Source organism: Amphibalanus amphitrite, unplaced genomic scaffold (assembly GCF_019059575.1).
Source record: "Amphibalanus amphitrite isolate SeventyFive unplaced genomic scaffold, NRLGWU_Aamphi_draft 000413F_arrow, whole genome shotgun sequence".
NCBI lineage: Eukaryota > Metazoa > Arthropoda > Thecostraca > Balanomorpha > Balanidae > Amphibalanus > Amphibalanus amphitrite.
In genome coordinates this window covers 13,947-74,894 of record NW_024881907.1, presented here as the reverse complement: position 1 = coordinate 74,894, position 60,948 = coordinate 13,947, and the positions used below count along the sequence as shown (strand labels likewise).

Genomic DNA, 60,948 nt, shown 5'->3' with positions numbered 1-60,948 from the left:
ATGGACTCCGGCGGCCTGCTCAGAGTCGGTGGCCGTCGCTGGAAGCGGAAGAACACGCAGCCGCATGATCGCTCCTGGCGACGCCGGCGGCGAGAGTGTCTCCCCGCGCACGCTGACCGCACACTGCATGTCGATCATGGACACGACCGAGGTCAGGGTCGACGAACCAGTGCGGCTGACCGACGGAGACGTACCGCGTGGACACCGGCCGATGGGACGAGCGGGGTGTATGACCCCGGTGTAGGCGGTCGTATCCGCGCCGTGGATGCGACGACTGCCACCGGCCAATACAGGCGGCCTGTCAACCGCCTCTGCCGCCTCGAGTGCGACGGTGACGGACAGTATTGATGGGATAATATGCGCGCGCGTGGGACGACTGAAGTGAGTCGTTTACGACCCTGCCGTGCCGCCGGCGAGCAGTGTCGAGATCTGGACATCTATTAGTGTTTCCTGCGCCCACCATTCGCGGTGCTAACGCGTGTGTGTGCGTGAGAGAGTGAGCCGCTCATTCTGTCCGCTGCGAATGGTCATTTGTGTTGAGTTCAGCCATTAGCTATCAGCTGTGAGCCGTGTGACAGTTCTTGGACGCGCTAGTAGTTAACGACCTTAGAGTGTAAGGTAGCAGTGTTAGATTAGTTTATGATACGCACCGTGTTAGCGCTATTGTACGTCCGCGTTTGTTCGCTTCGCCGCTTCGGTAACGTAATGTGTGTCGTGTTGTACATTGTGTGATGGGTGTTTGTTGTGTGTCGGCCATATGACGGCAATGTCACTGCCGCCAATGCCTCTCGGCCCAGCGTGTGTAGTTTACGACATGCGTCAGTGTGTGACGGCACCCGGCTGCCGAGACCGCGCCGTCACCAGTTTTATGACTGGGTGATTGTTGGCGGGGATAATGCCTGCCTCAGTCAGACATTGTGTAGTGCGTAATGTGCATTGTATGTGAGTGTATGTATATCGCGCATGTTGAACGGATCGTTACGAGTGTGTGCGTGCGTACGGGACGCTTGAACGATTGCTCGCTAGTTGTTAGATTTTCCGCGGATGATCGCGAAAAACCGGGCCGGCTATGTTAGCGAGCAAATAGGTATTTTGGATATCCTCGCGAAGACGGCCGGCGCTCGGAGCGCGGCGGTCGGCCCGCCGCGCCGCGCCGCGCGCACATGTGTAAATCGTGTCATCTGGCCCCTGTCCTGGTTCTCATGCCCACGTGTTGTGCTACCACGAGGGCTGAGACGGGACGGGGGCCCGACAGTCTTCGACGGGACTCCACCGGTGCGCGACGGCCCGGTGCACGACGTGGCCGACGTGGCCTTACGTACGACGCGGCCGACGTGGCCCTACGAGAACGATTCAGTGAACCGCATTTGTGACCGCCGTATTTTGTGCATTTTAATCGTTTCCGTTTCATTCAAGAATAGACCTTTACTTATATGAACAATAACTTTATGGTCCTCCGGGTAACGAGTACGAGAACGAGTGAACGATCACGAGCACGCACGAACATTTCCGCATCGAACGGGTGAACTGAACGATTCTCATGAACAAGATAGATAGATAATTTTTTCTGACCACCCTGCTGTCGCTGCATGGCGAATCAGTGCCCACTGACTTTTAAAACAAGAAAACTTTGTTTTCATTTTTTGATTTCATGTTAATTTTAAATGTTTTTGAGCCTATCAAATGATAAAAGTATTTAGAATTTAGTTCAGTCGTCCCGGTTCCTAAATGCCGCAACTGCGCCATGACTGTACGCTAATCCTATTCCGTTTGTGATACGAATTACCGGCCGTCGAGGAGTCAGCCCGGGTGAGCCAAACAAGATCCGTTTGACGTAGATAAAACGAATTAGTCTCATGTAACCGGTGCCGTAGATACGTTTGTGGGGAGCTGATGCGCATTAGCGTAGTGCGTATTTGGAACGGATCGCTCATGTAACCCCGGTATATGAAGCTATTCGTGGGCCTATCTAACAGGGCCCATGGACTGCTTACCCCCTCAGTTCTAATATTTTTTGTTAATAAATATTTTTCTATTTATTTGGGCCCCTCCAAAAAATATTGGATCCAACCAGATGGCTTTTTGGATTTTTAGGGGGTTATTTTGGGCTCCTGTGCGTTTGCCCCCTCCTTGAGGAAATTCTGACTACGCCCCTGAATATCGGGCAACCAGAAAACCTTTTTTTGACCTTCGAACAGCATCCAGTTTGCTTAAGACCAGAAAGGTAGTACCGGACATCCGGCCGGGCCAGAATTTTTGCATTTGCTTCTGGGTGGGCAAATCGACGCCACTGGGTGGGCAATTGTGGTGACTGGGTGGGCATTTGCCCACCCAGTGGGTATGTTAGAGGAGGCCCTACGTCGTTACGAGCTGCAGCGATTGCTACCCGATTTTTAAGTCTTACATACATAGGCGGCGGAACGGGGAGGGCACCGGGGCACCGTGCTCCCCCTTTGATTTTGACATTTTAACATTAGCCCTATGGGCGTTGCATGGAAAGAATGGGACCAAAAGTCGGCAGTGCCCCCCCCCCCCTAATTGAAGGTGTTCCACCGCTACTGCTTACATAGGTCAACCGGTGATCTCTGAGGTCATGTCAAGTACCTACGTCCTACATACGGTACGGCTTTTAGTTTTTGGTGGAGGTGTAAAGGTGTAAAAAAAAAAACTGCCAGCCGTGAGTTGCCAGACGGGTACAAATGTATTCAGTGCGGCGTTCCCATGGCGCGGTGACGTCACGGCCCCGCCGCTGGGCTGGCTTAGGCGGACGCGCGACGTGCCGCGGGAGCCAGCTGGACGAGCGGCGTCGGGGCGGCTGGACAGACCGGACGCCGGTCAGCAGCGCAGAGTCCTCTCAGCAGTCCGCACCGACCAGCAGCTCACCAGCGGGTGAGAGAACGGGCCGCACAGCGGATCTCGGCCGGGCAGCCCGCTCTGGGCTCTCAGGGACCTATGGTGTCTCTGCGTAACGGTTCATGGGCAGACCGGCCGGGGCAGCATACATAGTGAGGCGCTGCAACGGCCGGCCGGGACGGCAGCGGGCGCACTTTCCTTAAGCAAGCTAAAAAGTATACCATTCGACGCGCCTTGACGTGCTGAGTTCACTGGTGCTTTTCTTTTTGCTTTATCTTAATTAGATCAAAAGTTATAAACGAAAAACTTTTGACCTTTTTTAAGCGAAATTTTTACATTTATATCCCCTAAACCCCCCTAAATATTGACCTAGAGCAACCAAATTTGCACAGGGGCGAGAACACCAGGGGGCCCACCTACCTAGCAAATTTGGTGTTTCTAGGTGCCATAGGAGCCAATCGCGAGGGGGGACCCCCCTGCCAGGCCGTGTTATGAAAAATGCCCTGCCAGAGCGAGGGTTAAAGCGGATTCCTACCAGTTACTCTGCCTTGTAATGGCGCATACAACCACTTTACCGCTAAATTCTAGTTGAATTAGCGGCGCATTAGCAAGGTGGGTTTAATCAACTCCCTCGGCCGGGGCAAATGTAGAAAGACGATGGCCCGGCGAGTGATAAACACAAAGTTGTATCTAAGGAATTCTGAAGATTTGATCGTGTTCCCCACTCAATTCCATGTAAGATGCCGGGTTCCGTGTCTACGTAGCTTGAACGTAACGGATGCGGCGGCCGCAAACGTAAATCGAGGCCGGAGGCCCCGAATTCCCCATTGCCAACCCCCGCCGTCCAGTATCGTCGTGCCCGGTGCACCTTGTGCAATGTGCATCCGGTGGCTTCTGGTGTCGTCCGGTGCCTTCTGCAGGTCCGCCCAGGGCCGTCCATGCCGCATTGCTGCCTCAGCTGGATCAGCTGGTCAAAAAGGGTCGTATCGCGGCTGCAGCCGGCTGTTGCGCGCTGGGCGTGCAGCTCAGATAATGGATGGTTACCGGTCCTGACAATGTCCCACCGTGACTGTAGGTACAGCGTCCCAGCGTGACTGTACATTAGGGGTACCCATTTTTGGGTCAATTTTCCCAATTTTAGGTGGGGTGGATTTTCCCATTATTTGGTCTTTTCTGATTCCAGCTGTGCCAAAAATAGCGTAATCAAACGATTTCTAGGGGTCGCGAATTCAAAATGAAAATGTCAATTTTAGCAAAAAATCGGTAAAAATAATGTTATTTTATTTTTTTAACAAGGCTACCATGCCAACAGGTTGGAGTTCATTTTCCCATTATTTGTTCTATTCTGATTCCATCTGTGCCAAACAATAACGAAACCAAACGATTTCTAGGGGTCACGAATTCAAAATGAAAATGTCAATTTTAGCGGAAAATCGACCAAATTTTGATGAGAGAATAGTCGTACCAAATTTCGTAGCGCCGCGGTTTTCCCGCTATTTACGAAAAACCTCAGGCGGGGGGGCAGATATCCCCCCCGTCGGTGCGCGGGTTAGAGGAAATGCATCACTTGCCATGCCACAGGACATGACTACCTAAATAGGCTAACTCGGAATGCACACAACTTGTCGATGCCCAAGCGTACAAAAACTTCTGGTAATGCATGGCATCGAGATGAATCGTTCGACAGATAAAAAAAAATAATTATTGCCCTCAAACATAAATAACATTACTGCAGGAAATGGCAGATAGCCAATGCACATTGCATGACCATCTCCGACCTCCGTTAATTATCAAAAACTGGACGCGACATGGAGAAAGAGTGGCCCTAAATTGTCATAAATCATTACCAATGCATAAACTACTTGATGTTGAAATTAGGAAAGGGGAGTGGTTATGGCCGAAAATTAAAATAACAACGTCCTAACACTATCATTACAGGCTGCCCGCTGCATCATGCCTCCCACCCTGCACTTGACATCGGGCCGACAACAAACTCTCGTGAAACCGCGACTTTGATAGGGCACATACACTTAACTCATCACGGACGCACGTGATGTGACTGACATCCACGGTATCTGGTGACAATACACCAAAGTTCATGCATCGTTACGCTGGCTGGTGTCATGAAGGCGAAAAGAGACATTGGAATAACAATGGTTGGTGACATGACGGCGAATAGAGAAATTAGTATAACAATACTTTGGTGACATAGATACTGGACCATCGGAAATGTGCGGACCTGTCAGTTGGCGACATGCTAACTAGCTCTCGAATATGAAGAGGGTGGTTGGATCATGGATGAACCTTTCGGTCACGCCGTGCGCTCCACTACAAAAAGCACGCGACCCGTTGGTGGGGGGGGGGGGACAAAGGGTTCCATATGGTTTTTCGCAGATAACTAAGAAACGTCTGCGAACTTCGACTTGAAACTTTCAGTACCTCTCCGGACATCAAATTTACACATCTCCTAAAAAATAGATTCCAGGTCATCTCAAGTTACGAGTTAAAGAGATCAGACTGAGGTCATGTTTGGCCATTTTTCGTCGAAAAAGTTGTTCACGTAGAAAAATCGCAAAAAAAATCAGCCTTTCAAGCTATAGAGTCAAAAATTGCACCATAGGTTCAAAGAAGCATAGCAAACAAAATGGCTATCTGGAAATTTTCAAAATATCAAAATCTCAAGATCTAGAGATTTTCAAACTGAAAATTTAGATTGCTTGATATATTTTTTTTAAATTTGCGAGGAAAAAAAAACGAAATATATGTCAGAGAACCACTTACTGGCCTCACATATGTCAAAGATCAACAAAATATCTCTAAACCTGCCAGAGATATACCCTCTTAAATGACTAAAAAATTCGCGACTTAATTATTATGACGTCACAGTATTTCGGTATTTGTACTTAAAATCAGCCTAGGGTAATATGTATGATACATATTTTCATTGTAAACTGATACAATTTGAACTTTTTGACCTTCTTGTGACATCATAGGTCTGAGAAAAGTGGTCAAGGAGGTATAAGTGGCTTTTATGACATATGTACCTTCATAAAACTGGTTTATTCAAATTTCAGCATGCCCTTCTCTACGATTCACGAAAGTGTTTTCTGATTGGTCGAGGCTGACCTCTCTTGTGACGTTACAGGTCACCATCCATTTGGGAGGAGCGCTCTGTGCCGCCGCTGCAGTCCGGAGGTGCGCCCAGTGCCGCCGCTGCAGTTCAGAGGTGCGCCTGCAGCGCTGTCGCCGCGCGACGCCCACCATGGCGCCGTCGCCGCTGCTGCTGCCGCTGCTGCTCCTACTGCTGTCCTCCGGCTGCCAAGGCCGCAGCAACGGAGCACCCAATGACGCGTGTGAGGACATGACGCCGCGTCACCAGGGCATCCGGCCGCAGGCGCCAGAGAGCTTCCCCTACCAGCTGCAAGTCACGCCGAGGACCGTCCAGCCGGGAGGCAGGTCAGTGAGAGGGTCCGGGGGAGGGAAAAGGTCAACAGGTCAGTGGGCGGAGCCGAGGACCGTACAGCCGGGAGGCAGGTCAGTGAGAGGGTCCGGGGGAGGGAAAAGGTCAACAGATCAGTGCCAGGTGTCGGGAAAAGGGGCAGGGTTGCCAGGTCAGTGGGTGGAACCGAAGGAAGGAAAATGTTTAGCAGATTAGCGCCGTCCGCAGGTTGAACTGCCTGTGACCTCAGCTTGGCCTCAGTGCCGCCCACAGGACGACCTCTATGTAACCTCGGTGTGACCTTCATATGACCCCTCTGTCGGCAGGGTGACCCTAACCATCAGGCCGAGCGACTCTTCCACGGCCGACATCGAGGGCTTCTTCGTGCAGGCGCGGAACGCGAACACGGTCAGCGCCGCGCCACTGGGCCAGTTCGTCGAGATCGACGATCAGCAGCGCGCCGTCGACTGCGGCGGCACCGCGGTGAGCACCGCCGTGTGCGGCTCGGGGACTCCGGGAAGGGGGCCCGTGGACCTCCAACTTCCGTTTTCCACATTACTTACTTCGAGTGTGACAGAAGACAAAAAGATCAGCTAGATATGTGGACTGGTAGAGTTCTGCACGAGCATAAACTTTTCCTGTCCCACAGTTTGACCTCCCCTATGCCTCTGACTCGTCGTCCTACCAAGTGTCACCATCCGTGTGATTCCCAGTGTCTGAATGATTGCCTTTCTCGACCGTCTGAACAGTCCCAATATGTATCCGCAGACGGCCGTCACCCATAGCAACAGCGGCCCCAAGCAGCGCGTCGCCGTCACCTGGCAGGCGCCGGCCGGCCTGGACAGCGACGTCGTCTTCCTAGTGACGGTCGTGCAGGAGCTGGATACGTTCTGGGCCAAGATGCGCTCAGACGTAGTCACCCTGAGCGAGGGGGGCGAGCCGCAGCCGGAGCCCACCTCGGAGCCGGAGCCGGAGCCCACCTCGGAGCCGGAGCCGGAGCCGACCGCGGAGCCAGAGCCGGAGCCGGAGTCGGAGCCGGAGCCGGAGCCCGGCGATGCGCATGACGATCACGATCACCACGATCACGATCATGACGATCACGGTGATGATGACGACAGCTCGGCGGCGTCCGTGCGCGCCGGCCTGGCCGTGGCGCTGGCCCCGCTGCTGGTTGCTGCGATCCACCGCCTTCACTAGACCGCCGGGGGGACGCGTGCGCGTCCGCGGGGCGTCCGTCCACCGGCGGAGGTGGATACGAGATGGGTCCAACGGCTCCGCGGACCGGTCATCGCCTGATTGCACTTTCTTCCGTCCAGTCTTTACCGCGATATGGATGAGTACCTAACTGTAGGGCGGTTCGCTCGCCATGGGTGTACCGTCTCGTTTGTTTGTTTTGTTGGGTTAGGCCCTTTCGGTCGACAAGACCATTGCAGAGCCGGAAGGATGATAGGAATTAGGGGGAGACATTGGTCTGGGCAGGCACCCTAGTGAGTCGCCGGGGCTGAGCCCGTCCAGAGGACAGGCCACCCAGCCCCAAGGCACTCACTGCACCCGGCTACGGGGTGCGCTCCCTCGGGAGCAGCGGTGCCGCTCCAAGGGAGCAGCCCGCATGCATGCGGGCTGAGATAAAGTTGCTTGCCCAGCCCGGAAGGGGGTTGTGGCGTGGAGGAAAAGGATTTCAGTATCCTGAGGATAGAAGCACGGACAGGTGTACCGTCTCGTGCTTGCAGTGGCTATCACTAGGTATATGGCATGCTGTTCGCTGCTCGTTTCAGAGCCGATTGTGGACGGTGTACCAGCGCCCTTCAAGAACTGAACCAGCTTAGCACAGTGTATCTGGGGACTATAACCTGGCGACTGGATAATTGCACACAGTGAGAGAATATGTTTTAAAATGAAGTGATTTAGTGTGTCGGTTCAGTGTTTCCTATATAACAATTTCCGACTTGTTAGACACCTTTTTTATTGTAGATAATACGTCAGCGCACTGCAGGCATCGGTGTGCCAGTTGTCGTGAAATGTGCTTGTATGACATGATCATTTCATTGCATGCCAAGGAGTAAGGATGTCATCCTTTACATATGGTGTTTGATACGATGCTGCATATTTAACGTCTGTGTATATAAACTACAGAAACCTTGCACCTCGTCTTTTATTCGGCATCTGATTTGGAAAGAAATGTCGTTGAAGGACTTGATGTTGAATCTGCATCATTGGCAATAAGATCGATATTTTTACCACAGAAACATATTCAATCTCTTTAATCTAATCACATCTCTGTGTCTGATGGTCCCAGACGCCGTCAAAATTTGTAGGAAAATTCACAGCACAGCCGATGCAGACCTCTTGCAGGCGGATCTGGAAAAGCTGTGCAAATGGTCCCATGGAAACTGAAAGTTAACCCAAGCAAATGCAAGTCTTTTCGGATGACACTCAAAAGCCATCAATAGCAAGAAACTATCTCGTCGGAAACACTGCCCTCAAGCATGTGGACACCATCAGAGTTTCATATTATGACCCCCGGTGACCTGACCTCGCTGTGACCTGACCTGGTATCAGTGACCTCAGATAGCAAAGTAGGTATGTGTTTGATGATCAATGTATCATCGATGGTTTTCAATAAATTACCAATTAACTCGATTTCACAACACATTTCTTGAAATGCCTGTGAACGGTGAAAATCCGACCTTTGACCCGACCTGTGACGTCATCGGTTTGACCTAGGTCAATGAACTTTTGGTCACAAGGTAGTTCCCCGGTGGGGCTATCGAACGCCGTTTGAATTTTGAAAATCGGCTGGTAAATTTCCGAGATCTTAGGGGGGGGGCCGAAACGACCCCCCCTTCGGGTGGTAGGGTCCGCCGATAGCCCTGCGGGGCGCGGGTTAAATGTTCAAATGGTTGCTAAATTCGAATTGAGCTCCAAAAACTAGCCTAGAAACATGTAAACCTAAAAAAGTGGACCGAGGTCGTCAAAGGTCAATGACCTGACCTGAAATCCAGGTAACCTTGACATCCGTCCTGATTCGTGGGAGCAGCATCATATCACATGTTTGGAAGCTTGAAACCACGAAAAGACTGCAAACGCGCGGCTAATGCGAGCCGACATATATCGAGAAGAGAGAGAGAGAGAGAGAGAGAGAGAGAGAGAGAGAGAGAGAGAGAGAGAGAGAGAGAGAGAGAGAGAGAGAAAGAGAGAGGGAGAGAGAGGGAGAGATAGAGAGGAGAGAGATATAAAAAGAGAGAGGAGAGAGAGAGATAGATAGAAAAAGATAGAGAGAGAAAGAGAGAGAGGAGAGAGAGAGAGAAAGAGAGAGGAGAGAGAGAGGGAGAGGGAGAGGGAGAGAGAGAGGGAGAGGGAGAGAGAGAGAGAGAGAGAGAGAGAGAGAGAGAGAGAGAGAGAGAGAGAGAGAGAGAGAGAGAGAAAGAGAGAGAGAGAGAGAGAGAGAGAGAGAGAGAGAGAGAGAGAGAGAGAGAGAGAGAGAGAGAGAGAGAGAGAGAGAGAGAGAGAGAGAGAGAACGAGGTACCTAACGGCCCGACTCGGTGCCTGTTCACTCGGTGCCTGTTCACCGACTCGGTGCCTGTTCACTCGGTGTCTGTTCACCGACTCGGTGCCTGTTCACCGACTCGGTGCCTGTTCACTCGGTGTCTGTTCACCGACTCGGTGCCTGTTCACCGACTCGGTGCCTGGCAGCCTGTTCACCGACTCGGTGCCTGTTCACTCGGTGCCTGTTCACTCGGTGTCTGTTCACCGACTCGGTGCCTGCTCACGCGCAGTCCAGCTCGCCATCCTGTGTGTATGTGAGTCAGCCGCCGCCGCACCGATAGCCTATCGGCAGACCGTCTCCTGATAACAAACACACCAGTGTGCAGGGGCAGTTGGTGCGATTTGAACGTGGCTTCGAGTGGTCTTTCCCCAGTGCATTGGTTCATTGAATTAGTTGGTGTGGAAAAGGTTTTTCTGTTTAAATAGAAGAAGAAGAATTAATAAGTATACATGGGTGTACATCAGTAATCGATAACTGTGTGTTTGAAGCGACAGCGACCAGCGGGCGCTTCAGGAGCATCTCTGTGTGATACTGTGATACGTGGTAACGGTTTTCGAACGACGGATATAGACACAGGGCCCGAACCGAGAGGTGAAGAGTGACAGTGACGAGAGACAAGCCCACTGCACCAGCACGACATTCCTGTGGCCATCCAGAGTACCGATGGCCAAGGTGCGCGTTGACTTATTGACTGAGCTGTTCTAGCTGTGAACCGATAAATAAATTCACAGCACAGCGTCCAGAAAAAAGTGACATTTATGAATGCAGCTAGATATTTGAAACAAGACTGTCAATGAGTGTAAAAGTGATACTCAGCATGTCATTTCAAAGGTGTTTTACAGTGTCCCTTCTTGCCGTGCTGCTTGCATTGACTGCAATATCAGGTAAGTCTTTTAACACTAGGGGTCAAAATGCCCCCCCCCCCCCTCTCCTTCTCTACCGATATCTTTCAAAGTATTGCAGATATCGTTACCAAACTTTTAGGACCCCTCCGGGCATTCTTTTTAAGCGTGGTGGCCAAGTTTTCCTAAAAGCTATGATAGGTAGACCGTAAATGACGTCAGAGTGACGTCATGTTCCACAATTTTCGACTCTCAAAGAAGGCTTTGCGGGAAGAGGTGTCACGCTTACATTTTTAAAGATAATCACAGCAGAGACGTAGAATTAACAGGCTTAAAAAATTTTATCTCTGATTTTTGAAAATGTTGGATTTTGATCAACTAAAATAAAAAAATGGCTATATGATACCCTCAAAATCTGTGACATTATGCATATTTCGAAAACCGTGAATATCTGATAGGTACATCTCCTTCAGTCTTCCATCGGCATACCAAATTTGAGATCGATACCTTCTTTTTTTTCTTTTCTAAAGTTAGTCCGAATTTTTTTAATTGAAGGATACTCAAGGACACAACCCCTACTTACCCCCTAAACAGAGCTTGTTGCGTTGGCCCTACCCGCTACCCTCCGATCGCGCAGTTCCTGACCTATGGTAGAATTTGAGTCCGAAGTTGAACGTATCATAGCCGCGCAAGGCCGGTTTCCTCAATGACTTCATCTGGATATGGCCTGCCACCAACCACAACCATACCGGTCAGTATGGTCATAAACACCGAGCGCCCGTTGCGCTTCGAGCCCGGACTTTCACAACCGGGACGCGTGCTCTCACCACGCGGAGTCCAAAGCCCTACTGACTAAGCTGCGAAGTTTTGGCTATGTTTTGGCTAAGTATGGCGAAAAACTACTCAAAATTGATGACGTACTAATTACTATTTTAAGCTCAATTTTAGCCGTTATAGATTACGTAGCGCAAAACGAAAAGGACCATTAGCTTTCCCGTGACGAGCTGCATCGAATCAATACCTTTCTTTGCAAAATAGCAAATTCTAAATTTAACCTAAATTGACCTAGGGGCTAGGATAAGGAGAGGTAACTTCGTGAAATCATTAACTTCGTGATTCGCAATTTCTCAGAAATCTGAAAAGTTGCAGCGCTGTCAATCATCTCATCCTGTGGGGATCGGGCAGCAGGTAAAGTGACTTTCATGACCATATAAAGAACTTTGAAATTGGTTGGTAACTGTAGCTTTTGTGAGCGTTTCAAGATTTCATGTTTTTTGCTCATTTTTGCTCGAACATGACCTCAGTTTGACCTCAATAACTCCTGACCTAAGGTGACCTGAGATTTGAAATATTGTGTGAAGGTGTCAAATTGATGCCCGGGAAGGCACTGAAAATTTGGTGGCGCTGCGCGTCGCCGTTTTCTTGCTATTCACGAAAAACCACAGAAGGGCAAAGTTGCCCCCCCCAGCGGGGCGAGGGTTCCTCGCCGGGCCAGGGCGTTGATGCGACCCCTCCCCAAGGTTTTTCGCGAATAACGTAAAAACATCGGCGCGTAGCGCCGACAAATTTGGCACGCCCTCTAAGGCAACCGTTTGGCACCTTCCCTGAAAATTTCAGGTCTCTGTCGTTACAGGTCAGGTCACTAGGTCACCAAAACCGGTACAATGTCAGGGTAAAATTGGGCTTTATTAGCGGCAACGGAATCGCTGAGTTTATCGTTAACCCGGCCGGGCCCGGGGGGTAATCCCAACCACCGCAGCCCGGGGAGGGGCGTTTTTCGCCCCCCCTGTCTAACTCCGTAAATAAGGGAGCTAGGCAAACAAAAGCGATACCAAACGAAAGGTGCTTACGAGGCGATTCTGAAGCACCCAAAATTTTTGACCTAAGGTCAATTTTCAAGGTCAGAGGTCAAGGTCAAAGGCAAAAACCGGCACATGTGTAGTAATCTCAAAGTAAGCGTTCTAGAAGACGGCAGGATACATAAAACCTGCAAAATTGGGTGTCAAACGAAAGAAGAGAATCTCAGGATTTCGAGAATGTGCTCAACATCAAAGGTCAAGGTCAAGGTCATGCTCAAAATTGACCTCAAACTTTGCACTTTTTCGTACATCTTGCGTGCTAACTTCCAAGATGTTTTCAAATGTTTTGAGGCTTATCAGGTCCTTATTTGTGGTTCATCTTACGATACAAGGCTGCTCAAAGGTCAAGGTCACAGAAGAGAGTCCTTGCTAGAGGCTATTTCACTGATTCACGTTAGTAATGATAAATAAGACAATTTTGCCATCCGGAGGCTCTAAATGAAGGCTTAGAGGAAAATAGATGCCAGATTCGTGATCAGCGGGTACGAATCCATCATAAACGACCTTTGATGTGTCAAGGTCAACCAAAGGTCATTCGAGGTCACATGAGGTCAACATAAAGCTTGACCTTTTCCAAACAAAATATATATTATTCGATGCGGCTTGACAAGGCAAATGCGATGGTACCACTGCCGTAGCTCTAGGACCATTTTTGTCGAAGTTATAAAGTAAAACCACAGCTCGGGGTCGTTGACCTGACCTCTGACCTCAGGTCACCAAAACTATTTTTGTATTTTTCTCTAGGTCAAACGCTACACAACCGTGCTTGTAATTTGTCTTTATCTCTAAAACTCTATTTTTAGCAGCTATTTGAAGTTCGCATCTGTGACACCGAAGTTTGCCGTGCAGGGGTCTAGAAAAATCGAACCTGTGACGTCATCAATGGGGTTAGGTCCAAGTTTTTTACTTTAGAAAATGTCAAATTGATGGGAGAAAAGGTACTGAAAGTTTCGTGTTCCTATCCCTAAGCGTTCGGGAGCTATCGCAAATATTCGCCAGGGGGGGGGGCGAAAAACGCCCCCCCCCGGGCCCGCGAGGGCTAATACCTAGCGTAAGCACAGTAAGACTTAGGGCCACCAAATTCCAGACACAACCACCCTTCCACCTAAAAAAGTTAGTGAATTGGAATAAATATGATATCCTGCCGTGGTTCCGAAAAAGACAAAATGAATTTCTACCAATTTTCAATAATACCAATAAATATGATATCCTGCCGTGGTTCCGAAAAAGACAAAATGAATTTCTACCAATTTTCACTGAAAATATTCACCGGTTTTTAGAAATTATACTTTCATTTTTGTCCATTTTGGGGGGCCTCCGCTATTCCTATGACGTCATTTGGAAGCAATAATTTGGTATCTTAATTGTGACAAATGTTGCGCGCAAGGCAGCACATACCTACGTCCTACAACCACAGCAACAATATCTTGTCCCGATCGTGACCCGACCGGTCAGTACGGGCCGGCTCATCTCAGCAGATACCTGCGGCGATTTGCGCCAAAGCAAAATGGCAATACCGGCAGAGTACAGTGCATCCTTTCGCATTCTGTCTGAATGGTTCATGGAAAAACAGCCCAAAGAGGGTCTGCCAGCAGCTGAACATCGGCCGCTCCCAGCTGTTCGTCTGGCTGAAGCGGGAGAAGCTGAGACAAGGACTCAGCAGCAAGCCAGGCCGGTGCCTCAAATCCGCCGTCCACCCGGTAGCCATGAGAGCTGATTGCCATGGTGATAGGAATTACGGCACCAGTTAACCCGCAAGTTGTCTCAGCGTCTTACCCAACATGGCTACAACATCTCCCGTTTGATAAGGCGGCCACATTTGGAAAAAAACGCTGTTGGCTTTATATACGGCATACAAATGTAGAGTCCGGTTAATTATGAGACACCCTGTATATACAGGGTGAGCCATAAAGATTTACCCATCGATGAATTCACTTTATTTCCAAACGGGTTGGCGTAGGTATGCCATCTTTTGCATATATGTCGCAAATTTGTCTCCAATCCTGACAGTGAAGCTCATTTTGTATATGTTCGTCCACTGTCTCTGCTACGCTCCTGAAATGCGAGGTCGTCTTAACGCACATCCGCCGCTCCTGAAATTCAGGAATCACCACTGGGTGTTGGCTGCTGAACACTCCTTGGTCTAAAGAATGCTGGGCACAATTTATCCCCGACTTCAGCCCCACGGGCTTCGCAAACTGAAATATCCTGAAACCCGACTCTACCGAGTCCCTGAAACACCGCAAATGACATACGGCGCAGCATTGTTATAGCATGGGTGATCGAGGAAAATAAGTGAAAAGACGGTGCGGCGGCCGCGTGCCATAGTGCTCTTGCGTCTCGGGCGCGTAACATAAGAAGAATGCAAGCATACAGAAAACAGACTACATTTATTAATTAGGAGATGACGTTGTTAGATGTATGCAAAAGATGACATAGCTATGTCAGCGCGCCTTGAAACAAAAATAAATTTTCGATGGGTAAATCTTTATGACTCACCCTGTAGGAAATTGCCAGCCAGGGACCTCAATTTGGCTATCTCAACTCGAAACTTATGGAAACATTTGAGAGCTTACTACTTTCTGAAGTTGTCATTTGTCTGCGGAAGATTGCCCGCCATTAAAATCATTTTAAATCGCGATCTTTTTGGACCGAGCGGAGGTTCACGAATGAGCACTAGCTGTACGCTCACACAAGACTATATGTATTATGTACCTATGCTCATTTTTTATAAGCTGAATAGTAGCCTAGAAAAACGCACGTAAAAACCGATTTAGACGTGTCATGGAAACGTAGCTTACATGACGGCGTAATGTGTAAAGTCTATTTTTCTACCAAATATGTATGGGAAGGATTTAAACTTATAATTAGCCCATTCATCTTGCTAGCTGGCGTTTCTATTTGCCTTAGAAAGGTATTGCCAAGTGGTAATATCAACCCACCTTTCCCGTCCAGTTATGAAAAGGGCCTGGGGGGCATATGTTATATAAAAAGATGTTTTACAGTTCTTCCGTCGGTCAAGCAAAATGAATAGTCATCAAAAAATGTGATTAAACTCTTACTTTTCAGATGCAGGCGCACATAGAAAAAGAAGACAGAGCATAGTTCCAACCCAATACGTTTTGAATAACGTCACAGCTGGCACAAAAATAAATACACGGCTGTTAACAGTAAGTCACATTTCAACTACCAAGCTACACACAGCCGATATACTTGTCAGGTAGAAATGTAATTGGCCTAGACATGATAATATAAACCGAAAACACTGCTAAATATCGTGGCGTTCAACGAAAATACTAATTATTATAAAGTTACTTTAATCACGACTTAAAAAAAAAGATCACGACTAGCACACAGTGACATGCCTTTTGCAAACCCCAGTTACCACCATCCGCTGCCATTAGTGGTCGTCGTGTTGATGATTTCCGCGGTCTCCCGCTCTCACCGGTTCGCCTGTGTTCGCCAGTTGCCCAGCCGGCCCGGTGCCAAAGTCCAATACACGATCAGTGACCCGACCCGGTTCAGGGTGGACGATGATGGCGGCGTCTACACCAGGGTCGCTGGCAGCGAGCTCGTCAGGGCGGCCGGCGCCTTCAACTTCACCGTGCGCGCCGAGGATACAGGTAGGTCGGCATTGATCAACAGGGTGAAGACGGAACGAAGCCCTACTCTCTGTCTCATCTCGGATTCATGTAAGCATAATGCTTCGTGAATTGCAGCCCATTTTACCGATTCCTGGATTATAAAGAAATGGCCGCCAGCTGAGATGACCGCGCTCGGAGTGGATCGGAGCTGACCCGGAGTGTTGACCCCTGTTGCAGCCTCGGGCTCGGCGCAGCTGGCGACCGTGCTTCTGTCTGCCGGTAACCAGCCGCCGCAGTTCTCTGACGACCTGTACCGAGCCAGCGTGCTGGAGAACGCCGCCGGAGGTAGGCGCCTCCAGTGGCCACTGGCCACGCCGGAGGTCAACCTCGAGTGACGAATGCCATGCGACTCAAGTGACGCTGACCCACGAGGTCCCACGGTCCACGGTCTTTCCAGGATCACAGTGACTGGGTGACCCTGTATTGGGGGCCCTGTACTAGGAGACCCACAGGGTCCTCCGGGACCACAGTGACGCTGCCCCCCCCCCCCCTCGGGATCGCTGGTGGTGGTGCTATCCCTCCACAGAGTCACCGTGACGCTATCTCCCCTCCCCCTCCCCCAGGGTCGCTGGTGGTGGCCGTGGTGGCCCAGGATCCGAACACGGACGCCATCCGGTACTCCATCAGGACCTCCGGTCTGGTCGATACCACACTCCAATACGAAATGGTCAGTTAGCATACATACTCCGGACTCGGAAATACCGCACTGCAATACGAAATGGTCAATTTCATAGTCAGAAAGGTCAGAATGGTCAGAATAATCGACGTGAACTGGAACTGTCAGTTCACCATTTCGCAACGGTGCGCGTTGCCTCTAGCGCACCAGCAGTACGAAATGCCACCTTTGTAAAAGCAAATCATACGAAACGCTTTGAAAGAGCAAGTGAGCCTAAGCGCCTCATTCCGTTTGTACATACCTTGGTCTGGACGAAGAGGTCCATAGATATATTGCTGGGGATACTCGACGGTAACGTTAGCCTAACCACTCAATGCATTGGCAGTTCACGATAAACGAGCTGACGGGCGTGATTCGGCTGCGCTCGGGGGAGATCCGATTCGACAAGGAGGAGTACCGGTTCACGGTGGTGGCGAGAGACCCCTCCGACCTGGAGGATACGGCGTCCGTCACCGTCCGAATCATAGGTCAGTCGGCGCGCCGGCAGGCCGGGTCGGCCGTGCTCGGTTATATGTAGGTAGGTACTCAGTGGAGGAGTTGGAAATGGGAGGTATATTGGCACATCGGCGTCAGAGGTGGCCGAGTGCTCACTGAGTTCTGAACACCCACAGATGTGAACGACAACAGACCCGTGTTCAACGACTGTGACCAGTACCAGCCCGAGGTGGCCGAGAGCCAGCCCGCTGGAACGTTCGTACTGAAGGTAATAGCGACCATAGGCGGCGGAACAGGGGGGGGGGGGGCACCGGGGCACCGTGCCCCCCTTTGATTTTGGCATTTTAACATTAACCCTATGGGCGTTGCATGGAAAGAATGGGGTCAAAAGTCGGCGGTGCCCCCCCCCCCCTTAATCGGAAGGTGTTCTGCCGCCACTGATAGCGACAAGTTAGTCCTGTAGGTATGTACAGGGTGGAAAGTAATTACGCGAACATGTATTTTCTTACAATTTCGCCCGTCAGTGGAGATTTTGTATGAGCGCGGGCTGTCATGGAACATGATTGGTCGTGTTTGCTGTCGCCTCATCTACCAAAAGTGACCTTACTTTGAAAAATGACTTGGAAGGTCTACAACACGTCTCGACTTCGAATGGTGCAGACGCCATACGCTGCACAAGACCACAATGTGCAAAGATCGCAATTTGGTGTTGCCAGGGAAAGCGTTTGTGATTAATTTGGCTGGATTGGTGCGGAAGGGACTCGGAACGGACTCGGCACCAGCATTACTCAATTACACGTTTGGTTGAAGCATAATAAGTTCGCGGTTTGGCATAATAAGTTCGCGTTTGGTTGAAGCATAATAAGTTCAATAATAAAGTTCGCGGACTTAAACAGCAAAGCCGTTGGCGGCAGTAAAACCTCGGCGAATTCAGGCGCCGAATGGGTGGTCACCATTTCCGCGACCAAACGACAACAGTCGACCCGAAAACTGGCGAAATGGTTTACTATGGCCGGGTACCCGATCTAAGATATCACGATTCATACATAAATCCGTGAAAATTCGAAAATCAAGCCGTACAAACAATCGAGATGGCCAAAACTCATGAATTAACAGCAGGATTGTCAATTTAAGTTTTCTAAAGACCGGCAAACCTGAACAGAGGAGGACAGGCAGCTGGCTTTGTGTTTGGGTGAGACATCTTCGAAGCTATTTCATCCGTCAAACCTGCAGAACAACGCGTTGGGGGCTGCTGATGCGTCCGACGTCCCGCCCGTCCCAACCTTCAAACATCCGGCAAAGGAACACACATCAGCGTGTTATGAGCGCCCGGATGGTATCAGAATTGCATGTAGTGACCAAATAGGCAACCAAAAATAAAGTATATAACTAGTGGAACATCTTTCCAGACGAGTCTCTTTATCTAATCCACCAACGCACCAAAAGGGGCAAAATGATTGAGCGCACTTTTGTGCCCGACGCAAAGAAACTCTTCTTCGTGATTGATAAAGTCCTTCCTCTCACGGCCAAAAAGACGCAAGACTGGTGCTTTGAGAACCTGTTTTTCTTCTGGGCATATAATGGTCAATCTGGGAATAGCCCAGACCTCAATTTGATCAAAAATATCCAGGCGACTCTTCAGGAGAGCGTCTAAGAGCTGCTAGTAGCCACCAACATCGATTGCCTCACCAGACAGCTCCAGGAGGCGTGGACTAAGCTTTGGCCAACAGTGCTTGACATGCTCATGTCAATTATGCCTGAACGCCTTTGTCAGTGTATCGCACATAAATAGGAATATATGAAAGGATGAAATTTTCACGTCACCGCCGCTTTTTCCATTGCTATAAGACGAAAAAGTATGTTCGCGTAATTACTTTCCACCCTGTATATGTAATTTCAATGCTTCGTGCTGAAGATATATGTCGCTTTGCAGCCCTATTTTTACCCCTTATGAATTGATTTGTCTATCACACTGGTTCTACTGTTCATCATTGGATACAAATTCGTCCAGGATAAGTCTTGGTGGCAAAATTGACGTCTGGTTGTTTCCAGGTTGTCGCTGAAGACGCCGACAAAGGCCTCAACGCTGAACTGGTTTACGCCCTGGTTACCAGTCCCAACGCCCCCGAATCGCTGTTTGAGATCGATTCAGCAAACGGAAGGCTGACAACAAGCAAGGTACCTACGCCATAGGTTGTGCAGGGTGGGATTGCATTTTCTGAGAGCGGTGAGGTTCCTTTCATCGCGTGCAAAATCAGAGGACACTTCTTCACGTGGCCGTCACTAATTACACACATCTTGATGACGAAAATAATGGTTGCCTGAATATGTGGTACGAAAAGTCACCCAGCAGGCCTGAAATGTAGGGGAGAACGGGGCGATTTGGCCGCTCTTTTGTAAAAACGATATTTTGAGAAAACCAGTGCGCGTTTGGCCGATTTCTCCATGGAGGGGTGTGAGGCGTTCAATTGTTGTTCCGGCCTATTACTTGCATCATGCCGGGACATCTCGTTTCGGTAGTAATTAAACGTTTTTTTCAAAGACTGCACGGCGGCCAAATGACCCCGGTACCGAGGTCATTTGGCCGGGGGAGTGGGGTCATTTGGCCGGGCATGTGATTCAGAGATATACCCATTACAGAGCTGAGACAACCTGAAATATTGTCGCCCAAGATTGTGCTTAACTCATGAATTCTGGATTGACTCGACGCATGACTGATGTGACGATCCAGATGCCCCAATGCTGATACAAATGATGAGCATCGTGTCTCATCTTTGATTTGCCTAAAATCCTTAATTTTTCAAAGGACTAGGACTCGATTCATTTGAATCAGTGCAAGTGAGGAGCCACATTTGATTTACGGGCTTACGACTCATGAGTTGAGCAGTAAGTGCCCAGTGATAACAACAGCCAACCGTAATGGCTGCCAAATCGTAGATTGCTTTAGACGACAATCGCCCTGCAAAAAAAGTCCTTTGTGCACGAGTTGTTTGTTTATTTCAAATTCTGTCGTAAACATAAAATCAAAACGATTCCAGCAGGACCCCGCTTTTTGCTCCTCGCCATGTGCCTGTTGCTCGTCCTCCAAAGCCGTCCGCTCCGGGCTGCTAGTCAAGATTTTAGAACGCCCTTTCTTCCGACCGGCTTTTCGAACGTTGATGAGCAGCTGCGGTCCGGAAGTGGTCGGATGGACTCTGGGCTTCCGACAAGCGGCAGGCAGCTGGAGCACGGCCGCGGCAGGCAGCTGGAGCACGGCCCCGGCAGGCAGCTGGAGCACGGCCCCGGCAGGCGGCTGGAGCACGGCCGAGGCTGGCGGCTGGAGCACGGCCAAGGCCGCGGCGTGCTGATCTGCCGTCTCTGGGGGCGACGACCGATACGAAGACCGCCGTCGGCGCAAAGTCTTCGTCGTCGAAGGTATCCCGGTTGAGCGGCGATATCCCGGCCGCTTCGAATCCTTAAAATTAAGGATGTTCTTCCACGTGAAGCTGTGGCGTCTTAGGCACGACGAAAAATCGTCGCCACCTGTGACCTGGTGGAGGTCGATGTGACGTCCCGGGTTCACCATCTGCCGCCGGGTGCCGAAAGCCAATCAGCGGACACCTTGGTTAGGTCGTCCCTTGCATTTAGACTGCGCCGCATTACCATCCTCAGCGGCAAAACTTAGCCAGCGCAGCGCGTCGCTCGCAGACTAGGCAAAAAATCAACGGAGTCGCTAGGCGGCCAATTCGCCCCGTATGGGGCGGCCAATTTACCCCAATATGACATTTTTAGGAAAAAGGGTCCGCAGACGAGCAAAAATTGTTACTTAAACTTGCAAAAGGGTCAGACAGCTCCCCGAATTACCAGATTGTTCTACCAATACAGTTAAAATTTTGATGTCACCCAAATAAGGGACACCATGCAATTTTTCGTAAGGAAGAAAAAGTTACGTTTTTTAGCCAAAATTCAAATATCGTCGGCTTTACAAAAAACTGGGCGTGGGCGAGTTTCCTAAGTTTCTTTCCAAAGTAGTTCTTATGACGGCGGATGGTGCCATATTCAAAAATAATCGCTCGGGACCGTCAAAACGCGTAGGCATGGGGCGGCCAAAGTGACCCGGGCGGCCAAATGACCCCGCTCTCCCCTACTATTGAGCGCAGAATCCGCGCTCATACCGGGACCGAAGCGGGACAGGTCTGGTGTATCAGAGAGTGTACCGATAGTGTGCTGCGGAACAGTATCCCATCCAGGCGGCTGCTGTCTGGTGAACTTGGGTCAGCCGCCGCACGGAAGGCAGCCGCCCCGGCCTCCCTCCCCCCGAGTGGGGGAGGGAGGCCGGGGAAGGGGAGCGATACATGCAGTCGCAGCCCGCGCGGAGTTTATAGGGCGGCAGTGTGTACCGTGTATATTGGGATTATTTCTCCAGCAAAGTTTTGGGTTTGCTTGAAGTCCACTCACCACTGATCACGGTGGCTGTTTGCAGGGAGCGGGCCCGGGCGGTGTCAGCAGATAGCTGTTCTCCTACACAGGCAGGCCACAGACATGGTGAAACGGTGTATTACTGTAATATGGCTGACCAGCCGGGGAAAGACCCCTTTCTGTAGGAATGCGATTAAAGAGGCTTCTGTGTTTTAAGGTGTGCCGTTACGTAGTTTCGGATCGTCCTTAAATTCTTCGCCCTCTTTGCTCTCACCGCAACGTTGTATAGAAAAACTCCTGATGTTTTTGGCCTTGCTCCTTGCTCTTAACCTTGCTCTTCCAGACCATGAGCACACTTTTTATTAACTATAAATGGAAAATTGCCATGTTTCTCAAAAATGCTCATCTCACCTTAATAAAAAAATCCGTTCCTATCAAATAAGTACCGGAGGCACAAATCTCACCAGAAGTTTGAGCCGAACTATAAGCAAAAATGCCACAACTTCCCTATGGCCACCGCCATTCTGTCTGAACTAGACTTTTTGGTTCTCCAAACTATATGGTAACATAACGTCAATGTGACATAACAATTCACATTTATTGGGCATGCGTCACGAATGCATGCCCCTCGGTATTACCGTTATGAAAGTTGCCCGAATCGGCGCTTAAGAACTTTGCAATTTAAAAATTTAACCCTCGCCCGTGGACGGCATTTCGCCATCCTTTCCAGTGGAGGGGGAGGGGGGTACCACCCCTTCTGCCGTTTCGAAACGCGTTGTCGTAGAGCTTAGCGGAAAAACAGCGTATTGCTCTCGACGAGAGCTCGCGATTGCGCATATTACTTTTGGCCATAGGTCAATATTTGACCTAGGTTTGGCAGATTAAAGATCAAAGCTCGGGAAAATCGGCATTTTTTAACTTTGCGCGCCTGTAGCGTCGCCGCTATGGCAGATATCGTCATGGAATTTTCACCATCGTATTTCTGGATGAATTTGGTGCATTTTGGTGTATAGTTTGTCACATTTTACGCGATAACTTCCGGGGCAGAGCGCCCGGAAGCCGGCGGGGTCGCGTTCGCGCCCCGGGTGGTCGAAAATGCCGTCTGACAGTTGGGGTCGGAAATGTGATCTAACCTGTCGGCGACTTCTCCTTGACCCTGAGACGCTCAATAAACCAAGTGCCCGAGATTTATTTGGCCGTCAGATTGAGATTGAATGAATGAAATGAATTCAGGGCCAAAAATTACCGCCGGAAAGTCAAACTTCAAGAGGTCACCAGAGGTCACTGACCTGAACTAGACCTGACCTGAGCTTGACCCTACATAGGTCAATGGAGGGTGTGTCAGTGCCATGTCAGTCACTTTTGACCCAAACAATGCCAAAGTGTAACCGATATCATCGTTAAAAGCACGAAAACTACGATTTCGTGCAAAATCGGCCTGACCTTGTCACCTTTGTGACGTCATAGCTCTGTTACCTGACCTGACCCGGTCATTTTTTCTCCAAAAGTTTCGCAAAGGATGGTCCATAAGGTAGCCGGAAAGCTGGCGGCACTACGTGCCGCCTTTTTTCGCTATTCATGAAAAACCTCAGAAGAGTGCGGCCCTTTCCACGGGCGACAATTAAAATAAATATCACATAGTGCACCAATCTTCCTTTTCATCTTTTGCACAACCGTTTTATGAATCCTCAATGCAAAAGATGTCAAAGCCGGAACCGTAGTCGGTCGGAGTGAACAGTTTTATTAGTAGTCGGAGTCATTCAAAATTTGTCGAAGCCCTGGGTGCTGATAGAACTCTCGCTGTCAATGAATTAGAGTTGACTAATTCATTGGTAGAGGAAATGACTGCAATAGAGGAATGACTGCATGCTAGTAGCAACTACGTCTAAAAACGAAGCTTAACAGTTTTTCAAATAATAAAACAAGACATGCCAGGAGTGTCAGCTATATATTTCTTCAAGTGAAGTCCTGGGGTTTGTCGGATAAAAGGTTGAGTAATCAAGTCTATTCTCACTGCACATAATCCAGCGATGCTAGGTATATACAAGTGCTGCTGATCATAGCACTCCTAGCTCGCACTAATAGTTGAGACGTTTCAAGCCCCCTGAACATCACATCACGAAAAAAATCAGGCATCAGCCTCTTGTCACTGTGTTACATTTGCACTAATATACATCTTGCACACTAATCACATGTAGGTAACATAAGTAAAATTTATAAACAAAACACTGTTCTTTAACATAAGATGACAAACAAACAGAACGGTTTAGTAGGAGGTGTGGCCGCCCGCTGCCTCGGAGCACTGCTCCTGGCTCCAGCCGCTGCCTCATCGAGGCCACCAGGCTCCGGAAGTAGCCGGGGCGGCGGCGGAGCTCCTCCCATTTTGCCAAGACGGCGGCCCAGAGCTCGTCCTGGTTGAGCTGCCGGGCCGGCTGGCGCAGCTCCTCCTCCAGCTCATGAACCATTAGAGACCACACATTTTCGATGGGGTTCAGGTCTGGGCTCATTGAGGGCCAGGGGATGGCACGAACCTGCGAACAAAACCATGTTTGTTACTCACTCTAACGTGATATAGGTTGACACATCGGTCATGACTATGAAGCTGTATGGTGCAACGAATGACACCTGTTGGAGAGTGTTTGATCATTACTGAGCAATTTTGTAAGGCATCTTAAGAACTTTTTAAATAATTGTTTAAGTTATCTCAATAAGTTTACGAGTATAACAGGCGGGGACGAGGCGCTGGCGACCAGTGGCAAAGCGGCCTCCCGCACATAGCCGTAGGCCTCGCCGCCTCTAATTGGGATGCATTGCTGTTGGGGTGAAAATGAATAAACAGATAAATAAATAAACAGCATCTCAAGATTTTTTTTTTAATAATTCCATCAGGTCACCGGTAACCTAGCTAAACCATACCACAACTTAAGGCCGCCCCACACTGGACCTCGCATGCGGGTTGCGAGTTTGCGGGTTTTGAGTTTGCGGGCATAATACCAACTCATAGAGTAATTAGACCGTACCCTCATGGTCACTTCATGAATGCTGTGAAGCCGGTACACCTTCAGAAAACTACATATAGTCGCAATACCAGCATGAACGGACCAAAATTCGACTCCAACGAAAAACCCGCAAACCTCGTAGAGCTTGCAGACCTCGCAGCGAGAAAAATCGAAAGTTGACTCAAAATCAACTTTTGGAATGCGATGCAAGGTAGCTCGGAAGCTAAAAACATGCAGACTCGCTTGTTAGATAGTAGTGTGGGTCGCTCAGCTAGATTGTATTATTTGATTTTGAAGAAACCCGAAAACCCAAAAACTCGCAACCCGCATGCGAGGTCCAGTGTGGGGCAGCCTTGAGAGTTAGCAGCCATGATAGTTTTATGATGCCACTTACTGAGTCTGCGTGGTCTTCGAACCACTGCTTGACTGCCCTCGCTGTGTGGATAGGGGCGTTGTCTTGCATTAGAGTCCAGGGTCGCTCCTCGTCAGGGCGCATTTCCTCCACGGAGGGCAAAAACACCTGCCGGAGTAGTGAAGACATATTTAACAACAATGAAAAAATGCACATGTTCACAAGGGTATACAGTCAACTCAACCAGTGACAACTTAACCAACGTGGTTTGTGACGATAGAGCCAATGCATTTAGCACACTGGTTGAGTTGTCACTGGTTGTCACTGGTTGTCACTGGTTGAAATGTCGCTGGTTGAGTTGTCACTGGTTGAGTTGTTACTGGTTGAGTTGTCAATGGTTGAGTTGTCACTGGTTCAGTTGTCACTGGTTGAGTTGTCACTGATTGAAATGTCACTGGTTGAGTAGTTGTCACTGGTTTGACCTGCTTGAAATGTCACTGGTGGAATTGACATGGAACCGTTTGCAAGAGTGCGGGGAAGACGGCGTGCTGGGCAAAAACGATATCTACCTGGACTGGATATGACTTGTGCAATCGAACGTTTACTGGCATTTGACCTGTTACACAAAGACCATAAAACGTTTATCTTAGGTTTTGTCTCTTAGACACCCAGAGGGCAGGAAACCGCCAACCATTGTTCAGTTGGTTCGATTTTTTATGTGCTCTGATTTTGTCTCACAAACTTTACAAGCATTCAGCATGAACATAAAATGTTTGAGCTGTGGCTCTGGCGACATTAAGCGAAATCCGAAAAAAAATTACTCGCTATTATTATCAATCCTATCTTGAAGTAAATAGTTTGACACTTTTCTAATTTGAAAATGTTTGAAAAAGACCTGTGGTCGAAATAAATATTACATTCTGTCAAGTAAAGTATATATTTGTACAGCATTAGTTTTGGTAATTATCGAGGAAAAAAGGTCATGTTTTTACATTTTCTACTATTTATAAACATGTTCCTCGTACAAGCACTATACATTAATAAATAGTTTGACACGTTTAATCAATTAGACATGCTGTTTAATCGACATATTATCATTATATGCTGGCCCGATTAGTCATTATGGCCCGATATTATCATTATGCTGGGCCGATTAGTCATCTGATACTACACGCTCGTCTTGACCTAGAAATGCAGAGACAACAGCACCAAATAAAAAAAGAAAAGTACGAACCTCCACCATGTGCCTGACTTCCTCCTCCGTCGTCTTCCGTTTTCTTCCACACTTATCATAGCGCGCTTTCAAACCCCTTTCCCCTTCCTGCTCATAACTGTGTTTCCACCGTCTGGCAGTTATAGTTAGAGCTACACCGAGAATCTCTGCCGCCTGCTTGACAGAGTGACCTTGATCGAAAAGCAAGATGAGCCTGCCCTTGTCAAGATCACTGAGGTGTGCCATCACGCTCACGTTGACGTCTAGCCGCACACACTCCACGCGGGCTGCGGCCGCATACTGAATGGCTCTCCTTCCCCGGCTTTCCGCCCCACTCGGAACAGAAACAGCCAGGTCATGTCATTCCGTGACCCTCAAAGGATACTGTGCCGCATCACACTAATCGGTACACTCTCTGACACACCAGGCCTGCCCCGCCGTGGCCCAGCCTCGGTCCCGGTATGAGCGCGGATTCTGCGCTCAATAGTACCTACCTACCTACCTACCTACACAAACAAATAAAGCCATACATGCAGCTTACATGCGAAACAAAACATTGTTTCTGCCGCAGAAATTCAACCGCGACGCCCCAGACCACGAGAAGTCTCTGCGCGTGATCGTAAAGGCCAGCGACAAGGGCACGCCGTCGCTGGAGGGCACGTGCGCGTTCATGGTCACCGTCCTCGATATCAACGACAATCCGCCAATGTTTGACAAACAGGTAAGCCAAATCGCTCGTCTTAGTAACTAGATCAACGGTTGAATGACAATTAAATAAATAAGAGGGCCATGTATGATTGTGTAAAGCTGAGATATCAATGGCTCATAGTCAATTTTTTTTCACATGTCGCACAGGCGTAAAAATCTCAGGGAGGAGCATGGTGCACTGACTAGCCGAGATTTCCCAGTGAGTCACAATACCGCGGTGTCGTTATCAGCCCAGCGTCATCCCGCAGTGTGTGTAACACTTCCGACGGCGGCCCGTTTCAGGCGTACGAGAACAGCGTGGCCAAGGACGTGAAGGTGGACACTCAGGTGGAGCGCGTGTCAGCCACCGACGACGACATCGGACCGAACGCGGCCATCACCTACTCGCTGGAGGCCAAATATCCGCCCAACGCGCTCGACTTTTTCCAGATCGACCCGCACACGGGCATCATATCGTCCAAGATGTCTCTGGCGGCTGTGAGTAGCCACGGTTGTGAAATACCGGTTTGCACGAAACACCACCGTGCGAAGGTAATCGGGGTGTTACAAATAGGCTGAAACATAGGATAAGATGGCCACGACTTCAGGCTTCTAAGAACCCAGGTCTAGGGGTCCAACGTCAGGCATGGCTCTACTGAGAGGGAAAATGCTCGATTAATAATCAGCGTTTGCCGTTCCGATCACGCTGATTTGTTTTGCGTCACTCACCTTCAGGAAACCTGTGATAGACGCTGTATGACTCACTAGTTTTTGAGACACAGAGACACTGCGTGACGCCCCCGCCTCCGTGCCGCTCCACCAGCTCGGCACCAACACGGAGGTGCTGCTGACAGCCGTGGCCACGGACCAGGGCAAGCCGGCGCTCAGCGCGCGGGCGCAGGTCACCATAGCGGTGAAGGACTCCAGCCTGCAGCCGCCCACGTTCACCGAGCCGCCGCAGCCCCGATACATGCTGAAGGAGAACTACCGTGACACGGAGACGCCGATCGCCACCCTGCGGGCCGTGTGAGTGGCTTAGAGGGGACGGGGACAGTCAGGCCCGGGAGACTCACCCCTGTCGGCCTGTCAGTCGTGGCCCCAGTGGTATGGGTGGCTCAGAGGGACGGGGACAGTCAGGGACGGGAGACTCACCCCTGTCGGCCTGTCAGTCGTGGCCCCAGTGGTATGGGTGGCTCAGAGGGACGGGGACAGTCAGGGACGGGAGACTCACCCCTGTCGGCCTGTGAGCCGCTAATCCCGGCTATGTGGGTGGCTCAGCGAGGGAGGGGGACACAGAGGGTACACACTGATGACTCACCCCTATCGGCATGTGAGTCGCCACTGACCATATCGGTTATCGGATGTCCGGTATTCGATAACGACGACACGGTCACGCGGTGTCGGAGCGACTGGCGCAATGTTTGGAATGAGCCTAGCTCAATGGAAGTGGACGATAAGATACCTCCACCGTTCGCAATGGCCACCTACATGCATTTATGAAATATTGCGGAGATGTTGAACAACTTCAAATAAAACTCTCACCTCACTTATGCAGATTGTGTCAATCGCAACACCGTCATCATCGCCAGCGCCACGTGTTCGCAGTTCAAACCTGGAGGGCAGTCCAAAGGTGTACTACGAACTACTCCACGGAGCCCAGGAGCAGACCAACAAGTTCCGAACGTTTGTTGTGGATGAGAACGAGGACGGCGAGGCCATTGTGCGCTACGGCGGCACGAGGCAGCTCGACTACGAACAGACACCGGCGTACAACATCACTGTGGTGGCAACGGTACGTGATCGCGGTGCGCAGCTAACAATATCCACGGGCTTATCCGGGTTGTATTATCCATTTCGAATGTACAAAATGCACATTGTCACTCGTATTGCTCGAGTGTGTTTACCGAATATTCTAAATTCTCGACGCAAATGAGCTCGAGTTGAATACAACCAAATCCAAGCAAGTCCTTGGCTTCCACATGCACAGGCAGGCAGACCATCCGATGTGTCTCTGACCTGCGTTGGACGCTTTCTGACAGACGGACCAGCAGACGTCAGCGCAGGTGACGTTCCAGATCGTCCTGGAGGATCGGAACGACAACGTGCCGACGTTCTATGACGCCGACCAGGCCGTGGTGCCGGAGAACTCGGTCCCGGGCACGTTCGTGGCCGTGGTGTCGGCCGTCGACGGAGACGCCACGCGCCCAAACAACCAGGTGCGAGAGCGGAACGGCATGCACATGCAGTTAGCCGATATGAGACAGTGGTCAATCAGTAGAGCACGGTGTTCTAAATATGTATTAGTATATATTGTTATTTTGTTCGGCCAGCAGTACACAAATGTTGCAAATAAACACAAATATAAATAAAAAATTAACTTAAGTTAAATGACTTAAGTCTTGACTTACAAAGGGCTGTCTACACTGATGAATGACCACTACATATGGAATGGCATTTAGATGAACTACTTAAAAATTCCACCAACCATAACTATATATTTAGATGCACTCATAACCCGTTGACTAACTTGTTGGGTATGACCATGTTTGATCCAGGTGACGTACAGCCTGGACCGCGAGTCGGCCGAGTACCAGCTGTTCAGCATAGAGTCCGGCACGGGCCGCATCTCCACGCGAGTGTCGCTGGACCGCGAGGACGCCTCCCGTCCGAGCCCGTTCTACACGGTCACCGTGTACGCTGAGGACGGAGCGCCGTCCGACATCTCCCCCGACGGGCAGCCAAACAAAGGTAGGTATACACACCTCCCCAGCCCAACAAAGGTAGGTATTATACATCTCCCCACAGGCAGTCCAGCAGAGGTCCACATATACATCAGTCCACATATACATCTCCCCAGACAAACAGCACAACAAAGGTACAGACATTATCTCCCCCGAGTCCAACAAAGAGTCAAATGAAGCAAGAAATCGACGCTACAGTGTAGCACAGACACCTGCATTTCAAAGCTTTGTTACATGCATGAGGTCGTTGTTTTCCCACGATTGAAAGGTGTTACCTAAACGACATCACGAATTACAATGAGTTCGCCGTTGCGTTTCAGACAAGCAGCGCATCACAGTTGAGATCGGAGACGTGAATGACAACCCGCCGAAATTCGAGACGGCCATCGACACGGCACACGTCAAGGAGAATGTCGACATCGGCTCCAAGGTGTTCGACATCAAAGCCACCGACATTGACAGCGGTGAGACACGGCAGACCGGCGGAGATGCGGCGCTCGCCGCCCAGTCGAGCTGCCGATCAGAGATTACTGCGGCCAGAACAGGTGGCTGCGTGGATCTCGTCAAAATCGGATCATAATGTCAAACAAATGTCACGGACGTGTGTGCTTCGATCTTAATCAGCCTTTGTTTGTGAATTCTACTTACTTCCTGATAATGACGCTCATCTGTTTGAAATGAAAGGGTCTGAAACCTTTTCGTTTTGCGGCGTATACCTATGTATTGTCACTGCTACATACATAGGTACCTATTTGTCTGCAGATTCCAAAATAAACTACCAGATCACTGGTGGAAACCTGGGAGCGGCGTTTGACATCGACCAGGTCACCGGCACTGTGACAGTCAAAAATAACCTCGACTATGAAACAACAAAAAAGGTGAGACATGTAGACTGCAGTGGATGAAACAGCGACTCTCGGATCGTGGTGTCTCCATCGAAGCTGTTTCGCGGTGCAGTGTGTTTTCGGGAAAAGTTTGAGACAAGCTACAATAAAAACAAGATATTTTCTATTTCATTTAATAAAGCCTATTTTTTTTTTGCGTTCAGGTTGAGTGTTCTACGAAATATCATATCCAAAACTAACGTTGTGCAACTTATTGCCATTTACCAAAAGTACAACATCACCGTCACTGCTTCGGATGGAGTTTACGAAGACAGTCATCAGGTCACGATTGAGGTGGAGAACCAGAACGACGTTCCACCGACCTTTGACCAGCCTAGCTACGAGAAGTCCATGCAGGAGGGTTACCTCCCTGCCACGCCCATTCTGACGGTAGGCCAAGATCAGTTCGGTTGTAGCAATCCGAATATCATCTGTGCCCATCTATTTGTCTAAAGATATGCCATACGAGCAAAATAATATGTTAGTATTTCATGTTACAAATGGTTATATTGTCAAGCATACAATGTCAAATAAACACGGCTATATGAAAGCAAAACAACTTGACATCTTCTAGATATTCAATTCACCTCGTTGCGATGGGGCACGTATGATGAGCTGAGTGATTTCCGTATATTTGACAGGTGACTGCGACCGACCCAGATCCAATCGGGACACCGTCCATAATCTATAAACTGTCCGGACCGGGAATCTACGAAGATCATCCGGAACGGAATGTGTTCAGCATTAATAGCGAAGGAGAAGTGATCGTTATAAAGGTAGGTAAAAACATTCTGGTTTCATTCCTGCGACTTCTCACATTATACCTAGTATGCGATCCTAAACGTAATCGCACTCAAAGCGTCGGCGTGCGAGGCGACCTGCGAGTCGATTTTGGCAAACGGATCCATTTTGTTGTTCAGATATAACCTATCCCATTTGTTTCACGACTGATCGTCTCAGACGTAAATAACAGCCAATTGTCCCCTCCCTGCGGCAGCCGCTGGACAGAGACAAGGGCACCGGAGGTCGCGAGGTCTGGGACATCTCCATCCAGGCCTGGGACGACGGCGGCAACGGCCTCTTCTCCACGGCCCAGTTCAAGCTGATGCTGTCCGACATCAACGATAATGCACCCTATCTAATTCAGGTGAGAGCGGAGCGGAGCGCGACCGGAGCGGGGTACGTTTGTGTTCGGCCATTAACCAACGTTTGTGTTCGGATTATCCAACGGTATTGGACTTTAACCTGGGATATTTCGACATACCTGCGGCTTTGCCAGAGGTATAAAGGGGGGTATAACTCTCTGTTTCGCCTTACCTCGTCTTTCTGCCGGCTTTGGGGCAGATTACTCGACAGGTTAATTCAGTGTTTCTTTACGAGATCCTTCCGGTTCGATTATGTATCACTTTTACGTTGCACAAACTTAAATACCTTCTTTGAAAACCATTCAATGACAGGCAATATCTGTTATGGTTGTCGACAGTCGGCAGACTCCACGCCCGTCATAATGGAAAACAGGAAAATCGACGGTATCAGCATTTCGGTGGAGGCGGACGACTTTGACGACACAGAGATGAACGGCGCTCCGTTCTCGTTCGAGCTGGATCCGGCCGCCAGTGACGACATCAGGAGCAAGTTCAGCGTCACCACCGGCGGTAGGTGCACGCAACGGGGTTTCCATTCCCGCCAGCTGAGGCGCGGGGGCTGGACCGGCCCGCCGCGTCGCTGCCACGGCGCCGGCCGGCCGGGCTCGCCCACCGTGCAGTGACGCCAGCAGGTGCGATAGCGGCAGCTGGCGGGGACCGATGGGGCCGTGCTGGCGGTGGTGGATACCACACCATAACCACTCGGCCCACGCCGGCGCCGCCGGTCTTATCGGGTGGACGCCACCCGGCCGACCAATCGGGGCGGGGCGGGCGGAGGGGGGGGGGGGCGCCGCCCGATAAGCCGGAGGTGTGCACTGTGCACACCTCGCCGCCCGACCTAGAGATGCAGAGTTCTGACCAAATGACACACCGCAAGCTTCAACCAGTTACTGAAATCGAGGAGGGGAGGAATTCTCTTCTGCTAGAGACACCAGCGGGGCGCGAGTTAACGCTCATGTCCGCTCTCCGCAGATGACGGAACCGCTCTAATCCGTCCTAAAATGGAGTTTGATCGTGAAGCTACCAAGCAGTACAAAATTCCAATTTTGGTCAGCGACAGCCCCAGTGCCTACCCGAACCCTCTGACGGGCACCAGTCTCTTCACCGTCATCATCGGCGACGAGAACGACAACGACATGAAGCCCGGCTCCAGCGTCATCAGCGTCTTCAACCTCGAGGTAAGCCCTGCCTTCGCACTGCAGGTCACTAATCAGGATGCCTATTGCCTATATCTGGGAACGGTTGCTGGGCGTCCAACAGCGAATAGCTCCCCAGGGTACAACACAACACCGGCGTCCCTCCCTCCCGCGGGGTAGGATGCCATCGTTTATCTCAGCCCCAGGGCTAAATGCCGTTGTGTGTCCTTAGGCAATCCCTCAGGCCCCTTCCCCATTACACGCACATCAAGAGTGTCTTCGTCCCTCTTCCAGGGTAAGACGCCGTCTCCCATCCCTTTCCCAGGGTAAGACGCCGTTAAGCCTCCCTCCCTCCCTCAGAGAAAGACGCCGCTCTTCTCCCTGACCCAGGGTTAGAAGTCGTTGCCCCCCCCCCTTGGTAAGATGCCGCCGTTTCTCCTTCCCCCAGTGTAAGACGCCGTTGTTCCCCCTCCCCAGTGTAACACGCCGCTGTCCCTCCCTCCCGCAGGGTAACACGCCGTTGTCCCCCTCCCCAGTGTAACACGCCGCTGTCCCTCCCTCCCCAGTGTAACACGCCGCTGTCCCTCCCTCCCGCAGGGTAACACGCCGCTGTCCCTCCCTCCCCAGTGTAACACGCCGCTGTCCCTCCCTCCCGCAGGGTAACACACCGCTGTCCCTCCCTCCCCAGTGTAACACGCCGCTGTCCCTCCCTCCCCAGTGTAACACGCCGCTGTCCCTCCCTCCCCAGTGTAACACGCCGCTGTCCCTCCCTCCCGCAGGGTAACACACCGCTGTCCCTCCCTCCCCAGTGTAACAAGCCGCTGTCCCTCCCTCCCCAGTGTAACACGCCGCTGTCCCTCCCTGCCGCAGGGTAACACGCCGCTGTCCCTCCCTCCCGCAGGGTAACACGCCGCTGTCCCTCCCTCCCGCAGGGTAAGATGCCGCTGTCCCTCCCTCCCCAGTGTAACACGCCGCTGTCCCTCCCTCCCGCAGGGTAACACGCCGCTGTCCCTCCCTCCCGCAGGGTAACACGCCGCTGTCCCTCCCTGCCGCAGGGTAACACGCCGCTGTCCCTCCCTCCCGCAGGGTAAGATGCCGGACACCGTCATTGGCCGGGTGTATGTCGACGATCCGGACGACTGGGACCTGCCCGACAAGACCTTCACCTTCGTGGACGGAGACCAGCGCCGGTTCGGACTCGACTCCAACACCGGCGACATCACCATGCGCCACGGCACCAGCAACGGCACCTACCTGCTGAAATTCTCGGTAATCGCTTCAGCTGTGTGCGCAGCCTAGCACCTGGTGTCGCTAGCGGGCGATCTAACGTGCAATTATGAGGGATAAGCCACACGTTATACAGTACACTGACTGACTCTTTTTTTCATGAGATATGCTGTCGGCAGTCCTGCGGCGCAGACCAATCAGCACCGTGACGTTTACATGTGTGGGCCAGGTGTACGACGACCACTGGAAGTCGACGGTGGACGCGGATGTGACGGTGGTGGTGCGCCTGCTGCCCCGCGAGGCCGTCGTCCAGTCGGGCTCCATCCGCATCGCCCACCTCTCCGCTGAACAGTTCGTCACCGCCCAGAGCCAAAACGTGAGAAGCAGTGAAATTCCGAAAACATTAACATGGGGCGTATTCCGAAAACGCTTGACCCAGGGTCCATCCAAATATGTTAGACCCGGGGATAAACTAAAAACGTGACAGTCATGAGCCAAGGGCATCCAGAAAACTTTAAAACGGGTTGGGATGTGTCACAAAAAAATGAGACCCGGAGTATTTCGAAAACGCGGATATACCTACCCCTCCCCCCCCCCCAAATAGCATAGCAACTGCAGACACCATATCACGCGTTTGAAGCATTTCTCCACGCCCCTCCCCCACCCCAGAGACGGTGACAGTCCCTCCGCGTTCTCCGGTGACAGTCCCTCCGCGTTATCCGGTGACAGTCCCTCCGCGGTCTCCGGTGACAGCCCCTCCGCGTTCTCCGGTGACAGTCCCTCCGCGTTCTCCGGTGACAGTCCCTCCGCACTCTCCGGTGACAGTCCCTCCGCACTCTCCGGTGACAGTCCCTCCGCACTCTCCGGTGACAGTCCCTCCGCGTTCTCCGGTGACAGTCCCTCCGCGTTCTCCGGTGACAGTCCCTCCGCGTTCTCCGGTGACAGTCCCTCCGCACTCTCCGTTGACAGTCCCTCCGCGTTCTCCGGTGACAGTCCCTCCGCGTTCTCCGGTGACAGTCCCTCCGCGTTCTCCGGTGACAGTCCCTCCGCGTTCCCCGGTGACAGCCGCCCAGCGTTCTCCGGTGACAGCCCCTCCCTGTCCTCCGCCGCAGACGCCGTCGCGGTACACGGCGCTGGTCTCCGAGCTGGCGCGCACGTTCGCCATTCCCGAGGAGAATGTCGACCTGTTCGGCGTGCAGGACAACGGCGCGGGCGGCGTGGACGTGCGCTACGCGGCGCACGGCTCGCCCTACTACGCCAGCCAGAAGATGGACGGACTGGTCAGCGAGAACGTCCGACAGGTCAGACGGACGGGACGGTGGGCAGAGAGTGGCCCTGACGGACGGGATGGTGGACAGAGAGTGGCACTGACGGACGGGACGGTGGACAGAGAGTGGCCCTGACGGACGGGACGGTGGACAGAGAGTGGCACTGACGGACGGGACGGTGGACAGAGAGTGGCACTGACGGACGGGATGGTGGACAGAGAGTGGCACTGACGGACGGGACGGTGGACAGAGAGTGGCACTGACGGACGGGACGGTGGACAGGGAGTGGCACTGACGGACGGGATGGTGGACAGAGAGTGGCACTGACGGACGGGACGGTGGACAGAGAGTGGCACTGACGGACGGGACGGTGGACAGGGAGTGGCACTGACGGACGGGACGGTGGACAGAGTGTGGCACTGACGGACGGGACGGTGGACAGGGTGTGACACTGACGGACGGGACGGTGGACAGAGAGTGGCACTGACGGACGGGACGGTGGACAGAGATTGGCACCGACGGAAGGGACGGTGGACAGAGAGTGGCACTGACGGACGGGACGATGGACAGAGAGTGGCACTGACGGACGGGACGGCGGACAGAGAGTGACACTGGTCTAGTCACGATGCAAATGTCATTTGCTTGAAGATATCGATATTCACACGTTGGCTTACTTTTCAGTTTGAGGAGTCACTCAAGATTGAGATACAGCAGGTGAACATCGACGAATGCGTCAATGAGACGACTTGCGATGGTAACAGCTGTCTGTCAAGCCTAAAGATTTTCGACAATGAAGTCTATAAAATCCAGACAAATCTGACATCCATCATAGGTAAGCCATTGACAATGCCTAAGTTGCAGCCTCGTCACAAACAAGACGAACTGTGAAATTATATTCAGTGTTTTATATTCAGTGTTATGCGCATAAGTTTCTCATCGAGATATAAAATTTCCATAACACTTATACAAGATTAGATATTATTCGGCATAGTAGGTACATGGATATGGGTTTTACGTCTTGCTGTAAAAGTGGCCACCGGTCTTAGTTAGGACGGCCGGTTTCTTTTGCGCGGCGTAGTAAGGTCGCCGCCCTCCTCGCGAGGCCGGTAACGTAAGTTAGCCCGCGACCTGGTGGGGGGGGGGGCTATTTTTTGCCCCCCTCCAGACTTTTCGATATATCTCCAGAACCGCTGCGCCGATCGTCACCAAACTTTCAGTACCCTCCCGGACATCAATTTTACACATTGTGACCAAACATTTTTCCAAAGGCTATGATAGGTTGGCCGGAAATGACGTCAGAGTGACGTCATGTTCTGCCGTTTTCGACCCAAAAAAGGGTTTCGCGGGAAGAGCTGTCAGGCCTATAGCTTTGCAAATACAGAAAATGATAAAGACATAAGAGCTGTAGAATGAACAGGGCTACAAAACTGCTATCTCGGATTTTTGAAATTTTTGGATTTTGACCCCCAAAAATCAAAAAATAATTTTTTGGATATAATAATCGAAAAATCCAAGTTTTTTTGAATTTCGCAAAATCCGGAATATATGTGATAGTCCTTACCGCCTTCCATCCACATACCAAAATTGAGATTGATACCTCTTTTTTTTGGCGAAGTTATAGCGAAAAAAACTTCAAAATTGATGACGTCAAATTTTCAAACTCAATTTTTAGCGATTCTAGACCCCGTAGCGCAAAACAAAGACCACCATTAGACTCCCCGTGACGAGCTGCATCGAATCAATACCCATTTTATGCAAAACTATCAACTTTAAAATTTGACCTTTTTTGGCCTGACCTTGACCTGACCTTGACCTGCACTTCACCAGAAAGTGACCTAAGCCGTACCTGATAGTCTTATAACCAACACCATTGAGTTGGAAATGAAAAATTGGCCATAAAACATGCATCACACAACCTTAGTAAAGTTCGGCTCATGTGACCTGACCCGTGACCCTTGGTGACCTGACCTGTGACCTGACCTGGTATTGTCAGTGACCTCTAATAGCAACATATCTACTAGGCAACTGACGCCCTATCGCTGATTCTCGACAAAATGCGTTTTCCTCGGTGTTATAGCGCATTCCCTAGAAGACCCGTGAACGGTGAAACATTTCATCTTTGACCTGACCTGTGACGTCATCGGTGACCCCGAGGTCAATGAAATTTGGTTTTCTTCGACAAATTTGACAGGCCTTTCGAACGCCGTTTGAATTTTGCGGATCCGTCCAGTAGTTTCGGAGATACGGGGGGGGGCAAAAAATAGCCCCCCCCCCCCCCACCAGGTCGCGTTATAAACAGACCCCACCAGGGCGCGGGTTAGGGCCACTAAAAAAAGATATTATTCATAGGGTGTCTGGGGCTCTTCGTATAACCATTTCGGCACAAAAACCTATCATCAAATTCACGAGTGTCCTTTGATTGATGTGACCTGCTCGTGTCAATCACACGACCTGCACTATTGGCATATGCCACTCACTGACCACTGTGAGCCACGTAACGTGTGTGCTCCGTTCCAGGTGTGAAGACGATGATGACTTACGATTGCGGCAAATGTCAGGCGCCGCCTCCGGCCGACCCCTGCATGAACGGCGGACACCTGGTCACCGACCCTGTGCCCAGGTAGGCATCTCCTCTCTCTCCCCTCTCTCTCTCTCTCTCTCTCTCTCTCTCTCTCTCTCTCCCTCTCTCTCTCTCTCTCTCTCTCTCGCTCTCTCTCTCGCTCTCTCTCTCGCTCTCGCTCTCGCTCTCTCTCGCTCTCTCTCGCTCTCTCTCTCTCTCTCGCTCTCGCTCTCTCTCTCGCTCTCTCTCTCGCTCTCGCTCTCTCTCGCTCTCTCTCGCTCTCTCTCGCTCTCTCTCGCTCTCGCTCTCGCTCTCGCTCTCTCTCTCGCTCTCTCTCTCTCTCTCTCTCTCTCTCGCTCTCGCTCTCTCTCTCTCTCTCTCTCTCTCTCTCTCTCTCTCTCTCTCTCTCTCTCTCTCTCTCTCTCCCTCCCCGTACCGTTTGTCTATGCGGACCATCAGCTGAGGTGATGGTGATGAGTTGATGTTTCCTATGTGCCCCCCCCCCCCCCTCTGATAGTACCCGCGTGACCGGCCGGGCCGCTGTCTCTCAGGTGCCAATGTCCAGACGGCTTCGGCGGCCCCAACTGCGAGGGACTCACCATCCACTTCAAAGGCGAGGGGTACGCCTGGTTCCCGCGGCTGGGCACGTGCACCGACTCTCAACTGAGCTTCGACCTAACCACCAACTCGGACCAGGGCCTGGTCATGTATAACGGGCCGCTGGGCCCACCGACCGGCGGCATACAGGGTGAGCGCCGGGTATACAGGGTGAGCCCCGTGCCGGACATACGGGGTGAGCCCGGGCCTCGATGCCGCATAGATGTTGGATGGGGAGTGTACTAGGCAGGCGGCCGTCCGTCCACTGCTAATCACGTATCAACATGCAGCATCTCCTATCCGGAGTACTAGGCTACCTTGAGTTAAAATTGACAGGTACACATCCTGGCAATCATTTTTCGTGGAAAGATTCGTCATGCAAGCATTGGACAATTTCAAGATAGACAGCATCAGAGTTAGGGATATTACAGCACGTGATCCTTCCAGCTCTGCGATTCCAACAGCCCGTTTTTCTCTCCCAGACTTCTTTGCGGTGGACGTGTTCAAGGGCCGGCTGCGGGCGTTCCTCAACTACGGCTCCGGGACGTTCGTGGCCAGCCCGCAGACGCCGGTGGACGACGGACGGCGCCACCACGTCGACGTCATATGGAGTGCACAGGTCAGGCACAGACTTGTTTTGAAGCCTGGTCAACCAGCATCCGGACCGACAAGTAAATACAAGTGTAGGCAGCTACACTCAAATGTTATTACAGCCTACAGGTGACCTTTCCCTCGGCAATATGATAAGTCAGTATTTCATTTACACTTCAGCGCTGTGCTGAATAGGTCATCCAGCTGTCACTGATGACCAGAGTATCCCATTGCTGCATTTCCAGGAGGTGACGGTGCTGCTGGACAGCTGTCTGGGACGCCCAGAGTGTCAGAGCAGCGCCGAGGCGCCACCGGCGCCGGGCGCGCTGGCCCGTCTGCTGAACGTGGACACCCCACTGCAGCTGGGCGGCTCGGCCGTGCCACTGAGCGTCGTCCGACAGGCCATGGCCTGGCTCCAGGTGCCCGAGTCGGAAGGGTTCTACGGCTGCCTGGAGAACGTCACCTTCCTCGGCACGGTGAGTCTAAGCCGGACGCAGCGCGCGGCACTCCGCGCGAATGAGCCGCTCTGCTCCTGCCTGCTGTTGCCGCGTCTGCTGTGCGCTCCGATTCATATTGAGACAATAAATAGTGGTCATTCGAGCTAAGTTAAAACTAAATTAAGGCGATAAAAAGTGCGTGTCAGAGATCAGTATGTTGCAATCTGTAAGTCTTTATGCTTCGTCCTTTTCGAAGCAGCTTGGATGAAAAACTGAGCGTGGATCTGCGTTTTTACAGGCGTACGATCTAAGCAATCCAACATGGGGCGAGGAATACACCAGCACTTGCGAAGAACTCATCGTGCCAATACCAGTGATATATGCCGATTCGAGTTTCTTGGCCGCCATCTTAACCTGTCTTTTCCTGGCAGTCTGTAAGTACAAATCTTTTTCAGCCACTTCCAATGCAGTGTTTGTCTGCTTGCTTAGTTCAGTAAAGCACGTAATCGAGCTAGACCTTACATCCATGATTTTGCCTTACATAGGGTTGATGCCTGACGCGTGCGACAGGACGAATGGAAAAAGGGAGTCATTATAAAATGAGTTTCTCTTAAAACCACGAAATCGCCCAGACCTGTAATTGAAGAGCTTTGTAGTCAGCAGCGGCGCACTCCCCTCTCCTTCACCAGGTGTGAATACCGGTCACCGATTAGCGCACCGTATAGTACGGCTATATCCTCAGTCAATGTCTGTCGGATGCACAGTCAGAAGTCCCAGTCTCGGTATACAGTCGCCAACTAAGGAAGTTTGTCTGTCTGTCTCGATCTGTCACATGATGGCTGTGATTTCCAGTGCTGCTCGCCGTGGCCATATTCATTCGCCAACGGAACGTGAAGAAGTACAAATCGCTCAAGGACCAGCTGGGGATGGACACGATCGGTCATGACGGCATCGACTCCACCGAACCCAGCACGCTTCGAGTCGAGGACAGGTTCAGAGGTGGGTACGCGGTCGTACGGATAGGCCGGGGCGCCGCTCACCGTTCCTCCACGAGGTAGGCTCCATTCCTAATCGCGTTTCAGCCTTGTCCGCTTTTGGTTCAAGGAGTTGCTAAATCAGGCTGAATCAGGCACCAGTTTAATATCGAGAGCGGATTGTAGCCGCTTGCCCACTACCTCTAGGTACCACCAATGATTTAGGTACGACGTCTATACCTACATCATCAGAAGCATTGCCAATGCATTTGTTACATAGTTAGGTTAAAATCTATACACATCGCCATTGTGAAGCAAGTGAGATAAATCGTTGGGTGGTCCCTGAAGTTGCATTTGGAAGGCCATCCTTCCCTGCATTATGCGAGGGGCGCTGTCCCGTGCTGCAGCAGTGCGCGCGTTCGTAGCCGAGACATGTACTGCGGCACAGCATGAGTCCAGGCGCTCACTACTAGCGACATCTATGTGTGGGGACGAGCATTAGTTGAAATACCGGTGCTTCTACGCCACCTCCCGGTTGCAGCGTATACCAAACTTGTTCTCCGCTTGGCGTGGGCCGTGGATCGATGTATTGTTACTTTACCGCGTACATACGCTCTACCACCATCCCAATCGGAGACGTTGACTCGATGAAAACGTCCATTTGGTGTCAATTTATTCGGGTATACCCAACATTCACTGACATGCATTGTATATACTACACCTTTTTGCACTCAAAATAGGCATCTTTTCATTCAATTTCGGCAAATTGCATTCAATTTCAGCGATCTCTCATTTGCTTTGAATAGAGAGATCGCTAAAATTGAATGCAATTCGCCGAAATTGAATGAAAAGATGCCTATTTTGAGTGCAAAAAGGTGTAGTACTCTGCACATTTACAGAGCGGGGAATTGTATTGTACCTATGTTTTGTTTATAGACCACTGTGTCGCTTTCAAAAGTTAACTCCGACAACAGAAGGGAGTGTCTACATAGAAGACACACAGGAGAGCTGTAGACATTGGCTGGTAAGTGGTAGGTATAGGGCCTGCGACTAATCCGACGTTTTCGTTTCAGCTGAGGAGGTTCCGCCTTTGGCTGCGTCGGCCGCCTTCGTTAGCGCCAGCAATGAGGCCATTGACGACGACAACCTGGATGCTGCGCGGGACGACCTCCGGAACTACGCGTATGAGGGCGCCAGCAGCACGGCCGGCTCCCTGTCCACCATCAATTCAGGTGGGAGCGCGCAGGGCCTGTTTCTGGAGATTACACATCGCTCTAAGTTGCCGTGTCGGGTTGCGGGCAGTTTGGAGAAGCCAACGTTTGTGCAGAGGCTGCTGTTCCCCGCACTGCAGGCACTATTTTTGTTATGCTGACTGACTGCACAGCCCAGAATCGCAAAGCTTCATTTCACTATGCAGCGCTGAGCTGCACGTAACCATTGATATTTTTCTTTACCGAGTATTTCAAAGTGCTATTCTGTGCTTGTTCGGCTTGCTCTTGTCGTTGGTGAACTCCTCTACCATCAGGTGACTTATTGCAAAATAAATGTATCCCAAGCGTGTCTTATCATGTGCAGAGCTGTACAAAAGCGCCAGGGCCAGTGTTTTGCCTCGCTAGGGGAGCGCGGGTGTCACCTAACCCGTCATCTGTGTGTAACAGGCACTACCGACGCCGACATGGAGTTTGACTACCTGCTGGAGATGGGGCCGCACTTCCGGCGTCTGGCCGACATCTACGGCGTGAGTGAGAGGTTCGGACGTGCGAGTTCGGACAGCGAGGATGGAGAGCCGTCGGCGGCGACACTCGACACGGAGCCAGGAGAGTCGTGGTGCTAAAACAGCGGCGACACTCGACACGGAGCCAGGAGAGTCGTGGTGCTAAAACAGCGGCGACACTCGACACGGAGCCAGGAGAGTCGTGGTGCTAAAACAGCGGCGACCGCGCGACACGGAGCCAGGAGAGTCGTGGTGCTAAAACAGCGGCGACACTCGACGCAGAGCCACGAGAGTCGTGGTGCTGAACCGCGGCCACCGCACGACACGCGCACGAGACAGTGACAGGACATTGAGGGAGAGGGGTTAGAGATAACGCGTGACAGCTTCACTTCTGATTTGCTTTGCTGGGTCCGAACTTTGGTTGCTTCACTACGAGCTCAGATACTCAAGTCTGGCCCGCTAAATAGGCGCTATGCTGCACCTAAGCTGCGGGTCGTCTAAGTGATTGATACGCTGCATCTGTTCCAGTGATTGATTAAGAGACGTCGGGACAATTCGGTTGTTTAGGCCGATTTCGGTTGTTTGATAGTACATCTGAGTCGTAGCTTAGCAAGCTTAACCAAACCCGTCCTTACCATTCACTGATCACCTAAGGAAGCGCAACAACAGTTGTGTTCCTCTGAGAGGCCTGAGTGCGGTCGGGACTCTCGGGCATCGAGCGCTCCGACTCAGACAATCGCTCTTTTGAAGTGCCAAGGACGTGCTTAAAATGCTTGCATCTTGTCAACGTTTGAAATCACATGTTGTGTTTTTCATGGTAAAAAATTAATGATTTGCACTCACCGTTTAAACGGCACATGAGAATTGCATGGATGCCTTGTGAAAGATATGCTTCAATTTTTCAGTATGTAGACATTTGTATCATTCAGTGCAAATATTGCGTGTAGGCATGAAAACGTATGAATTACCAAATAATGATCAAGATTCAAGAGCGTACGAATATATATAATTCAATCTCCATCGTAATTTGTGTTACTGTGTCCATTAATCTAGTTGTGTTCAAATCAATTGCAGAAGCTGTAAAGTGTCAACGTTTGAAATTGCTTAATTTCTGCTGATCCATGGTTAGAATTGATGATTCTCGGTAAAAATGGGTTAGGTAAATAAAGCCTTCTAAGCTTTGTGTGGTCTAGCTATCGTTGGCAGCCTGAGATGTAAGTGATCTGTAGCCAGGAAGCTGGTGTACAGTTTCACTGCGAGTACTCCAATATGTGCGCGTGTTCATGATCGTTTGTGACTGTTTCGCACGAACAGTGTCTGAACACTGTACCTATAGAAGACTGTAATACAAGCTTCTTTTCCGATGTGCCAGGACTCGGAGCACCTACTCTCTGTTCTATCTGGCCGAGCACCTACTGGGACCTGGGCATGCAATCAGCCCCTTGATAAACAGTTCAACAAGCAGGAGACGTGACGCAGGTCACCGACTGAATCCGCTGCGATAGCCGCGGGTCGCTATCGGCCGGGTCGGGTCGGGTTGTAAACCCAACAGTTAACTGTTCAGTCGGAGGGCGAGGGCGGTCCCACAGAGTTCTCAGACAGATCACAGTCGACGACACTGAACCGGCTCACAGCAGCAACCAACTTACAATGGTGAGCCAACAAACGACTGGCAGGCGATTCAACAGCGCCGTTGAAGGGTGTAGAGTTAACCCGCGCCGGGCCGGCGCGGTGCTCTGAGATTCCGCGCCGGGCCGGGGGGGTGTCTGAACACCCCCCTTCTAACTCGGCTCCTGGGCCACGTAGCGACACGCGGTAAGCGGCAATCGAAAGAACGTCCAAAAAAGGACGAAAACACTTAGGTCATTTTTTTTGGGTCAGGTCAAAGGTCAGGTCACCAGAGGTCACCAAAGGTAAAATGTTGACTATTTCAACATTTTGGAAACTGCCAACGGCTATCTCGGGAACCGATAGAGCTACAGCGCCGCGGAAAAGCGCATTCGATAGCCCTTTTACATACCTTTCTGAGTAATGTTCTCAGATTTGACCTCAGGTCAACGGTTTAGCCTCCAGAGGGCAAAAACTCAAAAATAGCCGTTTTTACGAAAAACGTTTTTTCGCCAATAACTTTTGACTCAAAAGAGCCATGACATTACTTTTGCCAGCATCGTGTTCCTCTCGTCGAGACGCGTCGAATGAACTATGATTTGACCTTGAAAGGTCAACTTGAAAATTTGACCTCAGGTCAAGGTCATGACCTGACCGGAAAAGGTCATGTTGCATATCAGTCGATCCGCAACGTCGAGTCGAACACATCTAAGGCGTTTTCAGCGCTCTAGCACGCCTCTATCAGAAGTTATTAGCGAAAAACTGTTAGATTCTGTTCGTGACCTGAGATGACCTCGGGGACATAACGAGGGGTCACAGTTGCCATTTTCCGGTTCAGTGTGTCAATTTTGCCTACATCTCGATGTTTGAGAGTGTCTAGAATAGCGTTCGTGCAAAACAGACGCTTTTCAATTTTCTCCCATTGACTTATAATGGAGAGGCCGCAAAATGGACCTGACCTTAGGTCACCGATATCAAAATTCCGAGATATACATTTTATAGATAATGTTGCTCTAATCAATCGCTGAAAGTTTCAAGGCAATCGATCAATCGTGTAGCTATGACGAGCATTCTTATTTTTTCTATGGTGAGGTCACTTGGCGTGACCTGGTGACCTGACCTAAGGCGACCTGGGTCTGAAATATTCACAACATGTGCGGAAAAGATGCACGAACAGGTGTGCCAAAAACGGCGGCGCCTGCGAAAACCGCAGGGGGGGTGTTCAAACACCCCCCCCCCCCGGCCCGGGTTAAATTAATTATTCAAGTTCAGGTCATTCATATTGCCACGTCAGGTCACCAGGTCAAGTCAACTGACCAAGACAAAAAAAAAGTTTGCAATCATGTCCAGTCTGCAGTGTTTGTCAGAGAGGTTTTAAACTTGGTGAATTGCATGATGTTATGGGCGCCTATAATTTGTATATCTCGGATTTTTTATATCCGTGACCAGTCAGGCCAGTGGCGTGACCTTTCCATTGTAAGTCAATGGAGAAAAACGAAAATGCCTCTAGATCCGTTTGTACATATAGGAACAGTCAAATATTTCAGAATCACAATTATTTGGACCACCCGTGACGACCAAGGTGTCTTTTTTGCTGATAGCCTCTAGAAAGGTCATCCGAGGTCATTTGAGGCTACAAACAGATTGTTGCCAATAACTCTCGATTGGAAAGAGATAGAACGCTGGGGATGGCCTCATTGTGTTTGTCTTGCCGAGACGTATCGACTGATATGCAACATGACCTTTTCCGGTCAGGTCATGACCTTGACCTGAGGTCAAATTTTCAAGTTGACCTTTCAAGGTCAAATTATAGTTCATTCGACGCGTCTCGGCGAGAGGAACACGATTCTGGCAATAGAACAGTCGTGGCTTTTTTTAGTCAAAAGTTACTGTCGAAAAACACTTTTCGTAAAAACAGCTATTTTTGGAGTTTTTGCCCTCTGGAGGCTAAACCGTTGACCTGAGGTCATTTTTTATTATGACCTTATCAAAAGAACAGCTCAAAAGCTATCGATTGCTTTTCCATGCATTTTTCTAGCTATCATAGCTCCTGAGAAAATGGCATGTTTTATGAAAAATATAATGACAATTCGCAAATTTTGACTTTCGATGACCTCTGGTGACCCCAATATTGCTCTAAGATGAAAAATAACTTAATATTTTCAAACATACGAATCGAGAGCTATCGACTGCTTTTTACCGCGTCTTTCTAGCCCTCTTAGTTTTTTAGTTAGAGGTGGGTGGTAACATACGCCCCCACCCCACTAGGGCGAAGTTGGCTGAGACCGCCACTGGGGCGCGGGTTAAGAATTCCTGTTATTTGCATAAGGTTTGCAAAATGTTTTTCATCATATTCATGACATCGATGGGAACAATTCACTCAGCGCCCACAGATTTCTCAGTGTTGGTGTTGGTGTCAGTTCATTGTGTTAGACACGTTGGGTTCACCTTCTATTCGGCCATAACCCGCGCCGGGCCGGGGGTGTCTGAACCCCTCCCCTCCAACTCGGCTCATGGGTCACGTAGCGACACGCGATAAACGGCATTCAAAAGAGCGTCAAAAAATCATTAAGAACATACTTTTCATTTTTAGGTCAGGTCAAAGGTCAGGTCACTAGAGAAGAGGGCGCACAGAAGGGGGCACACGGGCCCGTGTCCTCTTCATTCGAATTGGGGGGGGGGGGCATTTGAGACGGCCTTCGGCCTGACTCAAATGGTCCTCAAATGGGACCCTAATCTTTAGACCGCCGAAGACCGTCTAAAAAATGAGCTGAAATGATGATTGAAAACAACAGAAGAGCCCATCTGGGGCCCCAGAAGGTTCATACTCCATATCAATCTATGTAGGGCAACTTTTTGGGCTGGGCCCGGGCCAGGGGCCCTTCGACCTGCACACTGGGGGGGGGGGGGCAGTGTGCAGATCGTACCCCTGCATTCAAAAATCCTGTGTGACGCCTGACCAGAGGTCATTAAAGGTAAAATTTTGCCTATTTCAACATTTTCGACAAACCGGCGCATAGCTCGGGAATCAATACATACAGCGCCGCTATGTAGAGCTACAGCGCCGCAGAAAAGTGCATTCGATAGCTCTTTTAACGCTCCTTCACTAGCATGTCCTCGGATTTCACATCAGGCCAACGGCTTAGCCTCCAGAAGGCGAAAACTTTAAACATAGCCGTTTTTACGAAAAAGATTTTCGGTAATAACTTCTGACTGAAGAAAAATAAGACATTTATTTTGCCAGCATCGTGCTTCTCTAGTTGAAACGCGTCGAATAAACTATAATCTGATATTAAAAGGTCATTTGGAAAACTTTACCTCAGGACAAGGTCATGGCTTGAACGGCAAAGGTCTTGTTGCATATCAGTCGATCCGTACCTACAAACCGTCAGGCTGAACACATCGGAGATGTTTTCATCGCTGTACTGTATCAGGTACCATAGGTGGGCACGATCCGTTCCTCCGTTCCGCCGTTCCGGAACGCCGTTACAATTTTTAGGAACGGAGAAACGGACTCGTTACATTTTGAAAATGGTAACGGACCAAGTAACTTCCGTTACATTGGTTATTCGTTCTTCCGTTACACTTAACAGTTTAGTCCGTTTCTTCGTTCCTCCGTTACTTTTCGTTGTCCAAGCGGGTTGATCTTTCAGCTAACCCACAGACATTAATGCAGCAGCGGAATAGTGGATTATTGAGCAGCCCTGACTTGAAGAAGCAAGATGGGCTCAGTGTACTGGCCTTCCGAAATGAGCCGGCGTTGCAGTATGTGTTCGTAAAGTTCAACACGGGCGTCCCTTCAAGCGCCTCAGCAGAGCGCATGTTCTCAATGAGAAAAGATGTGCTACGTGCAAAAAGGGCTGCCCTCTCAGAAAGCGGCAGCGGAACATCTACAATTCAGGGGGGGGGGCACTGCCGACTTTTGGTCCCATTCTTTCCATGCAACGCACATAGGGCTAATGTTAAAATGCCAAGATCAAAGGGGAGGGGGGGGGGGGCACGGTGCGCCGGTGCCCCCCCCCCCGTTCCGCCGCTTTGCTCTCAGATGCCAACCTGGAAAGTCTAGTGTTCGTGAAGGGCACGTCTAGCGTTCGTGAAGGGCGGGGACAAGTGATTCGCATCAGCACCACCAGACGTTCCAATGTTTAGTGTCCAATCAGTGCCCGCTGTCTTGGTAGATTTGGTGGGCATTCCGCTTTCTCGGTAGGTTTGTGTCAGAATGGTCTCAGAAATTTGTGAAATACACAACATTTTAACGTTTTTTTTTTTTTTTTTTGCTGTAACGGAGTAACGGATTAAAAACTTCCGTTACATTATATGCAGAGGAACGGAGGAACGAGTAACGGAAGTCACGTTTTGAAGGAACGGAGGAACGAGTAACGAATTTACAATTTTGGGGAACGATGCCCAATTGCCCACCTATGTCAGGTACTATCAAAAGTTATTGCCAAAAAAAAACTGCTGGGGACCTTCCATGCTCTGGAATTACCTCAGGGGCATGAGGAGGAGTCATGGGTGCAATTTTCCGATTCAGTGTGCCAATTTTACCTGTGTTCCTATGTTTGAGAGTGCTTAGACTTTAGAATGACGTTCGTCCAAAATAGGCGCCTTTGAATTTTCTCCCATTGACTTATAATAAAGCGCAAAATTGACCTGAGCTTAGGTCACCGATATCAAAATTTCGAGATATACATTTCATACATACTGGTACTCTTACCAATCGCTGTAAGTTTCAAGGTGATCGTTCGACCGGTGTCGCTATGACGACGATTCAAACTTTTCTGGGGTGAGGTCCCAGAAAAGTTCACTTACATCTCAGTAAGGGGTGAGATGAGATGAGTGAGACCTGGCGTGACCTGGCGACCTGAGCTCCAGCGAACTGCGACTGAAATTTTCATACCATGTGCGGAAAATATGCATGAACAGGTGTACCAAAAACCGCAGGGGTGTCTAAACATCCCCCTCCCGGCCCGGTGCGAGATAAGATAGTTGATCATGCACCGGCGTAGTCTTGCACACCGTGTCTGCAGGTCAAACATAAAGATGTCAATGGATCCGACGACCGTTAGTCATACTGAGTAATGTTCTTCTCAGAAACATTCGCTTCGCAGGCATTCACAAGTTGGTCGGTGGCCCACCAGCGCTGCTAGCAACGCTCAGTATGCACACTCGTTCGGCAACGACACGATAGGAGCACCGAAGCCAGTACATCAGTGCGGCGTAATTGAAGCGAGAGGTGCAACGCATATCCCTCGGTTCTGCGCTGACGTCGATCTACTAAAACAGTCGCGAAGCAACGTAGAACAGTAGCGATAAGCCGGCGACGGCTGATACCACTTTTATGACAACTGATATTATTGTTGATTGATATGGCTGAAGAAAGACTTGCATACCTATCACTCGAAGTGGACGACTACAAGATCTACCAAAATAAGCTGGTGACCATTTTGCGATACCAATATCGGCCGAAACCTGAAAAAGACGGGTCAACACCGCACTTACAGTACATTAGACAAGTTCTCGCTCCGAAACTGCAGCATGACCTGAACGCGCAGCTGAGCGCGCTGGGTCGAGACGCGACCCTGCCGACGGACGAGTGTGGACGCTGCGGCGGCCTGCCCGCCGACGGCCTGCGCGTCGAGCGGACGACCATTTCGGGGAGCGTGGCGGACAGAGTCGGCTGGATAACCATCAACAGACTGAAGCTGGTGCTGCACTCGGACCACGACTTCATGCTGGAGCTGAACGTGTCGGCGGCGCCGCTGGCGGCGGAGGCGGCGAGCGGCGCGTCGGAGCCGTGTCTGGCGCCGTCCGACACCCCCGGCTTCTACCGGCTGCTGCTGGGGCGGTCGGCCGAGTGCCGCCACCCGCAGCGGCGCGAGCTGCCGGCCGCGGCCGTGCGCGCCGCCATGACCGCGGCCGTGCGTGGCCACTGTGCGGGCGCCGAGCCGCGCGTCAGCGGCCCGGCCGTCACCTTCGACGGCGGCCAGGGGGACGTCGACTGCGTGTCCTGCGTGCCGGTGCGCTGTGAGGCTGCCGTGCCGTGGCTGGAGGAGCTGCGCGCGCGGCCGCGGCCGGCCGGCTGGCCCGGGGAGCGGCTGCTGGCGCGGCTGGCCGGGTCGCTGCACCTGGTGCCGGTCGGCCCGAGCGCAGCCGACCGGCGGCTCTGGCGGCTGTCGTTCTCCGGACCGGAGGCGCTGCTGGTGCGCGCGCTGCCGGCGCGGGCGCGCTACTGCCTGTTGCTGCTGCGACTGGTGCGTGCCCACCGGCGCCAGCAACTGGCCACCGTCTCCTCCTACTACCTGAAGACGTGCGTGTTCTGGCTGTGTCAGCGGCAACCCGAGGCCGACTGGCAGGAGCCGCTGGCGGCCATCCGCGCCGTCCTGGCCATGCTGGAGGAGGCCATCGACCAGGGCTTCCTGCCCTGTTTCTTCTGGAGCGAGATGAACGTGTTTCGCGAGCCGACGCCGGAGCGGCTGGCGGCGCTGCGTCGCACGGTGCGTTGCTTCCAGGAGGATGTCCTCCCTACTCTGTACGCCTCGGTAGTCCGCCGGAGAGTTCTGGTCGTGCCCCCGGAGCGGGCGCCGAATGTATATCTGGTCGTGCACTATTTCAGACCCCCACCCAAAGACAACGAACCGAAAGCAAAAGCTACCTAACAAGTCTGACTCACGATACACAGTGTCCCTAGTCCCCAAGGATATGAGTGCATTTGGGTCAGCTGCTGTGTGAAAAAAAAAATAAAGCCAAGACACAAATACGAAATTATGAAGCGACAACTGGCGAAACAAATAAGCCACTCATTTCCTTGTACAGCTGCAAGACAGCTGAGTTAGTTTCAGCTGCATTGAAAGCGATAGATAAAAGTTCAAAGATTCATCAGAAGTACCTACACATAAAGAATTGATACAAAGCTGTGAATGTGTATTTTTTTTTTTTCAGAACGGACACTAAGATGGTGTCATCATTTCTTGAGGTCAATTCACATTGAATGAAAGTGTCTAGGCGATATTTGCGTCTTCATCAGACAACACAAGCACGACACGACATTTGTGGCAACAGGAATCACGAATCGTGTGACTTCAGAACCCTTGCTGGCCCCGCTACAATACGTTGCGAACCATGCAGTGCTGCCACCTGGCCGAAAGCGGATGAGTCACGCGTGTGGCGGTGATGGAACTATCACAATGATCAGAGCGGCGACACAGACGATTACACGATCACTCACATCGAACAGAGGTGCGATCTCACTCCCTGGCCGGCCCTGAGCAGCCATTCACCGCCCCGCGCTGGGCACGATCGGTCGGGGGAGGGGCGCCGGCGGCCACCGGTTCAGCCCACACGGCTGACCGGTCACAGGTCACACGGAGACCGGCCCCTCGCCATCGTCACGGGACGGGATGTCACACCGCCCAGTCCTATCACACCACGGGCATGGCGGTAGTCGCCAGCCGATCACAGGTTCGTCTGCTGCGCCAGAAACGTCTTGATGCGCTGCAGCAGCTCCTTCTTCACAGAGTCTGGCACAAGAGCTGCAAAATTGCAGCGATAAGAGAAAAATTGGTTCTCATTCTTAAAAAAAAAATCTGACATAATTTCCACATAAAAAATGAATAAGAATTGCTAGAAACTGCCGTATTGTTCATAAGCCGATACAGGCGAGTAAATGAAAAAGCGATTATCTGTGATTAAGGCGCATTTAGTTGTCGCAAAGTTATGATCATTTTGTTTTCATTGCAAAGTAATAAAGTAAGGCTGCCTAAACTGAAAATGCATAGATCGAGTTAAATCGCACAAATGATGGTGCATATTAAATGTCATATGGACGAACCACGTCCACGGTAAGTCAGCAACTGTCTCGAATAATCAAATTACAGACCGCCAAAACGGCAACGCACTGACACATAACATACAGGACTAGAGCGACTTGGTAAGGACAAACTGGGCCTTCCGTAGTATAAGGTTTATAAAGTGCATCGGAGTGGAGCTGCAAGGCGTGGCAGAGACAAAGAGCCGAAACCGAAAACATCCACTTTTCAGCTATTTTCTTATCAGTAAATAAAATGTACATAGAAAGAACTACAATCAAGACAGCTGTTACCCGACCACGGAAAATACTTCTGAGTATTGCCTTGCGAAAGCCCCGACTCATAGCGCCAGACCTGGCCATTCCGGGTAAAGGGAGAATTTAGATGCGGAAAGACTAGCATGCCCATCAAAGCCGGACGCCATATAGTCCATCCAGTGTCCCAAAATTGTATTTTGGTTTGGGTGTCAGAGGGGAAATTTCTCTCCAAAAATGGGAATGAGAGTGGAAAATTGCTGGTCAAGATATGAAAAGAGTGTGGAAAACCACTTCACGCCTAAAAGAGTGGAAAAAATCAATACCATTAATTTTTATGCATGCGTGATAAAATATGAAATGTACAACCAGTATAACGCCTTTTGGGGCGACTAACGGAGCGAGCGAGAGGGTGAGCCTTGCACGTGCGAAATTTCGAGGGGTACCTCCAACTGACTTGTGCACGGCACCCTACTAACCGGTCTCTAGCGATGTGCCAAATTTGAGCACAATCGGCCCAGCCGTTCTCGAGATCTGGAAGCGGCACCCTGCACGTGCGCACGTGCAAAACGGGTCCCAACTGACTTGTGCACGGCACCCTACTAACTGCTCCGTAACCGTGTACCAAATTTGAGCGCAATCGGTCCAGCCGTTCTCGAGATCTGGAAACGACCCCTGCACGTGCGCACGTGCAGCAGCACCCCAACTCTGGCACATGGATATGCATTGCCTAGTGGGTGCCTACCTACATGCCAACTCTCAGCGCAATCGGCCCAGTAGTTACCGAGATATTGCAACAATTGCAAAAGTGACACCTCTTCGTTTTGCACGTGGCACGTGCATAAGGGGTCACCCACATGCATCGGGAATAGTGCAATACTTGGTAGAAGGAATGAAGCTACCCTACAAAAATTACCGCATGTAAATCGGTCAAGTGGTTGCTGAGATATAAGCCTCGCAAAAGCGTGACCACGGCCGGCCGGCCGGCCGGCCGCTCATACTCAGAAATTTCCGTTAATCTAAGGAAAGACTACGCTCGCTTCGCTCGCTCCGTAACGACCATCCATGATAATGCCTTTTCTTCGTGATAGTGGGAGTGGAAAATTGCTCCTAAAAATCGGAGGTGAGAGTGCGAAATGATTTTCATTTGGATGTCGTTTCCCACCCAAATCAACAAATTTTGGGACCATCCAACTCAACTGACTTTAGCCTGGCCGCGGCTGCTCCCACCAACCGCAGAGCATCGCGGACAGGGGTCCCATATGTCGAGCGCCGGAGCGACCCGAGCCCGAGCTCTCGCGACCGGAAGTTAAATATGCTCTACAAGCTAAGCTACTGGGCGAACTGTCCTCGGACACACCCCGACCCAGTACGCGGCCGCGCTGCCTGGTCCCGATCGCACTCGGCGCCGCGGGAGGACTCACCTCGCCCCTTGGGGGTGATGACGGTCACCAGGTCGTCGACGGTGACATTCTCCAGACCCTTCTCCCGCACCACCTCCTTGCACTGGACCTTGAGCTGGTCGCGCCAGCCGCACTCGATCAGCCGCGTCCGCAGCAGCTCTTTCAGCCTGGCCCGCGGGCGGTACAAACAGGTCAGACAATCTGGCAGCATCAGGAATCGGACAGCTTTCCATACAGTAGGCGATTGAGCTTGATTGAGAAGGTAAATTGGGCAAGATCAATTGGGCAAATTTGACCATTTGGGTGTGATATAGTTCAGTACCTATACGATATAGTACCAATAAGAGTGAAATTATGTTATGGTTCACAGAAAAAAAAATGACAAGTTCACACAAACTAATGTAATTACTTGCAAGTGTGAAAAGCAATACCAGATGGCAAGTTGATCTATAGGAATTTAGAACAAAATCAAAACTGTAATATAGACAATTTTGAAGCAGGATTTTTATTTGAAATGTCCTGTGTCCTTGTAATTATTTGATGAAAAAGGCAATAAAACAATGAAATAAACAACAGACTTCAATGAACATGACAACAAAAAAGGCTTCAGAAGTGCAAAACATGTTAATGCCTTTAATGCCTCGATATCAACTGAATGGTCAATAGCACACAATGCATCCCTGTTTAAGGTTATATCACCTTTCTTTTTCTCCTGTTTCAATCAGCTTCTGGTTCACAGATGTCCTCATTTGGGCTTCACGGCTGAAAAAAGATAAATCATTTTGGGCATGTAGCACAAAAGCACACCTAGCTCCCATAGAAATGCCAAAGACTGATACAGATATGACCGACAGCAATTATTAGCATTCAGTATGAGCCCACTTGTTAGCTCTACATTTAAATATAACCATAGGACCAAACAACTTGAACTTACTCAGCCATGGTTGTCTTCTTCAGGTAGATAGATACTGGTTCACAAGGTAAATATCAATGGAAGGTATCTTCTTCAGTGCCAAAGAAGTGCAGAAATGATAGCCCTGGAAAGGTGGAAAGAACATTAACAAGCCAATGACTAGACTGAAGTCCTCATCACCTGGCAATGGCCTGCCTGTCCACTGACATACATTCCTACATCATGATCCATGACTGCAGTGTGGCAACACAATTGATAAGCCACACCAGACAGGGTAACAAATCTGCACCAGCATATTAACCGTGCTGGAAATGAAGACAAGACCTCATCTGCAGCCTAGCGAGCCTAGCAAGGAAAACCTAATGCTGTGTAGCATGTTGTAATGTTTGTGTAATTTGTTGGTTGTAGGTACAGCGAAATCCATTCCAGCATTTTTGTATAAGTTTTCATAAGAGTTAGCAAGGAGTAGTTTCTGAATATCAGTGGAACTTGCTATTCTAATAAGTAGGATTGGAAGGTACCCATCTATGTACAAGACTAAATGGTTTACTTTGGCATAAACCTACAATTATTTTACATTTATTGTAATTATTTTACTACATAGCTAAGAAGGCTACACTTATGATGAAAAATCGTAACAAAAGAACAATCATTCCCTGGCTAAATCTAGATGGTTAGGTTAGGTCCATAGTTGAGATGGCAAGGGCAATGGCCCCCAGCGCTGGAATGATGGATTCGTGGTGCCTAACACCTCCATCATAGGCTGTCATGTTAACCCGCGCCCCACTGGGGGGGGGGGGGCTATTCATAGCCCCCCTCCCGTTTTTCTGCAATAACTTCCAAACCACTTGACGTATCGACGCCAAAGTTACAGTACCTTCGGCTGCATCAATTTTACACCTTGTGTCAAAATTTAAACTTCGTAGCTACCATAGGTCGGCCGGAAATGACGTCAGAGTGACGTCATGTTCGGCCGATTTCGACGCAAAACATTGAACCACGGCAATCGCTTCCAAGAGCTCAGTTTTTTTTAAAGCTAGATCCAATTTCTTTGGATGAAAGGACTCAGAATTGACTGCGCTATCAAACTGCTATCTGGGATTTTCAAAATTTTCAGAAAATTTTATAAAATAATATTCAAAATTCATAGTTATTTTTTCAAAACGTTTTTGACTTTTCGAAAAAAAACGGAATATATGTGACAGAACGCATGCCTATGACTAACTCAAGCAAGTTTTACCTAAATATCTTCAAAAATGGCCAAGTTATACGCATTATTGCAAAAAATTCACAATTATTTATTTTTCAAATCAATTTTTCAGTACGTATTTGACATCGTACACCAATATAAATAGCATCATCGTGTTCCTGAGCTCAAACTGCATCCAATAGACACCTTTTTGTTGAAAAATTGTAACTTCAAAATTTGACCTTTCTTTACCTGAAAGTGACCTGTCCTAAGCTAAATTCGGCTCAAAATGACCTCGCATGACACAGACGACATCAAATTCGAAATATATGGCCGAAATGGACCATAAAACATGTGTCACATGACCAACGCACAATATAATATATCCGTGACCTGTGATGACCTGACCCTGACCTGAAAATCAAAGTACAAGTTTGGTACCCTCAAGGTATCTAGAGCATCTGTTCACGAGTGTGTAAAGTTAAACCAAAAATGAGCCTGATCTGACTTGTAAGATGGTGGCCAGAGCCCAAAATGTGAGCAAGCCAAAATGCTAATAATTTTTACTTTGACCTGACCTGTGACGTCATCGGTGACCTCGAGGTCAATGAAATTAGGTTTCGTTCGAGAGATTTTCCGGGGCTATCAGACGCCGTTTGAATTTTGATGATCGGCCCAGAAGTTTCGGAGTTAGGAGGGGGGCTATGGAGAGCCTCCCCCCTCCCCCAGTAGGGCGTGCTATACGCAGACCCCAGTGGGGCACGGTTAACCAAGAGATTTGTAATCAGTAGCAAAATCTAATCAAAACTGATGTTTCAAAAATTGCTATCAAAAGGAGCAGAGAATTGGAATGAAGCATTAACAGAACTACGTACATACAATCTGTAACCTCAAAGTTTGCCTTAATACCATAAGGTGGGACTATTAGAGACAGTGGGGGCAGTGAAACAGGGCCCTTGTATTGTAACTCCGCGATTTAGAGCTGCCAGTGCATTGTGCACCGGTTGAGTGTTAGGCTTTGTGTGGTTGAAAAACATTCTTATGCCTTATTTTTTCATTTGAATGCTAGGATGCATGGAAAAGATGAAGTTGTCTGTTTTTATGACCATATATTATAATCACCGTGCATATATGGTTATCGCCCGCCCACTCCAGCCGTTGATTGGCTGATCCAATTTTTTGTTTGGCTCCTCGTAGTTTCCCCAACTGTAATGGCCCTGCCTTACGCGAAAAAAGGGGGCACGACCCCGGAGGACCTGCTGACCACTGGTATATATCAATACTGATATTGGCATAGCCATAGCATATTGATACTATTCACGATTTTGAAGCGAATCAATGTGGCATTGCAGACATTTCAATTGTATAATTGGTTGTAATTCTGGATAGGTATTGCTAAAAATATCGATAATGGTGGATAATACTTTAAACAACAAAACTCAATAATATTTCAATATCTCAAAAATTAAAATTCAGATGACAAACGAGCATAACCCAACTTGAACCTAACCATGCACCGCCCAAGGCCCTAAAGCACCGCCGGAAGCCGGTGCGCCGCGTTTTGCACTCGCTCAGCACTAGAGAAATTGATGTTCCAAAATATCGCATTCGGTTTTATGACGTCATACGCTTTTACGCTTGCTTTTACGTAACCTCGACCTACCAGTCTGACCAGACCAAGTTTGACTGATGCGTCGTTAAATAACCAAGAAAACAAACAAACAATCGGCCTACCAGACCGTACATACCTCGACTACACGCAAATGAAGGCATGACCTCTTGACATGTCAATTTTCTAGCCGAAAAAATATGCATTTATGGCTCTAGACTTTGACGGAGAAATATCATCTACCCCGTAGTGAAAATAATATAAATAGGTTAATCTACATCGTAACCTGCTCATTATAACTTGACCGAGCCTATATGGCCTGATCTTCATGTCAACACGACGTCGCATGCGTGGCACACCCACACGCCTGCGCAGCATACAGCTTGTTGTCAAAGTCCACATTGAAAGGTCGATACACAAAGCAGGAAGGTGACTAGTTTGTACCATTGCCAGTCACTGTCGAGTGTCGAGGTCTGTTCAGTCATCAGTGAGTTACAATAACTTGCAGAACTAAGGTCAGTACGATTCCTGAAGCACAAGAATTCGCACCAATTGATCACCGGCAGAACCAATACGACATAACCCACATATCTTTTAAGAAGTCTTATATTATGATGGTGAGACTCACAAAACATGATACATGAGAACCGAAATGATTCCGAAAACATACGAGCAAAGAACGCCATAAAAATGGTGCTCTACGAAGAAACCGATATCGGGTAAAATACCGGTGGGTTTGTTTCAAACGAACGCCACACACAAATTGCCATTACCATAGAGCGCCCTTTGGATACATCGAAAATGGAAGGTGGCCAAAATAGCGATCTGTAATATTACAGCACGTCCTGATGAGAAGCCAGAGCATTTTGACCTAGCAATGATGAATGATTGATACAAAAATGAAGCGCCGACAACGAGCACATGATTGCCCCCCCCCCCCCCCCCCCGGGCCCGGTCCTCGACCTCCGAGTTAGTTCGCCGTCTGATGTAGAGGAGCTTTGTCTTCAGGTCCACACCAAGGCGCATATCTGACACACCGGTGACAGCCACGAGTCCCTCCCGGGCAGACTATGCGCTACAGACAGACGGCGGGCTGCCAGACGACAGCAGCTCGCCGGCGACAGGGGAGGGCGACAGAGGGCGCCCGGGGCCGCCTGGCGCGCCGTCTGTCCGGTCGGACAGTGCGACACGGCGCCCGCTGCTCCACAGCAGCCCATCCCGCCGCCTCTGTCCCCCATCTGTCCACCGAAGGGAGCGGGCCGGCACGCGTTCGGCCACCGTCCACCGCCGCACGTGTCGGGGAGCCCTCCTCACCATCCCGGCGTGGTGTTGGCCAGCCGACGCATACGCCTGGCGACAGAGCGTCAAAATCAATCGGTCAGCACGGTTACGTGAAGAGACCAACGTACCTGCATACATCTCGTACGAAATACGTAAAGCGACACGTTGACCTGCACTGACAAGGCAACGATACAAAGTTTTGTTGCCAGGGCCGGGGTTTTATGCGACAACGTCCTGATGACACGCCTCAACAATCCACTTCGGGCCGATCAGGATACCAAGCGGACACCTTACTGTAATTTCGACTGAAAGCGTAAGGCGAAGTCCCATAACCAGATCAGACTAGGCTACACATACTAACGTCCGGCCTGCATGTCTATATTAGGTGTATACCACCAACCCACCAGCACCTCTATCTCCGCATCATCTAACTAGCGTCGTACACGGCGCCACCTCAACACCTGTCGGACTGGGTGTATCGGTCGCCCCCCCCCCTCCACCCTCACCTACGTCACTGACCTGGTGTTTCAGTATCCCTCGGCACTGACCTGGTGTTCCCCCCTTTCCCTACTGACTGGTCTGGTGTTCCTGCCCCGGTCCCCACTGACCCCACTGGTGTTCCTGCCCCGGTCCCCCGCCACTGACCTGGTGTTCCTGTCCTGGTCCCTCGCCACTGACCTGGTGTTCCTGTCCCGGTCCCCAATGACCTGGTGTTCCTGTCCTGGTCCCCCGCCACTGACCTGGTGTTCCTGTCCCGGTCCCCCGCCACTGACCTGGTGTTCCTGCCCCGGTTCCCCAGTACTGACCTGGTGTTCCTGTCCTGGTCACGGATCTTCTTCTCCATCTCGGCGTCTGTGAGCGCCTCCAGGAACGGTCCCCAGTTGTCCGCCTCGTGCCGCTGCCGGTACGGCTGGCCGATCGTCGTCAGACTGTGCTCGCTGAACGCAAACTTCTGGTGCCAGCTGATCTGGCCGCGGATACTGCCGGCAGAGACGGATCACAGGTCAGACAAGTAGCGAGGGCACAGGTGACAGGTCAGACACACAGGTCCCACTCATGAGGACTGTGAGGTTGTGACAGCACATAGCACAGGTCAAGCGAGTCAATACCCCTCCTGTACCCCCGGACGAGCCATAACCGACCCAAATCCGGTCAGGGGTCGCTCGGTTAAGGGCGAGAGTCTTGGCAATGGCCAGCGAGCTAGGACTACTGGATCTGTGAGTCCTGAACTTAACACACACTACATATACCAACAACAGAACGAGACCCGTGGATGAAAATATTATAACGATGCAGCAAACATACCCCCCCCCCCCCTTCCGGCGCAGATATGCGACACCAGTCTCCGGCGCCCGGCCGTCTCGGCGGGGCGCGTCTCACCTGTAGGAGATGGCCGTGACGAACTCCCCACCCAGGCCGAGCTCTGCGCACAGTTTGTGCGCGAATTGCTCCGGACTGTTGTCAGGGTTGGCCAGGTCCCACTCGAACTGATCCACCAGAGAAATGTTACCCACGTGGATGTTCAGCTGGCGACAGGGAACGACAGTCAGAACAGAGCTGAACGCGACATAATGCATAAAATAGGCGGCGGTAGTCGAATCACAACAGAGCTGTGCGGAAAGACTCCAATAGTCAGAACAGACTGCAATAGTCAGTACAGGGCTGAACAGAACATAATGCCATAGTCAGACCACTGCTCAGCAAAACAGACTGCGAGCGTCAGAACAGAAAAATACCACGGAACGTAAAAAGGAACAACACGATAACGATCGATATAATTGGACATCAATTACGAGTATCGAGTATCACTATGAACAGAAACATTTCCACAAAATTCCCTGGTACGCGAAGTTGAAAACACCAACTATAAGCGAACCAATAACAGCCATCGACAACACACCGGCAAGAAACTGCAATAATTCGTGTCCACGCATCGCCCGCACTGCACAAACACCCTGCGTTTCCCGGCGGTGCGCGCGGCCCGCCGGCGCTCCGCGGCGCCTGCGGTCACCCACCTTGATGACGACGCGCTGGTCGGAGGCCTCCTCGGCCACCGTCTCGGTGGGGTACGTGTCCAGCTGGTGGCGGATGCTCTGCGCCACGGCCGGCACAAACACCATCGGGTTCAGGTCCAGGTCGTCACACAGCGCCTCGCCAAACTGCTCCGGAGTGATCAGCGTCTCTGAGAGCGGAAAAACTGCTCCGGAGTGATCAGCGTCTCTGAGAGCGGGGGTGAGCGGAAAAACTGCTCCGGAGTGATCAGCGTCTCTGAGAGCGGAAAAACTGCTCCGGAGTGATCAGCGTCTCTGAGAGCGGGGAGGAGAGCGGAAAAACTGCTCCGGAGTGATCAGCGTCTCTGAGAGCGGGGAGGAGAGGGGGGTGAGCGGAAAAACTGCTCCGGAGTGATCAGCGTCTCTGAGAGCGGGGAGGAGAGGGGGGGGAGCGGAAAAACTGCTCCGGAGTGATCAGCGTCTCTGAGAGCGGGGAGGAGAGGGGGAGTGAGCGGAAAAACTGCTCCGGAGTGATCAGCGTCTCTGAGAGCGGGGAGGAGAGGGAGTGAGCGGAAAAACTGCTCCGGAGTGATCAGCGTCTCTGAGAGCGGGGAGGAGAGGCCGGGGGGTGAGCGGAAAAACTGCTCCGGAGTGATCAGCGTCTCTGAGGGGG

General features: G+C 50.6%; 4 protein-coding genes across 13 annotated transcripts in view; 2 read left to right on the top strand and 2 right to left on the bottom strand.

Moving 5' to 3' along the window:
• Nucleotides 1-2,782: 2,782 nt before the first annotated feature.
• On the top strand, nt 2,783-8,432 carry LOC122390867 (putative defense protein 3). Its single transcript, XM_043384274.1, has 4 exons — nt 2,783-2,889; nt 5,999-6,309; nt 6,619-6,775; nt 7,061-8,432. Exons 2-4 carry the CDS (start codon nt 6,116-6,118, stop codon nt 7,487-7,489), a joined length of 780 nt encoding a protein of 259 aa, XP_043240209.1. The 5' UTR covers nt 2,783-2,889; nt 5,999-6,115; the 3' UTR covers nt 7,490-8,432.
• A 1,649-nt stretch (nt 8,433-10,081) lies between these two features.
• LOC122390881 (DE-cadherin-like) lies at nt 10,082-43,583 on the top strand. Of its 2 annotated transcripts, XM_043384300.1 has the most exons (34): nt 10,082-10,724; nt 15,611-15,711; nt 16,008-16,164; nt 16,363-16,470; nt 16,749-16,852; nt 17,187-17,328; nt 17,473-17,564; nt 19,349-19,474; nt 26,830-26,979; nt 27,249-27,443; nt 27,769-27,971; nt 28,551-28,737; nt 28,985-29,161; nt 29,501-29,693; nt 30,007-30,150; nt 30,449-30,564; nt 30,802-30,960; nt 31,212-31,346; nt 31,568-31,717; nt 32,054-32,225; nt 32,688-32,893; nt 33,938-34,120; nt 34,308-34,454; nt 35,191-35,379; nt 36,028-36,178; nt 37,864-37,966; nt 38,458-38,654; nt 38,986-39,122; nt 39,340-39,570; nt 39,830-39,965; nt 40,384-40,530; nt 41,579-41,737; nt 42,164-42,332; nt 42,379-43,583. In XM_043384300.1, the coding sequence occupies exons 1-34, from the start codon at nt 10,634-10,636 to the stop codon at nt 42,383-42,385; spliced, it is 5,064 nt and encodes a 1,687-aa protein (XP_043240235.1). In that variant the 5' UTR covers nt 10,082-10,633; the 3' UTR covers nt 42,386-43,583. The 2 variants fall into 2 exon arrangements, with proteins under 2 accessions (XP_043240235.1, XP_043240234.1); XM_043384299.1 differs by having other exon boundaries at nt 42,164-43,583.
• A 7,153-nt stretch (nt 43,584-50,736) lies between these two features.
• On the bottom strand, nt 50,737-56,969 carry LOC122390882 (transcription and mRNA export factor ENY2-like). Of its 8 annotated transcripts, none has more exons than XM_043384301.1 (5): nt 56,905-56,969; nt 54,227-54,329; nt 53,992-54,054; nt 53,314-53,459; nt 50,737-51,359 (listed from the first exon to the last, which is right to left on the bottom strand). In XM_043384301.1, exons 2-5 carry the CDS (start codon nt 54,232-54,234, stop codon nt 51,283-51,285), a joined length of 294 nt encoding a protein of 97 aa, XP_043240236.1. In that variant the 5' UTR covers nt 54,235-54,329; nt 56,905-56,969; the 3' UTR covers nt 50,737-51,282. The 8 variants fall into 8 exon arrangements, with proteins under 8 accessions (XP_043240236.1, XP_043240238.1, XP_043240240.1 ...); XM_043384303.1 differs by having other exon boundaries at nt 56,894-56,962; XM_043384305.1 differs by having other exon boundaries at nt 56,880-56,912.
• A 626-nt stretch (nt 56,970-57,595) lies between these two features.
• The window catches only part of LOC122390884 (SWI/SNF-related matrix-associated actin-dependent regulator of chromatin subfamily B member 1-like), a 15,018-nt gene continuing 11,665 nt past the window's right edge, over nt 57,596-60,948 (bottom strand). The window contains exons 6-9 of one of the 2 annotated variants that reach the window (XM_043384313.1): nt 60,300-60,466; nt 59,665-59,810; nt 59,091-59,264; nt 57,596-58,353 (exon numbers count right to left, since the gene is read on the bottom strand). In XM_043384313.1, coding sequence (XP_043240248.1) covers nt 58,314-58,353; nt 59,091-59,264; nt 59,665-59,810; nt 60,300-60,466 — 527 coding nt within the window. In that variant the 3' untranslated portion in view covers nt 57,596-58,313. Of the gene's footprint in view, nt 58,354-59,090; nt 59,265-59,664; nt 59,811-60,299; nt 60,482-60,948 lie in introns of both variants that reach the window. The other variant, XM_043384311.1, reaches the window with a different exon arrangement.

Coding starts and splice junctions, on each gene's coding strand:
- LOC122390867 (XM_043384274.1), top strand. CDS start 6,116: ATGGCGCCGTCGCCGCTGCTGCTGCCGCTGCTGCTCCTACTGCTGTCC. Junction 6,310..6,618: donor ACCGTCCAGCCGGGAGGCAG/GTCAGTGAGAGG, acceptor CTCTGTCGGCAG/GGTGACCCTAACCATCAGGC. Junction 6,776..7,060: donor TCGACTGCGGCGGCACCGCG/GTGAGCACCGCC, acceptor ATGTATCCGCAG/ACGGCCGTCACCCATAGCAA.
- LOC122390881 (XM_043384300.1), top strand. CDS start 10,634: ATGAGTGTAAAAGTGATACTCAGCATGTCATTTCAAAGGTGTTTTACA. Junction 16,471..16,748: donor GCTGGAGAACGCCGCCGGAG/GTAGGCGCCTCC, acceptor CCCCTCCCCCAG/GGTCGCTGGTGGTGGCCGTG. Junction 26,980..27,248: donor CGCCAATGTTTGACAAACAG/GTAAGCCAAATC, acceptor GGCCCGTTTCAG/GCGTACGAGAACAGCGTGGC.
- LOC122390882 (XM_043384301.1), bottom strand. Junction 53,460..53,991: donor GAAACAGGAGAAAAAGAAAG/GTGATATAACCT, acceptor CCCGCGGGCCAG/GCTGAAAGAGCTGCTGCGGA. Junction 51,360..53,313: donor CATCACCCCCAAGGGGCGAG/GTGAGTCCTCCC, acceptor GCAATTTTGCAG/CTCTTGTGCCAGACTCTGTG.